The 72,089-nt window shown below is 37.5% G+C and overlaps 2 protein-coding genes and 2 pseudogenes across 2 annotated transcripts; 1 reads left to right on the forward strand and 3 right to left on the reverse strand.

Moving 5' to 3' along the window:
* Positions 1–6,189: 6,189 nt before the first annotated feature.
* LOC138435204 (olfactory receptor 6C2-like) lies at positions 6,190–8,603 on the reverse strand (annotated as a pseudogene).
* Positions 8,604–18,473: 9,870 nt separating this feature from the next.
* OR6C70 (olfactory receptor family 6 subfamily C member 70) lies at positions 18,474–19,412 on the forward strand. Its single transcript, XM_069586443.1, has one exon. The coding sequence runs from the start codon at positions 18,474–18,476 to the stop codon at positions 19,410–19,412; it is 939 nt and encodes a 312-aa protein (XP_069442544.1).
* An 11,648-nt stretch (positions 19,413–31,060) lies between these two features.
* Positions 31,061–35,629, reverse strand: LOC138435205 (olfactory receptor 6C2-like; annotated as a pseudogene).
* A 24,080-nt stretch (positions 35,630–59,709) lies between these two features.
* On the reverse strand, positions 59,710–63,125 carry LOC138438270 (olfactory receptor 6C76-like). Its single transcript, XM_069586444.1, has 2 exons — positions 62,220–63,125; positions 59,710–59,727 (listed from the first exon to the last, which is right to left on the reverse strand). Exons 1-2 carry the CDS (start codon positions 63,123–63,125, stop codon positions 59,710–59,712), a joined length of 924 nt encoding a protein of 307 aa, XP_069442545.1.
* Positions 63,126–72,089: the final 8,964 nt, after the last annotated feature.

Raw genomic sequence — 72,089 nt, forward strand, 5'->3', positions numbered from 1 at the left:
ATGTCAAGCTGGATGAAGCACAAGTGGCAACCAAGATTCCCAGAAGAAGTATCAATAACCTAGGATATGCTAATGAAATCACACTTATGGCAGAAATAGAAGAGGAACTAGAGAGCCTCTTGATGAAAGTGAAACAAGAGAGTGAAGAAGCTGGCTTAAAACCCAACATTCAAAAAACAAAGGTCATGGCTTTTGGTCCCATCACCCCATGGCAAATAGATGGAGACACAATGGAAACAGTGACAGACTTAATTTTCTTGGGCTCCAAAGTTAATACAGATGGTGACTTCATCCATGAAATTAAAAGACACTTTCTCCTTGTGAGAAAAGTTATGACCAATTTGGATAGCATATTAAAAGGCAGAGACATAACTTTGCTGACAAAGGTTCATATAGTCAAAGTTATGGTTTTTCCAGTATCATGTATGAATGTTAGAGTTGGACCAAAAAGAAAGCTGAGCGCCGAAGAACTGATGCTTTTGAACTGTGGTGTTGAAGGCTCTTGAGAGTCCCCTGGACTGCAATTAGATTCAACTGGTCATTCCTAAAGGAAATCAGTCCTTAATATTCAATGGAAGGAAGGATGCTGAAGCTGAAACTCCAATAATTTGGACACCTGATACAAAGAATTGACTCACTGAAAAGACCCTGATGCTGAAAAAGATTGAAGGCAGGAGGAAAAGGGGACCGCAGAGGATGAGATGGTTGGATTCAGTTCAGTTGCTCAGTCATGTCTGACTCTTTGTGACCACATGGACTGCAGCACGCCAGGCTTCCCTGTCCATCACCAACTCCCGAAGTTTACTCAAACTCATGTTCATTGAGTCGTGATGCCATCCAACAGTCTCATCCTCTGGGATCCCCTTCTCCTCCTGCCTCCGATCTTCCCTAGCATCAGGTTCTTTTCAAATGAGTCAGTTCTTTGCATCAGGTGGCCCAAGTATTGGAGTTTCAGCTTCAACATCAGTCCTTCCAATGAATATTCAGGACTGATCTCCTTTAGGATGGACTGGTTGGAACTCCTTGCAGTCCAAGGGACTCTCAAGAGTCTTCTCCAACACCACAGTTCAAAAGCATCAATTCTTCACCATTCAGCTTTCTTTACAGGCCAACTCTCACATCCATACATGACTACTGGAAAAACCATAACCTTGACTAGACGGACCTTTGTCGGCAAAGTAGTGTCTCTGCTCTTTAATATACTGTCTAGGTTGGTCATAACTTTTCTTCCAAGGAGTAAGCGTGTTGCAATCCATGGGGTCACAAAGAGCTGGGCACAACTGAATGACTGAACTGAACTGAACTGATAATATTATATACTTATGTATTTTTGTATGCTCCATGCAATTTTCTATTCCATATGTTATCTATAAAATAGTTAGACTATCTTATGAGGTGGAAAATTCTGAAAGAGATGGGAACACCAGACCATCTGACCTGCCTCTTGAGAAACCAATATGCAGGTCAGGAAGCAACAGTTAGAACTGGACATGGAACAACAGACTGGTTCCAAATAGGAAAAGGAGTACGTCAAGGCTGTATATTGTCACCCTGCTTATTTAACTTATATGCAGAGTACATCATGAGAAACGCTGGGCTGGAAGAAGCACAAGCTGGAATCAAGATTGCTGGGAGAAATATCAATCACCTCAGAGATGCAGATGACACCACCCTTCTGGCAGAAGGTGAAGAGAAAGAAAGTGAAGAGGAACTAAAAGCCTCTTGATGAAAGTGAAAGTGGAGAGTGAAAAAGTTGGCTTAAAGCTCAACATTCAGAAAACGAAGATCATGGCATCCTGTCCCATCACTTCATGGGAAATAGATGGGGAAACATTGGGAATAGTGTCAGACTTTATTTTGGGGGGCTCCAAAATCACTGCAGATGGTGACTGCAGCCATGAAATTAAAAGACACTTACTCCTTGGAAGAAAAGTTATGACCAACCTAGACAACATATTGAAAAGCAGAGACATTACTTTGCCAACAAAGGTCTGTCTAGTCAAGGCTATGGTTTTTCCAGTAGTCATGTATGGATGTGAGAGTTGGACTGTGAAGTAAGCTGAATGCCGAAGAATTGATGCTTTTGAACTGTGGTGTTGGAGAAGACTCTTGAGAGTCTCTTGGACAGCAAAGAGATCCAACCAGTCCATCCTAAAGGAGATCAGCCCCGGGTGTTCTTTGGAAGGACTGATACTAAAGCTGAAACTCCAGTACTCTGGCCACCTCACGGAAAGTGTTGACTCATTGGAAAAGACTCTGAAGCTGGGAGGGATTGGGGGCAGGAGGAGAAGGGGGCGACAGAGGATGAGATGGCTGGATGGCATCACTGACTCGATAGACGTGAGTCTGAGTGAACTCCAGGAGTTGGTGATGGACAGGGAGGCCTGGCGTGCTGCAATTCATGGGGTCGCAAAGAGTAGGACATGACTGAGCTACTGAACTGAACTGAACTGATGAGGTAAGAGATATATTAAGATGTTAGTCGCTCAATTGCAGCTGACTGTTTGAAACCCCATGGACTGTAACCCAGCAGGCACCTCTGTCCATGGGTTTCTCTAAGCAAAAATACTGGAGTGGGTTTCCATTTCCTTATCCAAGGGTATATTATCTCCACTTTTAAAGTGGGAGAACTGAGACACAGAGAGATAAAATTTATTTTTAAGGTTTTCTGATATTAAGTAGCCATACAGAGCAACTCCAGAGTCCCAGGCTTGAATCACTGCATTCTGATTATTGATGCACATTTACCTGAATATCTTGGTTTCATGAACAGTATTTGTATTGCTAATTTTTTTTAAAAAAGGTAGTGTTACTATAATATTTATTGTCAAACAAAGTTGACTTGAGAAGCAAAGAGAGACAATTGTAATAATTATGTTGCTACAACTGGTATAAATGGGCTATTTAGAACAAAAACTAAATGTATGCCACTCAGTTTATATGCAATCACTCAATTCATGTGTAATATAAGAACTGACGGAGATTACAAAGTGCAACTGTCTGATTTTCCACTTTCTTCTTTTTTTTTTCCTGTTAGTATGTTGATCCTTCCACGTTTGCTCAATATTTCTCCCCAGAAATATTAAGGCTGAAGACTAAAGACTGTATTATTCTGGGTTAAGATTAATCTAGTTGAGAGTTCTTTTTCACATATCCTCCATTTTATTGATAGATAATTATAGTTTTCTAACTTGCAAGTAATGTCTTTAGTGCTCCAAGTTTTCTTATTTTACTAAATGCAAGATGGATCTTGTGCGAGTAATGCACTTTCTTATGTTTTTAGTATATTCCTTTCAAAAAGCTTTGAGACATGTACTACCAGAGCTTTTTTTTGATTCTTTTTTTTTAATTTGATAATTTTCAAAACAGTTTTTTGTTTTCCTAGCATCCCCCACAGATCCAAAGGAACTAAAAAATATAAGGTATAGTCAATATTTAACTTTATTAGTTTCAACTGTGAAACAGAGCAGGACTGTATGGTCCTTCACCCTCATGTCCTCAACCTGCCTTTTGTCTGTGGAAAAACTTTAACCAATGAATAAGTTTTAATCAGAGAAGTGAGAAAATGTAGAAACAAAGGAAAACAGTCAAAGGAGACCAAATAACAATAGTTCAGTCATTAAGCACTGTCAAGGACATTTAGTTCCTCCTCTGGGGTTGTGGATAATATTCTGAGCCATGTCCCATGAGCTGTCTTACAAATACTGAATCCACACCAGGTGAAGAAGTAACTATATGATGACCAGCCATGTAGCCATACACAAGCCACTACATTCTAAGAATTAGCCACAAGGAAATGGAAACAAACCAACCTTGGAACTGAAGACTAGTTGTACTTAAAACAATCAAGATAATGCTGATCAAATCACTGGTGACCAGAGCTGACTGTGCTGTTTCTGCCAGTAGCCCCTCTCCCTCAATGTATAAAAGCTCTAACTAGCTGATGGTCAGTGAGGGGGACTCAGTCTTTGGACAGGCATCATCATTCCCCCACCTTGTTACTGGCATCCAAAATAAAACAAACTTTTCTCTCTACTAACATGGCCTATTTAATGTCTTTTGAGTGGCAAGCAGGAAGACCCCATTTCAGTTAAAGGTGTACAGCATAACAATTCATTGTTTGTATACTTTGTAAAATAATCATCATAATGAGTCTAGCCAACATTCACCACTTTACTTAGTTACCTAAAATACCTTCCTTGTGATGAGACCTTTTAATATCTACTATCTTATTAAGTTTCAAATATGTAATGCAGTATAATTATCTATAGTCTCCCAGCTATAAATTACATTTCCAGGACTTATTACTTTATAATTGAAGGTAGTATATTTTGAGCCCCTTCATTCATTGTTCCCCTGCCTCCACCCTACCTCTGACAACCTGTCCTCTGTATCTTTGAGCTTGGGAGTTTTTGGTGTGTTTTTGTTTGTTTGTTTGTTTTTGGATTCCACATGTATGTGACATCATGTAGTGTTTGTCTTAACTTAGTTTCCAATGCTTTGAGCCAGATCTTTCTCTTTAGTTTAAGTAGCTAAACCCTGTCTTCTGCTACTATAAGTGCAGTGGCTGATGGACCCCATCAAAGGGAGCGATATTAATTGAGGCTCAGGATAGATAAAGTTGGATGAAAGGCTGATACCCTCTTGAACAGTTTAATGTCATCTGATGGTGACTGTAGCTCACACTGAGAGTCCCTGTCTTGTTTCCTTCTTTTCATGAATGCAGTTCACCACCCAGTAGTTCTCTGCATATACGATTCAGATTTGCTTGGGTCTTGAAATGATCTTAGCTTTAGTAATCAATATATTGTTTTTCTCTGAATCCAGCTGTTCATAGATAAATATTTAATTATGCTGACATATTTGAATTCACAAAATCCTACTTTAAGTATTTAACTTTAACAAAACATTTTAATTTTGAAAAAGGTTAACAAAATGAAAAAATCTCTGCTATTGATGTGTGTGTGTTTGTGTTTTTTTTTTTTTGTGTTTGTGTTATTCCCCAACCAAATTTGCTAATGATCTTTAGGGGCCATCATTCTAGAAAAATGACTGTGGGATATTCCCATCAAATACTAACATTAGTATTCACCTTACTGGTTGGTTGTTTAAGTCTAAAACAGGGAGGGGGAGAGATAAATTGGGAGATTGGGATTGACATATACACAGTAGCATATATAAAATAGACAACCAATAAGGACTTACTATATAGCACAAGGAACTCTATTCAATACTCTGTAATGGCATATATGGGAAAGGAATCTAAAATAAGAAGAGGATATATGTATGTGTATAACTGTTTCAGGGCTTCCTAGACTGCTCAGTGATTAAGAATCTGTCTATCAATGTAGGAGACACGGGAGAGATGGATTTGATCCCTAGGTCAGGAAGATGCCCTGCAGGAGGAAACGGCAACCCACTCCAGTATTCTTGCCTGAAAAATCCCATGTAGAGGAGCCTGGCAGGCTATAGTCCATGGGGTTTCAGAAGTGTTGGGCATGACTGAGCCACTGAACACAATGAGCACAGTTAACTGATTCACTTTGCTGTACACTTGAAACTAACATGACAATGTAAATCTATACTGCAGTAAAAATTTTAAATAGATTAAAAATGTCTGACACTTTGCTTAGAGACAGAAATCTATCATGACATTCCCCATCCACCTTCTTCCAGAAAACATGCATGCATAGTGTGTAAATGACTGAAGGAGTAAAGATTTTCATACTTACCCCGTCACCATTAAGTTATTTCACGTCACCTGTTGACAGTTTATTTGAAGGTACTCATAACAATACACATGCTGAATAGGAATATGCTAGAGGAGACATGTGAATTCTGTTTTCTCAGGGAATCACATTCAGCTAGGAAATCCCTGAAAATGCTCAGAGAACTACTATATCACACAGAGCTCCCTCTGTGAGAGGCACTGTGCTATTTTACACTGAGAATATATATTCTTCTCTTGCTAGTTCAAATAAAGGAATGTCTTTTCTAAAGGGCTAAAGGAATAACATGGGAGAACAATTGATTAGGAGTAGTTCATATGATGAACTTGTTGGTCAGGAAAACGTATTTGGCACCAAATGTTATAGCTAGTTAATTCATGTATCCCACATATAATGAGTCAGTAGAATCAACAAACAATAGTGTCCATGGAGACTCACGCTTAAAAGTCACTAAGGAATGTTAATATAAGTTTTGGCAATCAACTTTCCACAAGGTAGCAGTGAGAACAGTGCCTTTGAGGACAAGAAAATGCGACAATAGCATTAGACACATTGTGATGTTGCAGGAAAAGTCAAATGATAAAATGTTTGATTTTTTTCACAGTGTCTAAAGAAATTAAATAGGCATAACAAGCCTTTATCCACTTTCTTTAAACAACTCATGGATACTATAAAAATATGAACATAAAAAGGAAAAAAATGACATAGTAATTACCAGCATAAATTATGTTATAAAAGTAGTGTCAGAGATTTTTCCCCTTAACCACAAGTACGTAACTAAATCTGTAAAAACTTGTAATCTACCATTTACATACAACCCATGGCAATTCTATTTAATTATAAACATATAATTTTTATATGAAATTTTGTTTTCAGAAATGAAAGACTACCTTTATGTGAATCCAGGGTAGACTGCACTTGTGATGACTCAGCAAAATAGCACCTGAGACACACTGTTAACTTCAGGGACAAAGTCTTATATTTATGGCACATGAAAGAGTTTAGCCAAATGATGAGCATTTCATACAGCTGGCCATACCTAGAAATCAGAAGGAATAGGGTGTATACTCCTGTGAGCTGACTCTGAATTATAGGTATACAATTTTGAGAGTTGTAACAAAATGTACTTTTTCAGGGAAGTTTGTAGGGAGATACATACAAGGCACAAGCTGGAATCAAGATTGCCGGGAAAAATATCAATAACCTCAGATATGCAGATGACACCACCCTTATGGCAGAAAGTGAAGAAGAACTAAAGAGCCTCTTAATGAAAGTGAAAGAGGAGAGTGAAAAAGTTGGCTTAAAGCTCAACATTCAGAAAACTAAGGTCATGGCATCTGGTCCCTTCACTTCATGGCAAATAGATGGGCAAACAGTGGAAAAAGTGGCTGACTTCATTTTTTCAGGCTCCAAAATCAGTGCAGATGGTGATTGCAGCCATGAAATTTAAAGACACTTACTCCTTGGAAGGAAAGTTATGACCAACCTAGACAGCATATTAAAAAACAGAGACATTACTTTGTCAACAAAGGTCCATTTAGTCAAGGCTATGGTTTTTCTGGTAGTCATGTATGGATATGAGAGTCGGACTGTAAAGAAAGCTGAATGCCGAAGAATTGGTGCTTTTGAACCGTGGTGTTGGAGAAGACTCTTGAGAGTCCCTTGGACTGCAAGGAGATCGAATCAGTCCATCCTAAAGGAGATCAGTCCTGGGTGTTCATTGGAAGGACTGATGATGAAGCTGAAATTCTAATACTTTGGCCACCTTATGTGAAAAGCTGACTCATTTGAAAAGACCCTGATGCTGGGAAAGATTGAGGGCAGGAGAAGGGGACGCTAGAGGATGAGATGGTTGGATGGCATCACTGACTCAATGGACATGAGTTTGGGTAAACTCTGGGAGTTGGTGATGGACAGGGAGGCCTGGCGTGCTGCGGTTCATAGGGTCGCTAAGAGTCGGACATGACTGAGAAACTGAACTGAACTGAATATATATATATGAAAGAAAAACACCTATCAATGTAATGATGAATGCACCTCTCAGTGTGATGATGAATGTCACCACCGCACAGATTATAATCATCTGTTCTATGAACCATTTGTCTGAGCTTGAGATCTTTAGGAGGGGACCTGCATCACACCCAAAATGATGAATGGCACTGGAGTCACAGAATTCTAGCTGGAGGCCCATACTGAGTAGTGTGATGACAATCATCAACCCAGAGATCCAGCAGCAGAGCACAAAGATGATGCAGACTCTACTGTTCATGAAGGGGTTTACAGATGGCCATGTAGTGGTCATAGGACATGACTGCCAGAAGGAAAAATGCTGTGACTCCAAAGAGTCCAGCAAAAAATATTTGACCAGTACAGGCATTAAGCCCCTGATGGCTCAGATGATAAAGCATCTGCCTGCAATGCAAGAGACCCAGGTTTGATCCCTGGGTTGGGAAGATCCCCTGAAGGAGAAAATGGCAGCCCACTCTACTATTCTTTCCTGGAGATCTCCATGAACAGAGGAGCCTGGTGGGCTACAGTCCATGGAGTCTCAAAGAGTTGGACATGATTGAACAAATTTCACTTCACTCTTCAGGTGTTACAAGTAATGGTATTGTCCCCACTTAATATGCTGTACAGGAATCTGGGAATACACACTGTTGAGAATGAGACTTCTAAGAAGGTAAAGTTTTTGAAGAAAAAATACATAAATGTTTTAAGATGAGAATCCATGAATGTGAGAATGATAATGGTCAGATTTCCAGTAACACTCATCACATACGTAAGAAATAAAAAGACAAAAATCAGAACTAGCAGCTGTGCGTCCTCTGTAAATCACAACAAGATGAATGTTGTTATGACTGTGTGATTTCTCATTACCAGCTTTGATGTTTTATGTGATCTACATGTAACAAAGTCAAAGAAAAGTTATTCAAACAGATGAAAAGAAAAAATAAGCAAAAAAAAAAAAAAAGAAGAAAAATCAGAGAAATGGGAAAGAGAAACAAGAGAGAAGATGAATATAATCAAAAGCTGATTCTTGGAGAGGATGTCTAATATTGATAAACTGTTATTGTGGTTGGCTTGGAAAAAAAGAGAAAAGGTGAAATTTATCAGCAATGTGAGATATGACATCATTGCAGTTTACACATATATAAAAACAGAAAAATATCATGTCTCTACAAAGTAGATTTGACAGCTTAAATTAATGAATCAATGCTACGAAAGATACAGTCTACCAAAGCTAATTCAAGATGAAGTATCTAACCTATATATCCCTATCTCTAATATTAAAGTAAACAGGTACATAAATCATCCAACAAGGAGAACTGCAGCCTCAGGTGATTTAATTGTATATTTCTATCAAACACTGAAAAACAGGAAAAAGCCTATATGATACAAGTCCTTTCATACAGTTGTTGAGAGCAAAAATCATAGTTATTATCTGATGTGACTGTCAATGTAAATAGTCAAGATATAAATGATAACTGTCATGAGAAGTAGAAGTGTAAAAGCAAAAAAGTTTTTTTTACATTCTACCCCCAGTGGTAATGACTTGGAAACTAAAAATATTGTTTGCAAGTCATTTGTGAAGTGTTCACTGTGTAGATTATCATTCACAGACCATGTACAAACTTGTAAGAGGCGATACAGTAAAAAGCACATTGTATAAATTACATAAATTAAAATTGAAGAGTAAGGTTATTCAATTGAATGCAGGAAAGGAGAAACAAAAGAATGAACAGCAATGGGAACAAATAGCAAGTAACAAAATGATAGGTCAAAGTCCAAACATAAATGATGATACACTGCCTATAAATGTTCAAAGCATACCACACTAATTATAAGAGATCATAAGAATGCATTAAAAAATTGCCTACCTGGATGTTGTATACAAGCACTTCATTTGTATATAAGATTTACTTATATATTCGAGGTTGTGTTTATGTGTGTGTGTGTTTACGTATAACATCTATTGTCCCCATCTTAACCAATTTATAAGATAGGCCTAGAGACTTCCTCATTTGCCACAGACCCAGAGACATTCATGATGACATTTAAGAACTGAAATGAATTTCTCACATTCTGTGAACTATCCAAATTAAAAAAAAAAAGCACACATTATATATATCTTACATATAACTATATGTTTATATAGAAATGCTTGTATGTATCCTTGGGAAATTTATAGGAGTTAGTTTTCCAAGTTTCGGAATATAACAATATTGATTTGAGAAATATACACATACTTACATTTTAGTCTGTCATTCAGGTTTCAGTTTTTGTTTTCTCCCCACGTAGTCTCACAATTAAACAAGAATTGTTAGTAATGACATAAATATAGTCTAGTGATTCTTTCTCACTTGCACTCAAAGACAGCAATGGAAATGCATAAACAGGCAATATCAATTTTTATATCCATATGTGTAGCATTTACTGTGAATGACAGTATGAGTCTAAACTTTAAAATGAACTATTTCTATATAATCTGAAGAGTTAGATAGAAGGAAAGACTAGTAAAAAGGCAAAAGAAAATCAGAAATTCTCTGATTGTTGAGAAGTTGATGTTCTGGTCCAACAATTTTTTAGCAGAGAATGGTTCCCTGAAAAGTTTCACTAAAGATATGATTGAGGATGCTTTCTTTATGTGGTCAACCTGTAACAGGTAAGGTAAACAAAGTTAGAAAAAACTGTCCTTGAAAAAAAAGAAAAAAGTGTCCTTGATGACTATGCTTAAAAATCACTAATGAATGTAAAATATGATAATATAGAAAAGCAAAACAAAAGCTAACAAATACACCTAGGAACTGGGACAGTCCTATGAGATAGGAGGTGCATTAATAATACCAAGGTAAGGAGGTATCTTCATGGTACTAAATCTTTGCAAATGATGATCCAGATCATACTTTTTCATGTTAATTCACATTTTTAATTGCTAATAATCATAGTTTTCAAATATTTATTGATAATTTATGCTTTGTTTATGAACAGGCTGTTATGGTCCTTTCACTGTTTTTAGACTAATATGACTCCTTATGCTTTTCTAAGTCATTTGTATACAAATTCAAGGATATCAATCTTTGCAAGTCTTATGTTGTAAATCCTATTTCACTATTTGTTATTTAACATTTAATACTATTGTGTTGGCCAAGAAGTTTTTTCAGTTTTTAAGCAAAAAATAAAGGATGCATTTTCATTTTCACTAAGAACTTCATTGAACAACATATTCACTGTTTTGTTTCACTACTTTCCACCATTTTTCAAGTAACTTCATAATTCTATCTTGCCAAAACTTTTGATACTTTTGAGCAAAGAGCTGTTCAAGGTGCCTTTTACAGTCTTCCAGGGAATTGGAATTTTATCCATTAGGAGGGTTGTGTAAAGACGGAAATAAATTCAGATCTGAAGGTGCAATATCCAGGGAATATATCAGATGAATCAGAACTTCCCAGCCATGCTGTAACAGGTTGTGCCTGATATTCAAGGAACCTGTAGTCTTCCATTATCCTGACGGAATATTATGGGTTTTCTGTTCACTAACTCCAGATACTTTTCATTGAGTGCTGCTTTTAGTTGGTCTAACTGGGAGCAGTACTTGTTGGAATTAATAGTTTGGTTTTTCAAAAGGAGCTCATAATAGGACTTCTTTTCAGTCTCACCATATACACAACATCACTTTCTTTGAAAACAGGACTTTGCTGTGGTTGGTGGTAGTTCATTTTGCTTGTCCTATGATCTGTTTCATTCCATATTATTCTACAGTATCCACTTTTCATCATCTGCCACAATTTGTTTTAATTTTCATTATTTTTAAGTAGAGAATTACATGTGGAAATCTAGTCAGAAGTTTTTTCTCTCTTAACTTATGTGCAACCCAAACATTAAAATGATTAACATAACCAATATGGACTTCCCTAGCGGCTCAAATGGTGAAGAATCCACCTATAGTGCGGGCAGGAGACCTGGGTTCGATCCCTGGGTTGGGAAGATCCCCAGGAGAAGGGAATGGCAACCCACTCCAGTATTCTTGCCTGGAGAATCCCCATGGACTGAGGAGCCTGGCAGGTTACAGTACCTAGGATCACAAAATGTCAGACACAACTGAATGACTTTTACTTCGCTTCAACATAACCAAGCTGTTGCAAATGATTTTCAGTGCTTGATTTGGATGTTTTGAGTATGTCAGCTCTCTCCTGTTGGTGTAACATTCATTGCTCTCCATTATTGTCTTTATTTGACTGCTGTCAACTTCACTGGTCTACTTGACTGTGGAATGTCATCCAGTGAGAAATCTCCAGCACAAAACTCTGCAAACCACTTTTGACACCTTCAGTCAGTCACAGAACCTTCTTCATACACTGCACACATTTTTTTGTGTGTGTGCTTCGGTTGCATTTTTACCTTTCTTGATGTAATAAAAGATAATGTGCTGAAAATGTTGGTTTTTTCTTCCATCTTCAGTATTAAAGTGCCTCACAAAAATTCATCAATTATGTTTTCTGTTTTTTAAAATCTAAATTAATCAGTTCTAATGAGGTGGATGAAACTGGAGCCAATTATACAGAGTGAAGTAAGCCAGAAAGAAATTTATCAATTAAAAATTTTTTTAAAATATAAATTTATTAATTTTAATTGGAGGTTAATTATTTTACAATATTGTATTGGTTTTGCCATACATCAACATGATCTGCCACAGGTATACACATGTTCCCCATCCTGAAACCCCTTCCTCCTCCCTCCCCGTACCATACCTCTGGGTCATCCCAGTGCACCAGCCCCAAGCATCCAGTATCATGCATCGAACCAAAAAAAAAAAAATTCATCAATTTTGATGTTTTTTTTAAAATGCACATTGATATAATAGCTGTCACAATACAATCTAAAAAAAAATGTTTTGAATGATGTTAAAGATAACTAAGCATTAGTAGAGTCCGCTCACAGAAAAAAACAATTGAATGTTTTGGCCAAACCAGTACTTACGGTGCTGGTGGTATCCTGGAAATTTGCTTGAATTGTAGTAAAATATGCTTCCTTTTGTTTTATTGTTTCTGAATCTTTTGCCATTATGGCTTTACTGATTCTGATGTTGTCATACATTTGCTTACATTTTGTTCCTCTTATTTTATTATTTATTTTCTTTACATTAATATCTGCATCCAACATGCAGAAGTCAACAAAATAAGGTGGTATCAAAAGAAAATATATAGAAAAAGTCCATAGTGAGGTTGGAGGGACAAACACTAGATGAGCATGGTATCATGGAAAACAAATGTGAAAGGTTTCATGTGCCATGAGGTTTGGAAATGTTGATTAAAATTTTTTTCATTCTTTATATGTGAGTAATTTGGTATTATAATTTTATAGTTTCCCCTCTTCATTATAAATTCATATACACATTACTAGCCATACCATTATGTATATTAGTAATGGTGTTACTATGAATTCTTAGGTGTTATGATTCTTTGTTTCTAAGGTAATTTTTTTCCAGCATTCACTAGTTTGCAAATTTGATCTTTAAGAAGTCTTCTGTGTCATCTTGGAATTTCCCACTCAGTGCTGGAGCATAGTAGTGTTGTCAATCATTCAAAAGACAAAGCTGGGAAAAAAACATGTTAAGAAATTGTTAGTTTACACTACTGCTTCTAATTTTAATTCAGCACCACTGAATTATTTTCTCATCATATTTGATTTTCTCAGTCAGTCTGTCAGTCAGTTCAGTTGCTCAGTCATGTCAGACTCTTTGTGACCCCATGAATCACAGCACGCCAGGCCTCCCTCTCCTTCACCAACTCCTGCAGTTCACTCAGACTCACGTCCATCGAGTCAGTGATGCCATCCAGCCATCTCATCCTCTGTCGCCCCCTTCTCCTCTTGCCCCCAATCCCTCCCACCATCAGAGTCTTTTCCAATGAGTCAACTCTGCATGAGGTGGACAAAGTACTGGAGTTTTAGCTTTAGCATCATTCCACCCCTTATCCCTTCAGTGAAATTCCTAGGTCTCAACATTAGTATATTTACTAGTTTACCCAATGCTAAAATTCAGACAAGGTGAAATCAGAATTACTCAGTCAGTACTATCAGTGATAAAACACAAACTATATTAAGTTAAAGCTATGAGTTTTTTTTTTTAAAATAAATAAAGCTATGTTTGTAATCCTTTTACCGTTTAGACTGCCCCACAGAGGGACCTTGATCAGAGCATGATATTTTAAAAAGTCACACACTAAATTATTTTTATTCCTTTATTTGCTTTTAACTCCTTGTGGTTCTTTTATTCACAGCATAATACTGTTATTTCATTTGATTTTTTAATCAAATTCAGTGTTATTGTTTCTTATAATATGATACTTTAAACTTTACATAAAATAATGATATGGTTGAAAAATCCAAGTTTTGTTCAAAAGGGAGCAACCACTTTCTTGACAAAATATTTGCATGTATGACGACAATGGCAAACTGGCATTTGCAATTTACCTCTACAAGGATTAAATCATGAGCCACTGCAGCTGCTGAACTTCAACACCCCTGAAAGGACTTCAGGGTAAAGATCAGGAATCAGGCACCCTGTGCTCTTAAAAAAAACCTGATAGAACAGGCCTTCAGATAGATATTTTCAAAAGATTTTATGAGCCCATTTTTTCGCATCTCCTTGTATCTAGACAGCACTAAAATCATTATTGGTGACATCTGTTCCTTGTGACTAGCAGCAAGCCTTGCCCAAAATGTGTGCTTGACTGCAGGTATCACCCTTCACTAAAATCATATATAATGATGACCTTCATCCCTACCTCTCTGGAGCTGTTTCTCAGAGCTATCTGAAATTTTGTCTGCAGAGTTGTCCTCATTTTGCCTCAGGTAAAACTTAATTCACAACTCTTATGTGCATTTTTTTTTCAGTTGACAGTGTTATAAAAATGTCAATCTTTTTATCATATATTTATTCACTCAAAAAAAGTTAAGCATCCAAATTCTGGGTATGGTTTAAGCCATCAGATTATCTATCTACCTACCTATCTGTCTATCATCATATCTAGCTATAGTCTGCTTGTCAGCTAACCATTCATTTACTTAATTGGAAGTATTGCATAATGGGTAACAAGCTACATTTTGGAATCATGAATCTGATTGCAATCATGTCTCCATGGTTTTTAAACTTTGTCATGAGTGTGAATTAGTGAAATGACTTCCCTAAGTATTAGTTTTTACAAAAGCAAAGGTCATAAATATGTGTAATTTGCCTATTGCTGACTAATTTAAATACTGTAAATACAAAAATTAGCAGTGTTTCATGCATACTAAATTTTCAACAAAAGGTGGACATTATAATAATTAGTAATATTTCAGAAAGCTTGAATGTAGGTGCACATCCTCAAATCACAAAATAAAATATCCATTCTCAAATCATAGTAATATACAGAAGTTCTAATTTTTTAATATTGAATAAAGTTGTTTTTTAAAAAAACAGTAATAGTATTAGTGGTAGGTAGCAACATGCTGATCTTCTAGTGATAATTCACATTTTGGAAAAAATAAAAACCTCAAGAGGATTTATCCTGGTATCTTGGCACATCTGCTGGTTTGCAGAGTATACATGATTGTTTTGAAATGTCTTTTTTAATACGATGAGTCTGACAATACTTCATATCAGCATGCTTGAAGCAATAAGCTTATTTTTAATTAAATGATAAAGACAAGGGATAAATGGTGTCTGGTGTGGTTTTCTGAGTGTTATTTCATTTTTTCTACTTTCACTTAGAGACACTATCCCCCTGGGTTTCTTGTAGAGAAGCACTCACTCCTTTTAAATAATTTCAACCTGGCAGATATTTCCCAAGTACCAAACTAGCTAGTCATCTCAGCTGTGATAATCATTATGGATGTTGGTATGGTGGGATTGGTTGAACAGATATACATTTTCTAGTAACAGAAAGAAGTTTACTAGAAATTTTATTATTCAAGACATACATTCAGTATAATGTGATAGTGAAGAAAGTTCCATTACTAATATAGTCACACTTTACTCTCTGATTGGAATTAATATGAGAATTTATTTAATATTATTTTCCAGTCTACAAAATTAAATATTATTTTCCAGTAAATATGTTTGACTCTATTATGGTTGATGTTTATTTACATAGTCTAGAGAAAAAAATGGATACCAACATATTCTACTAATGGCAGTAAGTAGTGTCTTACTTTTCTTTCAAATATTTAAGAATAATTATTGCTACCACATAAATAACATACAAATAAATAACAGCGATTTAAAGGTGATATTAATTCTCATTGAATAAAGCATTGATTATTTCTCATCTATTTATGAATCTGTAAATGCAAGAACATGAAGCTTGAGATATGTGTTTGTACTTACATTTCCAGTACTTCATGGTTTACACCAGACACTGCTGTGTGGGAATGTGGAGGGAATGATGATTATTCTACTGCTCTAGACAAAGAGAACCTTGGCAACTCTAGATGTCAATCAAACATTACAAGGTTGGGGGATGTTTTTCTTGGAGAGTTTATTTCACATGTTTTAATACATTTTTGAAAAAACAGAAAAATTAACCCCCCGAGGAGTACTAATTCTGACCAACACTTTGATATATGACAATTTATCACTATAAGTATGGATTTTCAAATCTGCCCTGGTTGCAGAACAAATATCTGCTTCTTGATTTTGAAATTACTCTGATACCAACAATTAACATACTAGAAAGTTCAATATATTTTTCAGGAAAAAGTAGAAATTAGTGAAAGACAATAAACAGGGCCAAATGAAGACCAGATCAAGGAAGGAGTTTTAGATTCATCTATGGTTCTCTAAGGAGAAGGCAATGGCACCCCACTCCAGTACTCTTCCCTGGCAAATTCCATGGATGGAGAAGCCTCGTAGGCTGCATCCCATGGGGTTGCCTGGAGTCGGACACGACTGAGCGACTTCACTTTCACGTTTCACTTTCATACACTGGAGAAGGAAATGGCAACCCACCCAGTGTTCTTGCCTGGAGAATCCCATGGACGGAGGAGCCGGGTGGGCTGCCGTCTCTGGGGCCGCACAGAGTTGGACACGACTGAAGTAACTTAGCAGTAGCAGCAGCATGGTTCTCTAAGAGCTGCCTTTTCCATTAACAGCCTGGAGCTAATTCATTGGAGTATTAATCTAAGAGGAGAATATGCTAATATACATGAAATGAAAACAAAGATTTGCTAATGATTAGAAATAAAATTATTTATCTAAATAATGTGAGGTTTGTGAATTTCTACGTGAGGTTACAGGCTAAGTCATGTAGAAGGAAAAATATTATATATTCAATAAGAAAAAGAAGAAAAGTTTCAGAACAGGAAAAAATATTGATTGGCAAAATAATTGCTGAGAAGGAAGGTAATTTACATTATTTTATTTTAAAATGAGGAAAACATTGTATACTCTATGATGTATTTTCCTTTTTTCAGTGCTTATATACTGTTTATTTTGAAATAGTCTACCTATTTCACAAATGGTTGACAAAGATTTATTCAGAGTAAGAGGAAAATGAAGTGCATCATTGGGTATATTTTAGTTAAAAATATGCCTCTAAATTATATAACCAATTGGTACTCTGATTTCACTAAAATCCTTTTGCTTTTATAAAAAATTAGAGAATAAAAATATGTTTTATTGAAAGATTTCCTTTTTATGAAAAACATATATGCACTCTAATTTAATATCTGATTAAAAGATAATTTAATGGCATGTGATGTAACTCTGAATATGTGTAACTGGGTGGAGATTGTGATTGTCTTTTCTGTTTTCTCTTTTATTGTTTGGTCTCCATTACATGTGGCAAAATGTTGAAGTTCTAAATGCATTGTTAATTTTTTGTAAATGTGATTATATCTGCCTTATATTCATTTTCAAGTTTTCCTAGATTCGACTAGTATTTATTTTGCTGTGGTTCTACACACTTATGTTCTCTTTTTCTCTTGTTGTCCTTTCTATGCCTTCATCAGTAGTTCCTAGAGAAGTCTCTTCTCTAGGTGACTAATTGGGATTGAATCAAATGTCCCTTTAATATGAAATCTAAAGTATCAGAATTTAACTGTAGGTTTTCATTCAGTTCACTGGAATAATTTTATTTTGATGAAGTTAATTAAAAATGAATAAATTATTTTTGAAATCTGAACCAAGGATTTATTTAATTTATTTAACAATGGACAAATTGGAATCAGTTGTAATTGACTACTACTACTACTACTAAGTCGCTTGAGTTGTGTCTGACTCTGTGTGACCCCACAGACGACAGCCCACCAGGCTCCCCCGTCCCTGGGATTCTCCAGGCAAGAACACTGGAGTGGGTTGCTATTTCCTTCTCCAATGCATGAAAGTGAAAAGTGAAAGTCAAGTCGCTCAGTCGTGTTCGACTCTTAGCGACCCCATGGACTTCAGCCTACCAGGCTCCTCCGCCCATGGGATTTTCCAGGCAAGAGTACTGGAGTGGGGTGCCATTGACTGGGAATTTGTAAACAAGGGTGAAAAATATCAACTGTTATGGATATTATAGGTCAATTTCCAAAACTGAGTTGACTTTGGTAATAATAGTATTTGCAGCACAGTTCTAGAGCATATCTTCAAACTCCGGCAAATGGGTGTGTTTGTGCACATGTATCTTTAATATATCATATCTTAAAGATAAATCTATTCCTGTAGTTTCTTATTTTTATACTTTTTTATTACTAGAAGTTGTTTGAAATCACAGAGGAGAAATGAAGAACCGTACAAGGCACACAGAGTTTATCCTTCTGGGACTGACATATGATTCCCAGTTACAGATCTTAATTTTTTTGTTTCTGCTTCTAAATTACACGTTGAGCATGATCGGAAACTTAACCATCATTGCCCTCACTCTGGTGGATTCCCATCTCAAGACCCCAATGTATTTCTTCCTCCGTAATTTCTCTTTCCTGGAAATTTCATTCACAAGTGCTTGCATCCCCAGATTCCTAATCACCACTGTAAACAGAGAAAAGACCATTTCTTATATTGGTTGCATGTCTCAGTTATTTTTTTACATATTCTTGGGAGTTACAGAATTTTTCCTTCTGACGGCTATGTCCTACGACCGCTATGTTGCCATTTGCAAGCCTTTGCATTATACATCCATCATGAGCAGCACAATCTGTCATCAGCTGGTACTCAGTTCTTGGGTAACTGGATTCTTGGTTATTTTCCCTCCACTGATTTTGGTTCTTCACCTGGATTTCTGTGATTCAAATGTCATTGATCATTTCATTTGTGATATTTCTCCTATCCTACAACTTTCTTGCTCAGATACACATTTACTAGAAATGATTGAATTTTTATTAGCTGTGATAATCCTCATGGTCACATTGCTATTGGTAATTCTTTCTTACTCTTACATCATCAAGACAATTCTAAAATTCCCTTCAGCCCAACAAAAGAAAAAAGCCTTTTCTACCTGCTCTTCTCACATGATTGTTGTAACCATCACTTATGGTAGTTGTATATTCATCTACATAAAGCCCTCAGCAAATGAAAGGATCACTTTAAACAAAGGAGTGGCTGTATTAAATACTTCAGTTGCCCCTTTGTTGAACCCATTCATTTATACTCTGAGGAACCAGCAAGTTAAACAAGCCTTCAGAGATGTATTTAGAAAGATATTTGCTGCTTCATACAAGTAATACTGTTTACTGAAATAATCAACATGAAAGCATAAAGCATTGAACAAAAGCTCTTTTGATGCTTCTAGTACAAGAATTGATCTCTAATATTTAATTTATTATATCACTTGTGCTTACCTGAGCTTAGAAACTGTTTCCATTCTATATATCTGAAGTTAACTTTCTGTTCTCTAAAATGAAGTATTCCTATGTTAGAAACATAAAATTGCAAAATTTATTTTCTCTAATAGCATTTTAGAATAAAATGAATGGAAGGATTTGGTTGTATTATGGAATATAAGTTTTTGGAGTATTGTATTTTTTAAGTAATTTAAATGAATGTTCCATGATTCATTTAAAAGCCATAGTTTTAAAAATTCTTGGATGAAACTGGAGCCAATTATACAGAGTGAAGTAAGCCAGAAAGAAAAACACCAATACAGTATACTAACACATATATATGGAATTTAGGAAGATGGCAATGACGACCCTGTATGCAAGACAGGAAAAAAGACACAGATGTGTATAACGGACTTTTGGACTCAGAGGGAGAGGGAGAGGGTGGGATGATTTGGGAGAATGGGAATTCTAACATGTATACTATCATATAAGAATTGAATCGCCAGTCCATGTCTGACGTAGGGTGCAGCATGCTTGGGGCTGGAGCATGGGGATGACCCAGAGAGATGTTGTGGGGAGGGAGGTGGGAGGGGGGGTCATGGTTGGGAACGCATGTAAGAATTAAAGATTTTAAAATTTAAAAAAAAAAAGCCATAGTTTTAAAAATTCTTAAACTAAATTATTAAATATGCTTAAGAAGCAAAACCAATACAATATTGTAAAGTAATTAACCTCCAATTAAAATAAATTTACATTTGAAAAATAAAAAAAGAAGCTCCAAGAGACCTTATTCTTTAAAAGTGTAATGTAGAGTATTATTTTGTAAAGTGTTTTTCTAATCAATTTTAAAATTTTTGTCAGCTTAGTAAACAAGAATGATTTCCTATTTTTAAACTGAAGCATGGTTGATTTATAATGTATTAGTTTCAGGTGTACCACAAAATGATGAAGTTACATATGTTCTTTTTTTCAGCCTCTTTCCCTTGTAGGTTATTTTAAAGTATTGCACACAGTTTCCTGTGCTGTTCAATAGGTCATTGTTGGTTATATATTTTTATTATAGTAGTTGCATATATTATCACAAACTGCTAATTTACCCCTCCATTTCTCTTTGGTTACTATAAGTTTGTTTTTTGTGTCTGTGAGTTTATTTCTGTTTTGTAAGTAAGTTAATTTGTATCATTTTTTCAAAATCTGCATATAAGCAATTGTGGGTCATGACTGCATGCTCAGTTGTGTCTGACTCTCTGTGCCTCTGTGGACTGTAGCCCACCAGGCTCCTCTGTGCACTCGATTTTCAAGCAAGAATACTGCAGCGTGTTGTCATTTCCTACTCTAGGACATTTTCCTGAACTGGGAAATCAAACCTGCATCTCCTCTGTCTCCTGCGTTGCAGGTAGATTTTTACCACTTGAGCCAAGTCATATGATGCTTGTCTTTCTCTGTCTGGCTTACTTCACTCCTTGTGATAATCCCTAGGTCCATTCATGCTGCTGCAAATGGTATTATTTCATTCTTTCTTGATGGTTGAATAATATTTCATTGTATGTATATGTACCACACTTTTTTAAATCTAGTCATTTGCTGATGAGCGTTTAGTTTGCTTCCATGTAAGGGCTGTTGTAAATAGTGTTGAAATGAATTTTGGGGTGCATGTGTCTTTTCAAATTTTAGTTTACTCTGGGTGTGTCCCCAGAAGTAGGATTGCTGATCCATACATTAGTTCCATTTTTAGTTTTTTAGAAACCTTCATACTGTTTTTCATTGACTGCATCAACTTACATTTCCATCAACAACGTAGGAGTGTTCTCTTCTCTCCACACCCTCTCCAGCATTTATTGTTTGTAGATATTTTGATGATGGCCATAGTGACTAGTATGAGGTGGTAGCTCGTTGTAGTTTTGATTTGTATCTATTAATCAGTATTTTCAACATCTTTTCATGTGCCTTTTAGCCACCTGTATGTCTTCTTTGGATTAATATCTATTTAGAACTTCTGCCCATTTTCTGACTGGGTTGTTTGTTTCTTAGATAGTGAGCTGTGTGACCTATTTATATATTTTTGGAAATTAATCCTTTGTTAGTCACATTATTTGCAAATATTTCCTCCCATTCTACTGGCTTTCTTTTCCTTGTCTCTATTGTTTCCTTTGCTGTGCAAATCTTCTAAGTTTATCTGGATCCCGTTTGTTTATTTCTGTTTTAATTTCCATTACCATTACTATTTCCATTCCATTACCATTTAATTTCCATTCCCATAAAGTAGGCCTGCTGCCCAGGTCCACCAGGGCTGACCTGGTGCCTGTGTCTGCAGGTGTGTGCCTGGAGCTTGGGTCCACTGGGGCAGGTCTGACATTTGAATTCATTATGGCAATCCTGGCACTCAGGTGCCCAAGGAGGATCTGGTACAGGATGGAGCATGAGCCTGAGTCTGCAAGAGGTGGTGGGATGCTGTGTTGAGCCTGATGCCCAGGGACGGACCTGCTCTGGAGCCTGTGGGGACCAGCCTGGTGTTGGGGTCCACTAGGGTGGTCTGGCACCTGTGTCTCTGGAAGCATGCCTGGTCTTAAACTGTGGTATTGGTTCTGGAGCCTGGGTACATGGGGGTGGACCTTCAGCCTAAGTCTGTGGGGAACATTACACCAGGGCAAATCTGGATCTTGGACCCACATGGGCTGGTGGTGTTGGAGCAGGCCTAGAGCTTTGGGCATGGGCCCAGCCTGGCATAGGAGGTAGCTGTGTGACCCTGATGCTGGGGTCCACAGTGAGGTCAGTTTCTCAGTGCTACCTGTAATGCTGTCTCCCAGGCTATAGCCCTCATTATGCCCCAAATGAAACAACTCACAACTCTCATGTTGTGCATTATTTTTTCGGCCGACAATACTCTTTTCAATAAGTGGTACTGGACTTCAGCATCAAGGTTATCCATGAAGTCTACTAGATGGTGAGCCCAGAACCTCTGGGAGGGCTGGGTGGTGATGGGCTTTCCCTCTTAAAGCCAGTCTGTAAAGCTTGGAAGTGGTGCCCACTTCTTCAAATGTACAGACATCAACAAAGGACACAGACATCCCAAACAATTAGGGAAACATTACACCAAAAAAAAAAAAGTGCTACTAAGCAATCCTAACCAAATGGACCTTCTCTGTATTCAGCTTTCTTAGGTTTCTTTCTCGCAAACTACACTGCTGCACCATTTCACTTCTTTCACCTCCATTTTAAAAGGATGCTACTTGTTTCATATATGATATTATGCATGTTTCAATGCCATTCTCCCAAATCATCCCACCCTCGCCCTCTCCCACAGACAACCCAGAGGGATGGTATGGGGAGAGAAGTGGGAGGGGGGTTCAGGATGGGGAATATGTGTATACCTGTGGCAGATTCATGTTGATGTATGGCAAAACCAATACAATATTGTAAAGTAATTAACCTACAATTAAAATAAATAAATTTATATTAAAAAATAAAAGGATGCTACTTTTCAACACAATGAAATCTCAGTAGCTCAAATATTAATTACTGATTATCATTGTTTTGATGGGCTTCCCAGATGGCTCAGCAGTAAAGAATGCCTGTGATTTAGGAGATGCAGGTTTGATCCCTGGTTGGGGCAGATCTCCTGGAAGAAGAAATGGCAACGTACTCTTGTATTCTTGCCTGGAGAATCCCATGGACAGAGAATCTTGGCGGTAGAGCCCATGGGATTGCAAAGAGTTAGACGTGACTGAGCATGCACTGCATGTGTGACACTTAAAATTCCACATATAAAGAAATTGGAGCAACTTATGGCTCCTACTCCTATACTTTCTGAATTTTACATATTGATGTCCTGAACTTGTTCTTGTTTTAACATACAGCATTTACAGGACATAATCTAAATTATGTAATTAAAATTATTTGTCTCTTTTGCAATTATATATAATAGATAATTATATTCATCATTTATTAAATTATTAGCTGCACGTTTCTAAGTGTCACATAATTACTCTGCTTTCAATAATGACTACTTCAGAGTCTCTTGTGCAGATTTGTTTATTCAGATATTTCTCATAATGATTTTAGTACCTAAGAACTCTCTGTTGTATGGTTCATGAGGTCATGTTGATGATTTATGTTTCAAAGTTACAGAGAGATGATAACTCAATTTTATCTTGTGTTCCTTCTTATCAAAACATAAATTCCTTAATATGCTGCAATAAGACAGATCACGCTATGTAAAGTCTATTACATAAATTCTGAAATATTTAGACAGCAGTTTTTCTTTGACATCAATAAAGAAATTTAACCGAGATAATTTGGCATATTGATAACTTAAGAGTGTATTATCACAGGTAAAGATCTCTCCTACTAGCTGGTGTGTATACTTTCAATTACAGTGTCTTTCAATTACTTTCATTTATCTTTCAATTACAATGTCTTTTCCTGTCTCTGCTCCACCAAAACCACATTGCTGCTTGATAGGTAATGTACTGTAGCAGATTAAACATGACTTGAAATTAAAATCCAGACTCCACTGTTTGCTACCTGTAATGTATTGGTTAATTTACTCAGTATTCTTCTGTCTACATTTTAATATAACTGAAACATATTTATGGGATTGGTAAAGGCAGAATTATGCCAATAGAAATAATTTAAAAGAATATTGGTCAATGTATGGCAAAACCAATACAGTATTGTAAAGTAAAAAAAAAAAAATTTAAAAACTAAAATAAAATAAACCCTCCAAAAAACAACAACAAAACAGAATATTGGTAATTTCAAAGCCCAATTTACAATTAAAGATAAATCATTTCTGAGGTTGTCATTTAATATTAGGCACAATTTTTCAAATTTTTAAAAGAGTTTTTTTTTTTTTTTTTATTCCTTAGTCAGTAGAAGTAATTATTTGCTTTCAATGAAAATAATGAAAAAGTGAATGTATTATCAGGGAAGGTTTTCTTTCTTTCTTCATTCCTTCTTTCTTCCCTTTTTATTTATCTATTTATTGACAAGCACACTGTTACTTGCTTCAAATACTAGTTATCAAATTCAGCAATATTATCTTCAATAGTCCCCTTGATCATAATTCCAATATTTACTTGCTTTTGTAACTATTTCTTTTGTTTAGGCTATCCCTGATATCTTTTAAAATCACTCAGTTGCCCCTGTGTTAACGTGTAATTGTCTTATTAGCATTTAAAATTTGATATTCTAAATCACTCATACATCTATTCTAATTTTGTAACTCATAATAAGTGATGTTATTTTAAAATTTCTTTTAAATTAGATGCATCCCTTTTTGCAATTTTTTAAGGAATCTCCACACTGTTCTCCATAGTGGCTGTACTAGTTTGCATTCCCACCAACAGTGTAGGAGGGTTCCCTTTTCTCCACACCCTCTCCAGCATTTATTGCTTGCAGATTTTTGGATCGCAGCCATTCTGACTGGTGTGAAGTGGTACCTCATTGTGGTTTTGATTTGCATTTCTCTAATAATGAGTGATGTTGAGCATCTTTTCATGTGTTTGTTAGCCATCCGTATGTCTTCTTTGGAGAAATGTCTATTTAGTTCTTTGGCCCATTTTTTGATTGGGTCGTTTATTTTTCTGGAATTGAGCTGCATAAGTTGCTTGTATATTCTTGAGATTAGTTGTTTGTCAGTTGCTTCATTTGCTATTATTTTCTCCCATTCAGAAGGCTGTCTTTTCACCGTGCTAATAGTTTCATTTGTTGTGCAGAAGCTTTAAATTTTAATTAGATCCCATTTGTTTATTTTTGCTTTTATTTCCAGTATTCTGGGAAGTGGATCATAGAGGATCCTACTGTGATTTATGTCAGAGAGAGTTTTGCCTATGTTCTCCTCTAGAAGTTTTATAGTTTCTGGTCTTACGTTTAGATCTTTAATCCATTTTGAGTTTATTTTTGTGTGTGGTGTTAGAAAGTGTTCTAGTTTCATTCTTTTACAAGTGGTTGACCAATTTTCCCAGCACCACTTGTTAAAGAGATTGTCTTTACTCCATAGTATATTCTTGCCTCCTTTGTCAAAGATAAGGTGTCCATAGGTGTGTGGATTTATCTCTGGCCTTTCTATTTTTTTCCATTGATCTATATTTCTGTCTTTGTGCCAGTACCATACTGTCTTGATGACTGTGGCTTTGTAGTAGAGCCTGAAGTCAGGCGGGTTGATTCCTCCAGTTCCATTATTCTTTCTCAAGATTGCTTTGGCTATTAGAAGTTTTTTGTATTTCCATACAAATCTTGAAGTTATTTGTTCTAGTTCTGTGAAAAATACCATTGGTAGCTTGATAGGGATTGCATTGAATCTGTAGATTGCTTTGGCTAGTATACTCATTTTCACTATATTGATTCTTCTGATCCATGAACATGATGTATTTCTCCATCTATTAGTGTCCTCTTTGATTTCTTTCATCAGTGTTTTAGTTTTCTATATATAGGTCTTTAGCTTCCTTAGGTAGATATATTCCTAAGTATTTTATTCTTTTCATTGCAATGGTGAATGGAATTGTTTCCTTAATTTCTTTTTCTACGTTCCCATTATTCGTGTATAGGAATGCAAGGGATTTCTGTGTGCTGATTTTATATCCTGCAACTTCACTATATTCATTGATTAGCTCTAGTAGTTTTCTGGTGGAGTCTTTAGGGTTTTCTATGTAGAGGATCATGTCATCTGCAAACAGTGAGAGTTTTACTTCTTCTTTTCCAATTTGGATTCCTTTTATTTCTTTTTCTGCTCTGATTGCTGTGACCTAAACTCCCAGAACTATGTTGAATAGTAGTGGTGAAAGTGGGCACCCTTATCTTGTTCCTGACTTTAGGGGAAATGCTTTCAATTTTTCACCATTGAGGATAATGTTTGCTGTGGGTTTGTCATATGCAGCTTTTATTATGTTGAGGTATGTTCCTTCTATTCCTGCTTTCTGTAGAGTTTTTATCATAAATGGATGTTGAATTTTGTCAAAGGCCTTCTCTGCATCTATTGAGACAATCATTTGGCTTTTATTTTTCAATTTGTTACTGTGGTGAATTACATTGATTGATTTGCAGATATTGAAAAATCTTTGCATCCCTGGGATAAAGCCCACTTGGTCATGGTGTATGAGCTTTTTAATGTGTTGTTGGATTCTGATTGCTAAAATTTTGTTGAGGATTTTTGCATCTATGTTCATCAGTGATATTGGCCTGTAGTTTTCTTTTTTTGTAGCATCTTTGTCAGGTTTTGGTATTAGGGTGATGGTGGCCTCACAGAATGAGTTTGGAAGTTTCCCTTCCTCTGCAATTTTCTGGAAGTGTTTGAGTAGGATAGGTGTTAGCTCTTCTCTAAATTTTTGGTAGAATTCAGCTGTGAAGCCGTCTGGACCCGGGCTTTTGTTTGCTGGAAGATTACAGTTTCAATTTCTCTGCTTGTGATGGGTCTGTTAAGATTTTGCATTTCTTCTTGGTTCAGTTTTGGAAAGCTGTACTTTTCTAAGAATTTGTTCATTTCTTCCATGTTGTCCATTTTATTGGCATATAATTCCTGATAGTAGTCTCTTATGATCCTTTGTATTTCTGTGTTGTCTGTTGTGATCTCTCCATTTTCATTTCTATTTTTATTGATTTGATTTTTCTCTCTTTGTTTCTTGATGAGTCTGGCTAATGGTTTGTCAATTTTATTTATCCTTTCAAGGAACCAGCTTTTGGCTTTGTTGATTTTTGCTATGGTCTCCTTTGTTTCTTTTGCATTTATTTCTGCCCTAATTTTTACGATTTCTTTCCTTCTACTAACTCTGGGGTTCTCCATTTCTTCCTTTTCTAGTTGCTTTAGGTGTAGAGTTAGGTTATTTATTTGAGTTTTTTCTTGTTTCTTGAGGTATGCCTGTATTGCTATGAACTTTCCTCCTAGCACTGCTTTTATAGTGTCCCACAGGTTTTGGGTTGGTGTGTTTTCATTTTGATTTGTTTCTATGCATATTTTGATTTCTTTTTTGATTTCTTCTGTAATTTGTTGGTTATTCAGAAGGGTGTGGTTCAGCCTTCATATGTTGGAATTTTTAATAGTTTTTCTCCTGTAATTGAGATCTAATCTTAGTGCATTATGGTCAGAAAAGATGCTTGGAATTATTTTGATTTTTTGAATTTATCAAGGTTAGATTTATGGCCCAGGATGTGACCTATCCTGGAGAAGGTTCCATGAGCACTTGAGAAAAAGGTGAAATTCATTGTTTTGGGGTGAAATGTCCTATAGATATCAATTAGGTCTAACTGGTCTATTTTATCATTTAAAGTTTGCGTTTCTTTGTTAATTTTCTGTTTAGTTGATCTGTCCATAGGTGTGAGTGGGGTATTGAAGTCTCCCACTATTATTGTGTTACTGTTAATTTCCCCTTTCATACTTGTTGGCATTTGTCTTACATATTGTGGTGCTCCTATGTTGGGTGCATATATATTTATAATTGTTATCTCTTCTTCTTGGTTTGATCCTTTGATCATTATGTAGTGGCCTTCTTTGTCTCTTTTCACAGCCTTTGTTTTAAAGTCTATTTTATCGGATATGAGTATTGCTACTCCTGCTTTCTTTTGGTCTCTATTTGCGTGGAATATCTTTTTACAGCCCTTCACTTTCAGTCTGTATGTGTTCCTTTTTTTGAGGTGGGTCTCTTGTAAGCCGCATATATAGGGATCTTATTTTTGTATCCATTCAGCCAGTCTTTGCCTTTTGGTTGGGGAATTCAACCCTTTTACGTTTAAGGTAATTATTGATAAGTATGATCCTGTTGCCATATACTTTACTGGTTTGGGTTCAGGTTTATATGCCCTTTTTGTGTTTCCTGTCTAGAGAATATCCTTTAGCATTTGTTGGAGAGTTGGTTTGGTGGTGCTGAATTCTCTCAGCTTTTGCTTGTCTGTAAAGCTTTTGATTTCTCCTTCATATTTGAATGAAATCCTTGCTGGGTACAGTAATCTGGGCTGTGGGTTATTTTCTTTTATCACTTTAATTATGTCTTGCCATTCCCTCCTGGCCTGAAGAGTTTCTATTGGAAGATCTGCAGTTATCCTTATAGGAATCCCCTTATGTGTTATTTGTTGTTTTTCCTTTGCTGCTTTTAATATTTGTTCTTTGTGTTTGATCTTTGTTAATTTGATTAATATGTGTCTTGGGGTGTTTCGCCTTGGGTTAATCCTATTTGGAACTCTCTGTGTTTCTTGGACTTGGGTGATTATTTCCTTCCCCATTTTAGGGAAGTTTTCAACTATTATCTCCTCAAGGATTTTCTCATGGTCTTTCTTTCTGTCTTCCTCTTCTGGGACTCCTATAATTCGAATGTTGGAGTGTTTCATATTGTCCTGGAGGTCTCTTAGATTGTCCTCATTTCTTTAATTCGTTTTTCTTTTTTCCTCTCTGATTCATTTATTTCTACCATTCTATCTTCTATTTCACTAATCCTATCTTCTGCCTCCCTTATTCTACTATTTGTTGCCTCCAGAGTGTTTCTGATCTCATTTATTGCATTATTCATTATATATTGACTCTTTCTTATTTCTTCTAGGTCCTTGTTGAACCTTACTCGCATCTTCTCAATCCTTGTCTCCAGGCTATTTATCTGTGATTCCATTTTAATTTCAATATTTTGGATCATTATCACTATCAATATTCAGAATTCTTTCTCAGGTAGATTCCCTATCTCTTCCTCTTTTGTTTGGTTTGGTGGGCATTTCTCCTGTTCCTTTACCTGCTGAGTATTCCTCTGTCTCTTCATCTTGGTTATATTGCTGCGTTTGGGGTGGCCTTTCTATATTCTGGGAATTTGTGGAGTTCTCTTTATTATGGAGCTTCCTCACTGTAGGTGGCATTGTATCAGTGGTCAAGGTTTCCTGGTTAGGGAGGCTTGTGTTGGAGTTCTTGTGGGTGAAGCTGGATTTCTTCTCTCTGGAGTGCAATGGAGTGACCAGTAATGTGTTATGAGACGTCAATGGTTTTGGAGTAACTTTGAGCTGCCTGTATATTGAAGCTCAGGGGTGTGTTCCTGTGTTGCTGGAGAATTTGCGTGGTATGTCTTGCTCTGGAACTTGTTGGCCCTTGGGTGGTGCTTGGTTTCAGTGTAGGTATGAAGACGTTTGATGAGCTCCTATTGATTTATGTTCCCTGGATTCAAGAGTTCTCTGATGTTCTCAGGCTTTGGACTTAAGCCTCCTGCTTCTGGTTTTCAGTTTTATTTTTACAGTAGCCTGTAGACTTCTCCATTTATACAGCAGTGATGATAAAACATCTAGGTTAAAGATGAAAAATTTCTCCACATTGAGGGACACCCAGAGAGGTTCACTGTTTTTGAAGACGATGATCTGCTTTTCTGGGTGCCTGATGTCCTCTGCCAGCATTCAGAAGTTGTTTTGTGGAATTTACTCAGCGTTGAAATGTTGTTTTGATGAATTTGTGAGGGAGAAAGTGGTCTCCCTGTCCTATTTCTCCGCCATCTTAAGACCCAGGAGGAGAAGGGGACGACAGAGGATGAGATGGCTGGATGGCATCCTCGACTCGATGGATGTGAGTTTGAATGAATTCCGGCAGTTGGTGAGGGACAGGGAGCCCTGGCATGCTGCAATTCATGGGGTCGCAAAGAGTTGGACACGCCCTCCAATTCTTCCATTTTTTAGAATTCAGATCATTGTGAAACTCCCATTGATATATATTTATTTCCTGTTTGTTGTTTCATTATTTTAATTAGCCTGGAATACCTATTTGGACAAATTTATTTTTAATACATGTTTATTGTTTTTGGCTTCTGTTTTATTTGATTCTTAGATTTATGGTCTTAATTTTTATAACTGTATTTTAGAGTACTATTAGTAAAATTAGCATTATTATTACCTAATGTATCTTCTGTGTATCTTATATACTTTAAATATTATTACTTCACTACTTCTCTTAGATCATTGAAGAAAAGACTAGGTCAGAAGTGGAGACAAGTTTAATTACTTGGAAGTATATTTTATAGTTTCACAACAACAGAAAACACCATGTATGAGTTTGGTTTGACAGAAGTTTGATTAAGATGAGATTCAGTTCAGTTCAGTTCAGTTCAGTCGCTCAGTTGTGTCCAACTCTTTGCGACCCCATGAATTGCAGCATGCCAGGGCTCCCTGTCCCTCACCAACTGCTGGAGTTCATTCAAACTCACATCCATCGAGTCGATGATGACATCCAGCCATCTCATCCTCTGTCGTCCCCTTCTCCTCCTGCCCCTAATCCCTCCCAGCATCAGAGACTTTTCCAAGGAGTCACCTCTTTGCATGAGGTGGCCAAAATACTGGAGTTTCAGCTTTAGCATAATTCCTTCCAAAGAAATCCCAGGGCTGATCTCCTTCAGAATGGACTGGTTGGATCTCCTTGCAGTCCAAGGGACCTTCAAGAGTCTTCTCCAACACCACAGTTCAAAAGCATCAATTCTTCGGTGCTCAGCCTTCTTCACAGTCCAACTCCCACATGCATAGGATGCAGTATAAAATGTCTTTGAGAAGGATAAAGTGATGAAATTATAGGTATAAAGCAATGAAATAATTAGAAGCTGTAGTTAAATATTTAGAAGATTTTCATTTTCCTCTGATTGATGACAACTGGATTCTTTTGAGAGAAATGTAATCCTCTTTATGGAGTTATTGAAAGCTTGCTTCACTTGCTTACTCCTCAGGGTGTAGTTGAAAGGGATCAACAAAGGGGCCACAGCAGTGGTGGGCACTGAGACACCTTTATTTATGGCCATCTCTTCTTTTGCCGAGGGTTTGACATAGATGAAGATACAGATTCCATAGGTGATGGAAACTACAATCATGTGGGATGAGCAGGTAGAAAAGGCCTTTTTCCTGTGCTGGACTGAGGGAAACCTCAGAATTGTCCTAATGATGTATGTGTAGGACAGAAATACACACACTAGGGTGGTAATGAGGGCAAATACAGCCACAAGGATAACCATTTGTTCTATTACCTATGTATCTGAGCATGAGATCTTTAGGAAGGGACCTGCATTACATCCAAAATGATCGATGGCATTGGAATCATGGAATTCCAGTTGGAGACCCAAGCTAAGGGTGGGACAATGATCATCAAACCTGAAACCCAACAGCTGAGGATTAAGAAGGTGCAGACTCTATTGTTCATGATTGTCATGTAATGTGGGGGTTTACAGATGGCCACATAGTGGTAATAGTACATTAGTACATAGTACATAGGCTGCCAGCAGAAAAAATTCTGTTGCTCCAAACAGAATAATAAAAACATTTGACTTGTTCAAGCATTGTAGGTGATGATACTGTCCCCAGCTGATATACTGTACAGAAACCTAGGAATACAGACAGTGGTAAATGAGACTTCCAAGAAGGAAAAATTTCTGAGGAAGAAGTGCATAGGAGTTTTAAGATGGGAGTCTACCAGTGTGAGGGTGATGATCATCAAGTTCCCTGTTACACTCAAGAGGCAAGTGAGAAATAGAAAGATGAAAAGCAGGATTTGCAGTTTTGGGTTATTTGTCAGTCCCAGAAGGATGAAAGTTGTTATTGCTCTGTGGTTTTTAACCACTGAGTTTTGAAATCTATCCAATTGACAAGTGAAAATCAAAGAGATTTTATGAGGAGGTTGGTATATGAATTCTGTAGCAAAACACTTTGCAGTTACAGCTAAACAAACCAGTCTATATTTACTTATCCCATCACATCAGTCTACATTTCTTTATGCCTTCACATTGGTCTACATTTAGTTAGCCCTTCACATTATAATTAGGATCATCACTGTTCTGATGGTCTTTCTGAATTTACAAGTGTGAGAGTGGATTTTTCCTTTAGGATTTATGTTATTATCAAACCAACTTTTTCTCAGATCATTGCCCCTCAAAATTTACAACCGTTTTGTTAATTCATGACATGGACTAAATTTACAAAAAGATAGGGAAAAAAGATGACACTACTTCTTTTTTTAAATTTTTTTGTCTTTTATTTTTACTTTATTTTACTTTACAATACTGTATGGTTTTGCCATACATTGACATGAATCCCCATGGGTGTACATGCGTTCCCAAACATGAACCCCCATCCCCCCTCCCTCCCCATAACATCTCTCTGGGTCAAGGATGATACTACTTCATGTGTATTTAACCTTTTTTTATCCAAGACAAACCTTGGATATGGGAATATCCAGACGATGAAGATGAATTCTCTTCAACTGTTAGTTTCCAAGGATTCTTTAAAGAGTAAGATGTGTTTCTCCTGGAAAACAAAGAAGAAAAATGACAAAACACAAGCCTGGATCATGACACTTTGCTCTGTCCATTTATTCTTTTCTACTTGTTTTCCTTTTCTTAATTCATAGTTGGTTTCAAGCACTACTATTTTATCTGTTGGAGAAGGAAATGGCAACTCACTTGAGCATTCTTTCCTGGAGAATCCCATGGACAGAAGAGTCTGCTGGGCTACTGTCCTTGGGGTCACAAAGAGTTGGACATGACTGTGCGACTGAACACTCATTTTATCTGTAGTGTGAAAAAAGATTGTGTTATTTGCAAAAGAAATATGCTCATGTGCATTCATGTTAGTTTTCAGATAATTGGCTGTGGCTCCTGAAGCTCTGAAGTGACATCTTTTTAAATATCATCAAAATTATTCTTCCATGCTCTGCCTATTTTCAATGCCTTTGACAAGATATTAGTGTCTTGTCTTCTCACCTCATCCCTGCTCAGTTTATGCTTTAAGCTTCTTCAACCTGACCTTCATTCCAATGACCCCTTGCTCTTCTAACACCTATAAAACTTTTATTACATTTGAAATCAATGGTGCAGTTTTGTAGCTGTTTTACCTGGAGTCAAATGTTCTTTAATTAAATTTCAGTCATTTTTCACATGTCAAAATACTAACCAATATATGATCATGGGCAAACAACTGGGGACCCAGGTAGTCATTTTTCAAAGAGATCCCATACCATCATTCTGATTTTTTTAAGTTTGAATCTTTTTTCACACAAACATGAATTTGAGCAAACTCTGAGAGATAGTGAAAGACAGGAAAGCCTGGTGTGCCACAGTTCATGGGGTCGCAAATATTCGGACATGACTTATCAACTGAGCAGTAACAATTTGGTAGGTAGGTAGGTAGGTTTTGTTTCCAGAATTGGACATGACTTAGTGGCTGAACAACAACAAAGCCTTCTGAATATACAAAGATAGACTAGTATCCATATATATATTTGCACTTATGACACACACAACTTTTTTGTAAATGTGTTGTTATTTTTAGGGTAGATGACTCCTCTGTGAATTTTAAATTTTTTAAATTGTAGCAAATCTCCAAAAGTGTTCCCACTATATTTATTGAAAAAAATCTGCCTGTAAGTGCACCCACACAGTTCAAAATCTCATTATTCAGGAGTCAACTGAACAATATTAATGGTGTATTAGTGCTGGATTGGTTTCTTTTGTACTGATTCTCTAGTTCAGTTCAGTTCAGTCACTCAGTCCTGTCTGACTCTTTGTGACCCCATGAATCTCAGCACACCAGGCCTCCCTGTCCATCACCAACTGCCGGAGTTCACTCAGACTCACGTCCATTGAGCCGGTGAGGCCATCCAGCCATCTCATCCTCTCTCGTCTCCTTCTCCTCCTGCCCACAATCCCTCCCAGCATCAGAGTCTTTTCCAAGGAGTCAACTCTTTGCATGAGGTGGCCAAAGTACTGGAGTTTCACCTTTAGCATCATTCCTTCCAAAGAAATCCCAGGGCTGATCTCCTTCAGAATGGACTGGTTGGATCTCCTTGCAGTCCAAGGGACTCTCAAAAGTCTTTTCCAACACCACAGTTCAAAAGCATCAATTCTTCGGCGCTCAGCCTTCTTCACAGTCCAACTCTCACATCCATACATGACCAGTGGAAACACCATAGCCTTGACTAGACAGATCTTAGTAGGAAAAGTAATGTCTCTGCTTTTGAATATGCTGTCTAAGTTAGTCATAACTTTTCTCCCAAAGAGTAAGCGTCTTTTAATGTCATGGCTGCAGTCACCATCTGCAGTGATTTTGGAGCCCCCCAAAATAAAGTCTGACACAGTTTCCACTGTTTCCCCATCTATTTCCCATGAAGTGATGGGACCAGATGCCATGATCTTCGTTTTCTGAATGTTGAGCTTTAAGCCAACTTTTTCACTCTCCACTTTCACTTTCATCAAGAGGCTTTTTAGTTCCTCTTCACTTTCTGCCATAAGGGTGGTGTCATCTGCATATCTGAGGTTATTGATATTTCTCCCGACAATCTTGATTCCAGCTTGTGCTTCTTCCAGTCCAGCGTTTCTCATGATGTACTCTGCATAGAAGTTAAATAAGCCAGGTGACAATATACAGCCTTGATGTACTCCTTTTCCTATTTAGAACCAGTCTGTTGTTCCATGTCCAGTTCTAACTGTTGCTCCCTGACCTGCATACAGATTTCTCAAGAGGCAGGTTAGGTGATCTGGTATTCCCATCTCTCTCAGAATTTTTCACAGTTTATTGTGATTCACACAGTCAAAGGCTTTGACATAGTCAATAAAGCAGAAATAGATGTTTTTCTGGAACTCTCTTGCTTTTTCCATGATCCAGCAGATGTTGGCAATTTGATCTCTGGTTCCTCTGCCTTTTCTAAAACCAGCTTGAACATCAGGAAGTTCACGGTTCACGTATTGCTGAAGCCTGGCTTGGAGAGTTTTGAGCATTGCTTTGCTAGTATGTGAGATGAGTCCAACTGTGCAGTAGTTTGAGCATTCTTTGGCATTACCTTTCTTTGAGACTGGAATGAAAACTGACCTTCTCCAGTCCTGTGGCCACTGCTGAGTTTTCCAAATTTGCTGGTATATTGAGTGCAGCACTTTCATAGCATCATCTTTCAGCATTTGAAATAGCTCTACTGGAATTCCATCACCTCCACTAGCTTTGTTCATAGTGATACTTTCTAAGGCCCGCTTGACTTCACATTCCAGGATGTCTGGCTCTAGGTGAGTGATCACACCATCGTGATTATCTGGGTCGTGAAGGTCTTTTTATTACAGTTCTTCTGTGTATTCTTGCCACCTCTTCTTTATATCATCTGGTTCTGTTAGGCCCACACCATTTCTGTCCTTTATCGAGCCCATCTTTGCATGAAATATTCCCTTGGTATCTCTAACTTTCTTGAAGAGATCTGTAGTCTTTCCCATTCTGTTATTTTCCTGTATTTCTTTGCACTGATCGCTGAAGAAGGCTTTCTTATCTCTTCTTGCTATTCTCTGGAACTCTGCATTCAGATGCTTATATCTTTTCTTTTCTCATTGGCTTTCACCTCTCTTCTTTTCACAGGTAATTGTAAGGGTTCCCCAGACAGCCATTTTGCTTTTTTGCATTTCTTTTCCGTGGGAATGGTCTTGATCCCTGTCTCTTGTACAATGTCATGAACCTCACTCCATAGTTCATTAGGCACTCTGTCTATCAGATCTAGGCCCTTAAATCTATTTCTCACTTCACTGTATAATCATAAGGGATTTGATTTAGGTCATACCTGAATGGTCTAGCAGTTTCCCCTACTTTCTTCAATTTAAGTCTGAATTTGGCAATAAGTAGTTCATGATCTGAGCCACAGTCAGCTCCTGGTCTTGTTGACTGTATAGAGCTTCTCCATCTATGGCTGCAAAGAATATAATCAATCTGATTTCGGTGTTGACCATCTGGTGATGTCCATGTGTAGAGTCTTCTCTTGTGTTGTTGGAAGAGGGTGTTTGCTATGACCATTGCATTTTCTTGGCAAAACTCTATTAGTCTTTGCCCTGCTTCATTCCACATTCGAAGGCCAAATTTGCCTGTTACTCCAGGTGTTTCTTGACTTCGTACTTTTGCATTCCAGTCCCCTATAATGAAAAGGACATTTTTTGGGGTGTTAGTTCTAAAAGGTCTTGTAGGTCTTCATAAAACCATTCAACTTCAGCTTCTTCAGCATTACTGGTTAGGGCATAGACTTGGATTCATAGACTGATTCTCTATTAGAAGCCAAATATAGAAAGGATTTTCTATTACCCCTGGGAGGTGGGAGTACTGTTGAGTTTTTAAAATATAGTAAAATCTCAAGAGTTTGGAATCAGACACACTCGAAAAAGAACTCTGACTTATATAGAGATCATAATGATATTCAGCAAATTATCAACTTCATAGTTATTATTAAATGGTTACTCATACTGCAAAAGAGTTTCCTGCTCCATTTTCACTGCCACTGATCTCATTGTCTCATGAACCGACTATGACTAAATCACAGTTATACAGTTAATATTGTTTATCTTACTAGAGAAGCAATATTATTTGGAAAGGAGAACAAAATGTTAATTCTAATTGTCTTCAGTTCATTTCAGTCCAACTCAGTAGTGTCCAACTCTTTGCGACCCCATGGACTGCAGCACTCCAGGCTTCCCTGTCCATCACCAACTCCTGGAGCTTGTTCAAACTCATGTTCATTGAGTTGGTGATGCCATCCAAACATCTCATCTTCATCACCCCCTTCTCCTCCTGCCTTCAGTCTTTCCCAACATCAGGATATTTTCCAGTGAGTCAGTTCTTCACATCAGGTGGCCAAAGTATTGGAGCTTCAGCTTCAACATGTTCTTCCAATGAATATTTAGGACTCATTTCCTTGAGGCTTGACTGTTTTGATCTCCTTGCAGTTCAAGGGACTCTCAGGAGTCTTTTCCAACACCATAGTTCAAAAGCATCAATTCTTTGGTGTTCAGCTTTCTTTATGGTCCAACTCTCACATCCATACATGACTAGTGGAAAAACCATGGCTTTGACTATCTGGACCTTTGTTAAAAAAGTAATTTCTCTGTTTTTTAATATGTTGTCTAGGTTTGGCATAGCTTTTCTCCCAAGGAGTGATCATCTTTTAATTTCATGGCTCTAGTTACCATCTGGAGTGATTTTGGAGCCCCCCCTCCAATAAATATCTCACTGTTTCCATTGTTTCCCCATCTATTTGCCATGAAGCAATGGGATGCCATGGTCTTTTTTTTTTGAATGTTGAGTTTTAAGACAGTTTTCCACTGATTGTCTCAATGGCAAAATTTACCTAATATTTGACCTGTAGTTTGTTTTTTAATTTTTCCTATTTTCTAAGATGAATCTTTATCCAAACTTTAAATTTAATAAACTTTTGTTCTTCTTCCTCTTCAGAAATACAATATTGCTTTTAATCATCTTTTCCATCTTCATATTCTATTAAATAAGTGTGAATATATCTTCTCATTTTTCAGAAGACAAGAATCTTGTCATTCTCCTAATTTATACTGGTCTTATCCTTTCATAAACCTTCCCACAAATGAAAGGGCAAAGGTGATGTTTGTCTTAATGGCCTCTTTTCTCCAAGCTCGCCACCTAAAAGCCCAGCCTCTCTCTGCCTGACTTCTCAAGGTGTACTTGACTGTGTATTTATGGTATTGTAAGGTAAGCCTTGACTGTTGACTTTTCTTTCCATATATGCAGGTGACTGACTTATGCTTTGACAGTCAGGGCATCCACTTCAAAGAAGGCTTCAATAAACACATTTCCAGTCACCAGACTAGGTAAAGATCCAGGCCAACGTTACCCTCCGCCCCTCCTGTCAGGCTCCTTTGTTCTAGAGAGCTTGAAAGTGAAGTGAAAGTGTTAGTTGCTCAATCTTGTCCAACTCTTCGTGACCCCATGGACTGTAGCCTGCCAGGCTCCTCTGTCCATGGAATTCTCCAGGAAATAATTCAGGAGTGGGTAGCCATTCCCTTCTCGAGGGCATCTTCCCCACCCAGGGATTGAACCTGGGTCTCCTGGATTGCAGGCAGTTTCTTTACTGTCTGAATAACTGATCATTTGGTTCTCTTGTTGTTGTTGTTTTTTTTTCTCTTCCCAGACTTTAAAATTCCTCACCTGTGTCTTAAGTTCACCATTAAAGAGTATGCCCTTGAGACTCTAGTCCTGATCTTGGACCCCAATAGAAGAAGAATACCTAGTCTCCTCTCTCCCTTTTCCATTTCTCTTCCCATCACCTCAGTGTGTGGCAGCAAATGTGCCACATGCTTTCCAGGATCTGTAAGAAATACATATTTTTAAAGTTTTCTGATGGTTATGGCTAAAGGGAGTCTTGTAATCATAAGAGCCACAGGTCCAGTCTTATCCATAGGCTGAGATCTGTGCAAACCATGCCTGGACTCCTACACTCTGAAATTCTCCTGAACTTACTCTTCTTATATAATGAAGCAACACCGAACTTTTCTGTCATCCCTGCCTCCCACTGAGGCATGTCCACTTACTTCTATGTCATCAGTTGCTTCCACCTGGCTATTGGGAAATCTGAGACAGCCTATTTTAAATAGAAATATTCCATCCAGGATCTACTATATGTCAAGCACAGAGCTAGGTTCTGTATTATAAACCTCATTCAACTTACACTAGAATTCTCACTGTAGCTATTTATTAATGTGCTACCCTCTTCTTCCATGAAAATTTGCATTTAACTACATTATTTAATGTGTGTTACTCTGAATAGGATTCATCAAGGAGGTTCACAATATAGATTTCTCTTCTCAGAGAGACCTAAAAGTTTTTAACCAGGTAGTGGGGTGGAGAGGTTAGGTGCCCATGAAAAAAATAAAAATTAGGCTATTTTGGTATGATGATCAAGAGTTTTATATGCATATTAATGCTTGAGATACACCCATACAATTAAGGAAGTGTGTTGCCTTACTTGGACATCATCACTTACATCTACACTTCCCTTCCAATCAGGCTGCCCTTGATATCACATGCAATCACTTATTATATCTATATACATTATAAGTTCAGATACACATGAAAGAGGAGAAGGTAGCTTCTTCCCCTGTATTATGAGTTTTATTTTGTTGATATTATCTGTGACAATTATATATATTCTTCAGCAAGAAGAAAAAGGTCTATTTCTGTTCAGGGAGCAATAACTGGTATTAACTATTTATAATGACAGGAAAATTTGTCACATCTGAAAACAGTCTCTGGGTTCCTGCTGTTTCTCCATCATTGAATTAAATAGTCTCTCCCTGGAGACATCGATTAGTTGGTTAAATGTACAATTTTTCACTCCATTGGTTTTAAAATATTTCCCACAATTGACATGAACCTCTGCATCTGGAAAAACTAAGTCCTCTCTTCCTTTGGACATGTGCCTTATAAAATCCCTTGAGGTACATATGGCAAGGCCAACCTTAAATGAATCATCACAGGAAAATGGACATTCATGCAGAGAACCTAATGAAAAACTCTGAAAAGGGAAATGTACAGATCTGGCGCAACTAAGATGAAGACACTAACAAAGCTAATGTCCAACATCATTTAGTGACAGCCTAGCAATTAAATTAAGACTTTTCAAAACATCGATATGTAATGGAAACTGTTTCCTTTGGTGACCCTTCCACCCCCTAAAGGAGTGGTCTCTTTTCGAGCCTCTCATACCGATCAATAGCTTGTACAAGGAGAGAAAAAGAATGTTCTTTGTTTTCAAACTCTGTGAGATTTTTCCTATCTCTTCAGTCCATTTTTGCTATGTGATTCCTATTTTACCTTTGTTAGGTAAGATCAATTTATTCACAGTTTCTCTTTTAAGCAAATAAGACAGCATACTAATAGCTCATGGTGCCTTATTCTTTGACTTGTCCTAGATTGTGGTTTCTCTAAGAATTAATTTTCTCTTAACTACTTCAAGATGGCAAAAAGGCCATACATAATAAGTAGAATAAGCTGTGAAGTAACTAAAATCTGTTATCCCTGAGGTGGTCTTTTTCTAATACTTCTCCTTCTGAATGCACACCACGCCAAAATTGTTAGTGAAATACTCTCCTTAACCTTGTTTTATCCTCTGCAGTGCCTCATAAACAGCAAAAAGCTTATCTCTTTGCTGAGTCATCAAATTACTGTCTGTTGAGTAAGTTAGATATTTAGGGCTTCCCAGGTGGCTCTCTTGCCTGGAAAATCCCATGGACGGAGGAGCCTGGTGGGCTGCAGTCCATGGGGTCGCTACGGGTCGTGCATGAGTGAGCGACTTCACTTTCACTTTTCACTTTCATGCATTGGAGAAGGAAATGGCAACCCACTCCAGTATTCTTGCCTGGAGAATCCCAGGGACGGGGGAGCCTGGTGGGCTGCAGTCTATGGGGTCGCACAGAGTCAGACACGACTGAAGCGACTTAGCAGCAGCAGCAGCAGCAGCAGCAGCAGCAGCAGCAGCAGCAGCAGCAGCAGGAGGTGGCTCTAGCGGTAAACAACAGGCCTGCCAGTTCAGGAGACACAGGAGACTAGGGTTTGATCCCTGGGTTGGAAAGATCCCCTGTAGAAGGGCATGGCAACCCACTCCAGTATTCTTGCCTGGAGAATCTCCAAGCACAGAAGAGCCTGGCAGACTACAGTCCATAGGGTCACCTAGAGTCTGACACAACTGAAGCGACTTAGCCTGCATGAAATAGACGCTGAGGAAAAATTAAAATATTTCTGCTTAAATTTTTCATCATAAAATAAGTCTAGAATTTAGATTAACAATTTAGAAAACGTTAACATTTTAAGCAGTGTAATATTCTTTTGGGGTATAAATTCCAGGGATTTGAAAGGAGTTTTTCTGTGTATTCTTGAATTAAACTGCATGGGTGCCAACTTCTCAGAGTAAAAATATAGCCCTGATTATGACCTGAATTTTACAAAGTACTGTTGGATAATTCATACTATGTCTATTACAAGTTTCCATATTACAAACTGAAACGTTTAAGTACATCATACAAGAAAATAACAACACATATTTCTTTCTCTTATCTCTCAAAAGAGACAATAGTTCTCCTAGCTTCCTTATGGTACTTATTCATTTGACAATTTTTCCTGGCTTCATCTGGCAGCTCCTTACTGTGTTTGCCTGTGTGTGATAAAGGAGATGCACCTCTGCACTGGTCTCACAGGATCTTTCAGTTCAGTTCAGTTCAGTCGCTCAGTCATGTCTGAGTCTTTTGACCCCATGGACTGCAGCATGCCAGGCCTCCCTGTCTATCACCAACTCCCGGAGTTTACTCAAACTCATGTCCATTGACTTGGTGATGCCATCCAACCATCTCATCCTCTGTCATCCCCTTCTCCTCCTACCTTCAATCTTTCCCAGCATCAAGGTCTTTTCCAATGAGTCAGTTCTTCCCATCAGGTGGCCAAAGTATTGGAATTTCAGCTTCAACATCAGTCCTTCCAAAGAACATTCAGGACAGATCTTTAGGATGGACTGGTTGGAACTCCTTGCAGTCCAAGGGACTCTCAAGAGTCTTCTCCAACACCACAGTTCAAAAGCATCAATTCTTCAGCATTCAGCTTTCTTTATATGCCAACTCTCACATCCAACATGACTACTGGAAAAATCATAGCCTTGACTAGATGAACCTTTGTCAGCAAAGTAATGTCTCTGCTTTTTAACATAATGTCTAGATTGGTCATACTTACTTACTTACTGACATACATACTTACTCCTTTTCTTCCAAGGAGTAAGCATCTTTTTATTTCATGCCTGCAGTCACCATCTGCAGTGATTTTGGATCCCAAGAAAATAAAGTCTGCCACTGTTATGCCATGAAGTGATGGAACCAGATGCCATGATCTTAGTTTTCTGAATGTTGAGGTTTAAGCCAAGTTTTTCACTCTCCTCTTTCACTTTCATCAAGAAGCTCTTTAGTTTTTCTTCACTTTCTGCCATAAGGGTGGTGTCATCTGCATATATGAGGTTATTGACATTTCTCCTGGCAGTCTTGATTCCAGCTTGTGTTTCTTCCAGCCCCGTGTTTCTCATGATGTACTCTGCTTATAAGTTAAATAAGCCGGGTGACAATATACAGCCTTGACGTACTCCTTTTCCTATTTGCAACCAGTCTGTTGTTCCATGTCCAGTTCTAATTGTTTCTCCCTGACCTGAATACAGATTTCTCAAAAGGCAGATCAGGTGGTCTGGTATTCCCATCTCTTTCAGAATTTTCCGCAGTTTATTGTGATCCACACAGTCAAAGGTTATGGCATAGTCCATAAAGCAGAAATAGTTGTTTTCTGGGACTCTTTTGCTTTTTCGATGATCCAGCAGATGTTGGCAATTTGATCTCTGGTTCCTCTGCCTTTTCTAAAACCAGCTTGAACATCTGGAAGTTCACGGTTCACCTATTGATGAAGGCTGACTTGGAGAATTTTGAGCATTACTTTACTAGCATGTGAGATGAGTGCAATTGTGTGGTAGTTTGAGCATTCTTTGGCATTGCCTTTCTTTGGGATTGGAATGAAAACTGACCTTTTCCAGTCCTGTGGCCACTGCTGAGTTTTTCAAATTTGTTGGCATATTGAATGCAGCACTTTCACATCATCATCTTCCAGAACTCGAAACCGCTCAATGGGAATTCCATTACCTCCACTAGCTTTGTTCATAGTGATGCTTTCTAAGGCCCAGTTGATTTCACATTCCAGGATGTCTGGCTCTAGGTGAGTGATCACACCATCATGATCATCTGGGTCATGAAGATCTTTTTTGTACAGTTCTTCTGAGTATTCCCACCACCTCTTCTTAATATCTTCTGCTTCTGTTAGGTCCCTACCATTTCTGTCCTTTATTGAGCCCATCTTTGCATGAAATGTTCCCTTGGTATCTCTGATTTTCTTGAAAAGATCTCAAGTCTTTCCCATTCTGTTCTTTTCCTCTATTTCTTTGCACTGATCACTGAGAAAGCCTTTCTTCTATCTCTCCTTGCTATTCTTTGGAACTCTGCATTCAAATGGGTATATCTTTCCTTGTCTCCTTTGCTTTTGGCCTCTCTTCTTTTCACAGCTATTTGTAAGGCCTCCTCAGACAGACATTTTTTCCTAAATTTTCTTTCTAGTCATCTTTGGGGAATCTTCAATACTGCATTTTCTGTTTTCATATCAGGTAGAGACTCTCTTTAGAGACTCTCTTAATTTAAACGTTGGAAACACTTTCCTTTGGACTCTGTCATGAGGGAAGAGGACCTGAAGTAAGGAGGAGAACCAAAGGAATTCCTTTGGGATCTGGAAGAACTATGACGGTTCTAAGCAGGGATTTGACTTTCCTACTCCAACATTAAGGATATTTACAGTCTTCTGCTCAGTCTTCTAGAGGTGCCCTGGGATCATCTGAATGAATAAAGTAAATAATCCTCAGTAACCTAGGTTCTGACATCACTAATTAACCTTTTTTTTTTTTTTCACTTAATGAACTTTGGCAAAGCAAGAAAAACAGGCGACAGCAGGGACACTGTTTTTTTGAGAGGGTAGATGGAAGAACAGCATCACACAGAGGACAGGTTCCCATTTTACTAACAGAAAAACAAACAGATTTAATCCCCTACTACATTTCCTAAAAATATGAGTTTTTAAATAATTAACCTATTTTGCTTTCATTTGGGATTTTCCATAACATCTATGAACTTTTTGATCAATCTAAACTAATCTAGCTTTATTTATTATTAGGATTTATGTTATTGGAGACTATATTATAGGATTTGGCTATTATCATGTCAAGAACTATTCAAATTTTTGGTCTAGGACATAGACGAGGTTAAAACAGTGCATTCGATTAAAATTTATAAAAGTTATGATTTTATATGTAGAACTTCATGTGAGAATGAATCATACTGAGAAAGTACTATTATGTAACTACACATAGATTTAGTTCTGGGTATTTTATTATTTTATGTTTATGCCCTTTACTTTTCTTTCTTTCTTTTTTTTCCCCTAATGTATGTATGTGATATGTATGTGATAAACCGGTATTTTTGCAAATAGTAAAGGTCATGATCTCAATAAATATATCTTATAACAAGTTATATTTTTGCTCTAAGACTTTTCAAAAGCATATAACCATATTAGGAATAAATTATGGTTTGTTTATATGGATTTACCAATGGAATTTACCTTACCATAGACTTGTATTATTGTATAGCTTTAAAATGAAACTTTTATTTTTAAATGAACTCTATTTTGCATGAAAAACAGTGTGTAGTCATTCAGATATCCATACTACTGGTCAAGAAATAGAACAATCCCTGTACCTTAGAAACCTCCTGTTTGTCCTCTGTAATCACATCCTTCTCAACTGCTGGCTGATGAAGTAATGGACCACTTAGTTACTGTTTGCACTTTTCTTCAGCCTGCTCTGTGCTGGAGGAGGCTGACCTGTGAAGACCAGGGACAAGCTCCTTTTTCCAGTGGACTTGACTTTTTTTAACCATTGAGAGCCCCTTGTAATATCATTGTCAAGTCTTATATCAAGATTATAGTTTTCATTTTTTAAAATTTGTACATACTCTTTTAGCTATGCCTGGAAATCTATGTAGAACTAGCTATTAATTCTTTCATATATATTTGCTAAATGCTTTGTTGAAACCATTAGATTCTGGATTTTTTAATGGGTTGTAATAACTATACAAGTATTCAGATTTTATATTTTTTCTGTACTAGTTATAATATATTTTATAGAACAACACTATTTTCAAACTTACTGGCAAAATTATAACTATCCTTCTTTTATGTCTATATTTATGTGCAGTTATGTGCTCTCTATTTCCCAATACAATGCTTTGATTTCTTCTAAATCACTCAAAAATGATTCAATTATCTCAGTAATCCACTTATTTTCTTTTGCCTTGCAGCCTTTCATTTTCTGCTCATTATTTTGTTTTTCAGTTTTTCTATAATTTCTGCTTTATTACTACTTTTTTCTTTGCAGTTTAGTTAGGTATAATATCTTGCCTATCTCCTTTGTATTAATGCATAGATAATTGGCTTCAAGATTGTATTAATTTTTTTTTTCTAATGGGATTTGGACTCCAAATATGCTACTAGTCATCACTTTTTCTGTATCTTACTAATTTGATACTTCATAGCTTTATATGACAGAGGAGCTTGGCAGGCTACAGACCATGGGGTCAGTAAACAGTTGGACAGCAATCATTTCATTTGTCTCTAGTTCTTCCATTGTTTGTTGTTGTTTAGTCACTAAGTGGTGTCCAACTCTTTTTGACTCCATGAACTGTAACCCTTCAGGCTCCTCTGTCCATAGGATTTCCCAGGCAAGAATACTGGAGTGGGTCTCCATTTCCCTCTCCAGGGAATTGTCCAGACCCAGGGATCAAACGTGTGTCTCTTGAGTCTCCTGTATTGGCAGGTGTATTCTTTACCACTGCGCCACCTGGAAAGCCCATGGGATGGGCATAGGTTGCTAATGCTGGCAGTTTCAGACTTGCATGTGGAAAGGATGGTTTGCAAGAGCAATCTCCATATCTGGTGTCATCACTAGGATAATTATCTCAGGTAATTTTCATAGTGAAGATGGTGCTTTTCCTGTTTTCATGTTTCTCTTATTAACATTGTTTGACACATAAAATTTGATATTTGCTTGTATATCAGATATTCCTATATTCCATAAATTAGTTCCAAGTTTTTTTTTAAGAAAAAATTAAGGCTGTGGATATATGTGTGTGTGTGTGTGTGTATTCTTATATATTAATGTAAATAAATAAAAACATATACAAGTAAACATATATATACAATGTAAGTACATATGTATATTGTTTGGTTTCTAAGTCGTATTTGACTCTTTGTGATATCATGGACACACCATGAAGCACTCCAGGCTTCCTTGTCCTGTGCTGTCTCAGCGAGTTTACTCAAACTCATGTCATTGGGACAGTGATGCCTTTTAAGCATCTCATCCTTTGTCTCCCCCTTCTCCTTCCCTCAATTTTTCCCAGCATCAGGGTCTTTTCCAAAGGGATGGCTCTTCTCATCAGGTGGCTAAATTATTGGAGTTTCAGCTTTAGCACTAGTCCTTCCAAAGAATTTTCACAGTTGATTTCCTTTAAGATTAACTAGGTTGATATCCTTGCTGTCCAAGGGACTCTCAGGAATCTCTCCAGCACCACAGTTCAAAAGCATACATTCTTTGGTACTCAGCCTTCTTTATGGTCCAACTCTCACATCCACACATGACTGCTGGAAAAACCATAGTTTTGACTATATAGACCTTTGTTGGCAAACTGATGTCTCTGCTTTTTAATACACTGTCTAGGTTTGTTGTAACTTTTCTTCCAAGAAGTAAATATCTTTTAATTTTGTGGCCTCAGTCATCATCCGCATTGTTTAGGTACATTATTGAGTTAATACACTTATATGATCCTTTTATACATTTATAGCTAAAAATACTAACGCAATATGCTGTTTGAATAAATTAGGTTCTGATAAATATCATCACAATTAATACTATTGAAAGTACCTACATTAATATAAGACTAAGTTCAGCCATTTCATTATGTTATATCATAGGGAAATGCTATAGGTCATTCCATAATGTGTGTGTATATATATATATTGTATTTTAAGAATTGTATTTTAAGAATATTGGATCCAAAACAGAATAGACAATTATAGTTCTAAGAAGTGATAAAAGATAGAATACAGAGAGGTAAAACAATCAATTATTTATTGTTTCTCTGGTAAAAATTACTGTGTGTTTCAGTTATAAATTTTGGTGAAATCAATATTTTGGACAAACTGATCCACTGGAGAAGGGAATGGCAAACCACTTCAGTATTCTTTCCTTGAGGACCCCATGAACAGTATGAAAAAGCAAAATGATATGACACTGAAAGATGAACTCCCCAGGTCGGTAGGTGCTCAATATGCTACTGGAGATCAGTGGAGATGTAACTCCAGAAAGAATGAAGGGATGGAGCCAAAGCAAAAACAATACCCAGTTGTGGATGTGACTGGTGATAGAAGCAAGGTCCAATGCTGTAAAGAGCAATATTGCATAGGAACCTGGAATGTTAGGTCCATGAATCAAAGCAAATTGGAAGTGGTCAAATAGTAGATGGCAAGAGTGAACATTCTAGGAATCAGCGAACTAAAATGGACTGGAATGGGTGAATTTAACTCAGATGACCATTACATCTACTACTGTGGACAGGAATCCCTTAGAAGAAATGGAGTAGACATCATGGTCAACAAAAGAGCCCGAAATGCAGTACTTGGATGCAATCTCAAAAATGACAGACTGATCTCTGTTCGTTTCCAAGGCAAACCATTCAATATCACGTAATCCAAGTCTATGCCCCAACCAGTAACGCTGAAGAAGCTGAAGTTGGACAGTTCTATAGAGACCTACAAGACCTTTTAGAACTAACACCCAAAAAAGATGTCCTTTTCATTATAGGGGACTGGAATGCAAAAGTAGGAAGTCAAGAAATATCTGGAGTAGCAGGCAAAGTTGGGCTTGGAGTACAGAATGAAGCAGGGCAGAGGCTAATAGAGTTTTGTCAAGAAAACACACTGGTCATAGCAGACACCCACTTCCAACAAAACACGAGAAAATTCTACACATGGACATCACCACATGGCCAACACCAAAATCAGACTGATAATATTCTTTGCAGCCAAATATGGAGAAGCTCTATACAGTCAGCAAAAACAAGACCTGGAGCTGACTGTGGCTCAGATCATGAGCTCCTTATTGCCAAATTCAAACTTAAATTGAAGAAAGTGGGGAAAATCACTAGATCATTCAGGTATGACCTCAGTCAAATCACTTATGATTATATAGTGAAAGTGAGAAATAGATTTAAGGGACTAGGTCTGATAGACAGAGTGCCTGATGAACTATGGACGGAGGTTCATGACATTGTGCAGGAGACAGGGAGCGAGACCATCCCCAAGAAAAAGGAATGCAAAAAAGCTAAATGGCTGTCTGAGGAGGCCTTACAAATAGCTGTGAAAAGAAGAGAAACAAAAAGTAAGGGAGAAAAAGAAAGATATACCCATTTGAATGCAGAGTTCCAAAGAACAGCAGGAGAGATAAGAAAGCCTTCCTCAGTGATCAGTGCAAAGAAATAGAGGAAAACAATAGAATGGGAAACACTAGAGATCTCTCAAGAAATCAGTGATACCAAGGGAACATTTCATGCAAAGATAGGTATAATAAAGGACAGAAATGTTATGGACCTAACAAGCAGAGATATTAAGAAAAGGTGGTGAGAATACACAGAAGAACTGTACAGAAAAGATCTTCACTATCCAGATAACCACAATGGTGTGATCAGTCACCTAGAGCCAGACATCCTGGAATGTGAAGTCAAGTGGGCCTTAGCATCACTACGAACAAAGTTAGCGGAGGTGATGGAATTACAGCTGAGCTATTTAAAATCCTAAAAGATGATGTTGTGAAAGTGCTGCCAGCAATATGCCAGCAAATTTGGAAAATTCAGCAGTGGCCATGAGACTGGAAAAAGTCAGTTTTCATTCCAATGACTAAGAACAGTAATGCCAAATTTCTCAAACTATCTCACAATTGCACTCATCTCACACACTAGTAAATAATTCTCAAAATTCTCCAAGTCAGGCTTCAGCAATACGTGGACTATGAACTTCCAGATGTTCATGCTGGTTTTAGAAAAGGCAGAGGAACCAGAGATCAAATTGCCAACATCCACTGGATCATCGAAAAAGCAAAAGAGTTCCAGAAAAACATCTATTTCTGCTTTATGGACTATGCTAAAGCCTTTGACTGTGTGGATCACAATAAACTGTTGAAAATTCTTTAAGAGATGGGAATACCAGACCACCTGATCTGCCTCTTGAGAAATATGTATTCAGGTCAGGAAGCTACAGTTGGAACTGGACATGGAACAACAGACTGGTTCCTAATAGGAAAAGGAGTATGTCAAGGGTGTATATTGTCACCCTGCTTATTTAACTTATATGCCAAGTACATAATGAGAAACACTGGGCTGGAAGAGGCACAAGCTGGAATCAAGATTGCCGGGAGAAATATCAATAACCTCAGATATGCAGATGACATCACCCTTATGGCAGAAAGTGAAGAGGAGCTAAAAAGCCTCTTGATGAAAGTCAAAGAGGAGAGTGAAAAACTTGGCTTAAAGCTCAACATTCAGAAAACTAAGATCATGGCATCTGATTCCATCACTTCATGGAAAATAGGTGGGGAAAGAGTGGCTGATTTTTTTTCTGGGCTCCAAAATCACTGCAGATGGTGATTGCAGCCATGAAATTAAAAGATGCTTGCTCCTTGAAAGGAAAGTTATGACCTCCCTGAAAATGAAAGTGAAATCGCCAGTGGTGTCCAACTCTTTGCGATCCCTTGAACTGTAGCCTACCAGGCTCCTCCATCCATGGGTTCTCCAGGCAAGAATACTGGAGAGGGCTTCATTTCCTTCTCCAGGAGATCTTTCCAACCCAGGGATTGAGCCCAGGTCTCCTGCATTGCAGGCAGATGCTTTACCCTCTCAGCCACCAGGGAAGCCCATGATCAACCTAGACAGCATATTAAAATGCAGATACGTTATTTTGCTAACAAAGGTCCATCTAGTCAAGGCTATGATTTTTCCAGTGGTCATGTGTGGATGTGAGAGTTCGACTGTAAAGAAAGGTAAGCGCCAAAGAATTGATGCTTTTGAACTGTGGTGTTGGAGAAGACTCTTGAGTCCCTTGGACTGCATGGAGATCCAACCAGTCCATCCTAAATGAGATCAGTCCTGGGTGTTTATTGGAATAACTCATGTTGAAGCAGAAACTCCAATACTTTGGCCACATGATGCAAAGTGCTGCCTAATTTGAAAAGTCCCTGATGCTGTGAAAGATTGATGGCAGGAGTAGAAGGGTATGACAGAGAATTAGATGGTTGGATGGCATCTTCGACTCAATGGACATGAGTTTGGGTAAACTTCGGGAGTTGGTGATTGACAGGGAGGCCTGCTGTGCTGCGGTCCATTTGGTCACAAACAGCCTAACGTGACTAAGAGAATAAACTGAACTGAAACTGAATCATGGTTCAGAGGATTCTTGCCTTTTGGAAAATTGGAATAAGCATTGATTTTATTTTGCAATAAATTCAGATTTAAAGACTGAGAAGGGCGGTCCTAAGATGGCAGAGGAATAGGACGGGGAGACCACTTTCTCCCTCACAAATTCCTCAAAAGAACATTTCAATCCTGAGCAAACTCCACAAAACAACTTCTGAATGCTGGCAGAGGACATCAGGCACCCAGAAAAGCAGATCATTGTCTTCAAAAACAGGTAGGAAAAAATATAAAAGACAAAAAAAGAGACAAAGGAGGTGGGGAGGGAGCTCCGTCCCGGGAAGGGAAGCCCATCCTGGGAAGGGAATTTTAAGAAGAGAGTTTTTCAAACACCAGGAAACACTCTCCCTGCCGAGTCTGTGGCGAGCCTTGGAAGCACAGAAGGCAACATAACAGGAAGGAAAAATAAGTAAATAATTAAAACCAACAGATTACAAGCCCAACAGTAACTCCCCCAGTGGAAAAGCAGCACAGATGCCAGCATCCACCACTAATAAGTGGGGGCAGGGCAGGGAGGTGCGGGCTGCAGTGCTTTGTAAGAATCTGGCAGGAACGCCCCATGCTCAACCAGAACGAACTAACTTGGGCTAGCACACCAGACTGTGGGATAGCTACCACGTGAAAAGCTCTAACATAAGACACCGCCAGGACCGCACACAGAACAAAGGATGGAATGGAAATAGCCAGCTGCCGACCATCCCCTGCCGGGGATAGGCAGCCAGAGCAGTAAGGGCTGGAAAGGGGCAATCGCAGCCCCAGAGAGACTTTACCTACCAAACTGCAAGGAGGCTTCTTTGCTAAGACTTCTGGAGCTGCTGGACAGTCACCATCTGCCTCACAAGGGGTGCCAGCGGTACACCCAGAAAACTGAGCAGCAGAGACAGGAAAAGCGACAAGTCGCAGTGACTGCGCTTGCTGAACGCCTGAGATACTCAGACCTGGGAAGGGCACAAAATGCAGTCCCAAACGAATCTGTGCCTCTGAGGGCTACCTGAGCGCCGAACCTGAGTGGCTTAGACCGGGGAGGTGCACGCAGCCTAGGGCCAGCCTCAGACAGTTCTGGGCTGAGCATTGTAGAGCTGGAGCGGTTTGTGCGCCGCGAGCAGGGACAGGCCCAGCGGGGCTGAGACACTGCATGCACACGACATTGCTATTTGTTTGCAGCATCCCTCCCTCCCCACAGCGCGACTGAACAAGTGAGCCTAAAAAAAAATTAAAGTGTCCACCACCGCCCCACCCCAACCCCCCGTGTCAGGATGGAAATCAGACACTGAAGAGACCAGCAAACAGAAGAAGTTAAACATAGGGAACCGCCTTGGAAGGGACCCCACACTGCCCACACCACCAGAGAAAGGGCCAGTTATATCTTTATTATTGTTACAATCATTCCTTTTTTTCTTCTTTTTTTTTGTGTGTGTGTTTCGTTTTTTGTTGATGCTGTTGTGGGGTTGTTTTTTCTGCTTTTCTTTTTCTTCTTTTTTTTTTTCTAACTTTGTAAAATTGTTAAGTCCTCTATTTCTCCTCTAATTTTTATTTCTATAACCTACTATTATTTTAAAAAAAAGACTCTATTTTTTAAAGCAAACACCATATATAGTCTTTGTGTGGTTGTTGGTGGTGTTTTTAAAATAATTCTTGTGGCTTTGTTTTTATTTTTTTTTGTTTTCTTTTCTTTTTTTTTCTTTTTTCCTTCTTCTTTTCTTTAATATTGTATTTTTGAAAATCCAACCTCTACTCTAGATTTTTAATCTTTGCATTTGGTTTTTGTTGTCAATTTTGTACATTTAAAAACCCAAACTTCACTACCCAATTTTACCTGAGAGCGAGATTACTGGCTTGACCACTCTCTCCTCCTTTGGACTCTCCTTTTTCTCCACCAGGTGGCCTCTGTCTCTTTCCTCCCCCTTCTCTTCTCTATCCATCTCTGTGTGTCCCAGACTGTGGAGAACACCTAAGGAATTGGTTACTGGCTGGATTTGTCTCTCTCCTTTTCATTTCCCTCTTTTATCCTCCTGGCCACCTCTGTCGACTTCCTCCCTCTCCTCTTCCCTGTATAACTCCGTGAATACCTCTGAGAGGTCCAGACTGTGGAGTGGACAAAAGGAAGTGAATACTGGCTAGCTTGCTCTCTCTTCTTTTGATATCACCACATCTCATTCCAGTCACCTCTAACTACCCCCTCCCTCTTCTCTTCTCCATGTAACTCAGTGAACCTCTCTGGGTGTCCCTCAACGTGGAGAAATTTTTCATCTTTAACCTAGATGTTTTATCATCAGTGCTGTATAGATGGAGAAGTCTTGAGGCTACTGTAAAAATAAAACTGAAAACCAGAAGCAGGAGGCTTAAGTCCAAAGCCTGAGAACATCAGAGAATTCCTGAATCCAGGGAACATAAATCAATAGGAGCTCACCAAACGTCTCCATACCTACACTGAAACCAAGCACCACCCAAGGGCCAACAAGTTCCAGAGCAAGACATACCATGCAAATTCTCCAGCAACACAGGAACACACCCCTGAGCTTCAATATACAGGCAGCTCAAAGTTACTCCAAAACCATTGACGTCTCATAACACATTACTGGTCACTCCATTGCACTCCAGAGAGAAGAAATCCAGCTTCACCCACAAGAACTCCAACACAAGCCTCCCTAACCAGGAAACCTTGACAAGCCACTGATACAACGCCACCTACAGGGAGGAAGCTCCATAATAAAGAGAACTCCACAAATTCCCAGAATATAGAAAGGCCACCCCAAACGCAGCAATATAACCAAGATGAAGAGACAGAGGAATACTCAGCAGGTAAAGGAACAGGAGAAATGCCCACCAAACCAAACAAAAGAGGAAGAGATAGGGAATCTACCTGAGAAAGAATTCCGAATATTGATAGTGACAATGATCCAAAATCTTGAAATTAAAATGGAGTCACAGATAAATAGCCTGGAGACAAGAATTGAGAAGATGCGAGAAAGGTTTAACAAGGACCTAGAAGAAATAAGAAAGAGTCAATATATAATGAATAATGCAATAAATGAGATCAGAAACACTCTGGAGGCAACAAATAGTAGAATAAGGGAGGCAGAAGATAGGATTAGTGAAATAGAAGATAGAATGGTAGAAATAAATGAATCAGAGAGGAAAAGAGAAAAATGAATGAAAAGAAATGAGGACAATCTAAGAGACCTCCAGGACAATATGAAACACTCCAACATTCGAATTATAGGAGTCCCAGAAGAAGAAGACAAAAAGAAAGACCATGAGAAAAATCCTTGAGGAGATAATAGTTGAAAACTTCCCTAAAATGGGGAAGGAAATAATCATCAAAGTCCAAGAAACATAGTTCCAAATAGGATAAACCCAAGGTGAAACACCCCAAGACATATATTAATCAAATTAACAAAGATCAAACACAAAGAACAAATATTAAAAGCAGCAAGGGATAAACAATGAATAACACACAAGGGGATTCCTATAAGGATAACTGCAGATCTTCCAATAGAAACTCTTCAGGCCAGGAGGGAATGGCAAGACTTACTTAAAGTGATGAAAGAAAATAACCTACAGCTCAGATTACTGTATCCAGCAAAGATCTCATTCAAATACGAAGGAGAAATCAAAAGCTTTACAGACAAGCAAAAGCTGAGAGAATTCAGCACCACCAAACCAACTCTCCAACAAATGCTATATGATCTTCTCTAGACAAGAAACACAAAAAGGGTGTATAAATCCGAACCCAAAACAATAAAGTAAATGGTAACAGGATCATAGTTATCAATAATTACTTTAAAGGTAAATGGGTTGAATTCCCCAACCAAAAGGCAAAGACTGGCTAAATGGATACAAAAACAAGATCCTCTATATGCTGCTTACAAGAGATCCACCTCAAAACAAGGGACACATACAGACTGAAAGTGAAGGGCTGTAAAAAGATATTCCACGCAAATAGAGACCAAAAGAAATCAGGGGTGGCAACACTCATATCAGATAAAGTAGACTTTAAAACAAAGGCTGTGAAAAGAGACAAAGAAGGCCACTACATAATGAACAAAGGATCAAGCCAAGAAGAAGATATAATAATTATAAATATATATTCACCCAATATAGGAGCACCGCAATATGTAAGACAAATGCTAACAAGTATGAAAGGGGAAATTAACTACAACACAATAATAGCAGGAGACTTTAATACCTCACTCACAACTATGGACAGATCAACTAAACAGAAAATTAACAAAGAAACACAAACTTTAAATGATACAATAGACCAGTAAGACCTAATTGATATCTATAGAACATTTCACCCCAAAACAATGAATTTCACCTTTTTCTCAAGTGCTCATGGAACCTTCTCCAGGATAGGTCACATCCTGGGCCATAAGTTGAACCTTGATAAATTCAAAAAATCAAAATAATTCCAAGCATCTTTTCTGACCATAATGCATTAAGATTAGATGTCAATTACAGGAGAAAAACTATTAAAAATTCCAACATATGGAGGCTGAACAACACGCTTCTGAATAACCAACAAATTACAGAAGAAATCAAAAAAGAAATCAAAATATGCATAGAAACAAATGAAAATGAAAACACAACAACCCAAAACCTGTGGGACACTATAAAAGCAGTGCTAGGAGGAAAGTTCATAGCAATACAGGCATACCTCAAGAAACAAGAAAAAACTCAAATAAATAACCTAACTCTACACCTAAAGCAACTAGAAAAGGAAGAAATGGAGAACCCCAGAGTTAGTAGAAGGAAAGAAATCGTAAAAATTAGGGCAGAAATAAATGCAAAAGAAACAAAAGAGAACATAGCAAAAATCAACAAAGCCAAAAGCTGGTTCCTTGAAAGGATAAATAAAATTGACAAACCATTAGCCAGACTCATCAAGAAACAAAGAGAGAAAAACCAAATCAATAAAAATAGAAATGAAAATGGAGAGATCACAACAAACAACACAGAAATACAAAGGATCATAAGAGACTACTATCAGGAATTATATGCCAATAAAATGGACAACATGGAAGAAATGAACAAATTCTTAGAAAAGTACAGCTTTCCAAAACTGAACCAAGAAGAAATGCAAAATGTTAACAGACCCATCACAAGCACAGAAATTGAAACTGTAATCAGAAATCTTCCAGCAAACAAAAGCCTAGGTCCAGACGGCTTCACCGCTGAATTCTACCAAAAATTTAGAGAAGAGCTAACACCTATCCTACTCAAGCGCTTCCGGAAAACTGGAGAGGAAGGTAAACTTCCAAACTCATCCTGTGAGGCCACCGTCACCCTAATACCAAAACCTGACAAAGATGCTACAATAAAAGAAAACTACAGGCCAATATCACTGATGAACATAGATGCAGAAATCCTCAACAAAATTTTAGCAATCAGAATCCAACAACACATTAAAAAGCTCATACACCATGACCAAGTGGGCTTTATCCCAGGGATGTAAGAATTTTTCAATATCTGCAAATCAATCAATGTAATTCACCACAGTAACAAATTGAAAAATAAAAGCCAAATGATTGTCTCAATAGATGCAGAGAAGGCCTTTGACAAAATTCAACATCCATTTATGATAAAAACTCTACAGAAAGCAGGAATAGAAGGAACATACCTCAACATAATAAAAGCTACATATGACAAACCCACAGCAAACATTATCCTCAATGGAGAAAAATTGAAAGCATTTCCCCTAAAGTCAGGAACAAGACAAGGGTGCCCACTTTCACCACTACTATTCAACATAGTTCTGGGAGTTTAGGCCACAGAAATCAGAGCAAAAAAAGAAATAAAAGGAATCCAAATTGGAAAAGAAGAAGTAAAACTCTCACTGTTTGTAGATGACATGATCCTCTACATAGAAAACCCTAAAGACTCCACCAGAAAATTACTAGTGCTAATCAATGAATATAGTAAAGTTGCAGGATATAAAATCAACACACAGAAATCCCTTGCATTCCTATACACTAATAATGGGAACGTAGAAAAAGAAATTAAGGAAACAATTCCATGCACCATTGCAACGAAAAGAATAAAATACTTAGGAATATATCTACCTAAAGAAACTAAAGACCTATATATAGAAAACTATAAAACACTGATGAAAGAAATCAAAGAGGACACTAATAGATGGAGAAATATACCATGTTCATGGATCGGAAGAATCAATATAGTGAACATGAGTATACTAGCCAAAGCAATCTACAAATTCAATGCACTCCCTATCAAGCTACCAATGGTATTTTTCACAGAACTAGAATAAATAATTTCAAGATTTGTATGGAAATACAAAAAACCTCGAATAGCCAAGGCAATCTTGAGAAAGAAGAATGGAACTGGAAGAATCAACCCGCCTGACTTCAGGCTCTACTACAAAGCCACAGTCATCAAGACAGTATGGTACTGGCACAAAGACAGAAATATAGATCAATGGAACAAATTAGAAAGGCCAGAGATAAATCCACACACCTATGGACACCTTATCTTTGACAAAGGAGGCAAGAATATACAGTGGAGTAAAGACAATCTCTTTAACAAGTGGTGCTGGGAAAACTGGTTAACCACTTGTAAAAGAATGAAACTAGATCACTTTCTAACACCACGCACAAAAATAAACTCAAAATGGATTAAAGATCTAAATGTAAGATCAGAAACTATAAAACTCCTAGAGGAGAACATAGGCAAAACACTCTCAGACATAAATCACAGCAGGATCCTCTATGATCCACCTTCCAGAATACTGGAAATAAAAGCAAAAATAAACAAATAGGATCCAATTAAAATGTAAAGCTTCTGCACAACAAAGGAAAATATAAGCAAGGTGAAAAGACAGCCTTCTGAATGGGAGAAAATAATAGCAAGTGAAGCAACTGACAACTAATCTCAAAAATACATAAGCAACTTATGCAGCTCAATTCCAGAAAAATAAACAACCCAATCAAAAAATGGGCCAAAGAACTAAATAGACATTTCTCCAAAGAAGACTTACAGATGGCTAACAAACACATGAAAAGATGCTCAACATCACTCATTATCAGAGAAATGCAAATCAAAACCACAATGAGGTACCATTTCACGCCAGTCAGACTGGCTCTGATCCAAAAGTCTGCAAGCAATAAATGCTGGAGAGGGTGTGGAGAAAAGGGAACCCTCCTACACTGTTGGTGGGAATGCAAATTAGTACAGCCACTATGGAGAACAGTGTGGAGATTCATTAAAAGCCTGGAAATATAACTGCCTTATGACCCAGCAATCCCACTGCTGGGCATACATACCAAGGAAACCAGAATTGAAAGAGACAGTTGTACCCCAATGTTCATCGCAGCACTGTTTATAATAGCCAGGACATGGAAACAACCTTGATGTCCATCAGCAGATGAGTGGATAAGAAAGCTGTGGTACATATACACAATGGAATTTTACTCAGCCATTAAAAAGAATACATTTGAATCAGTTCTGATGAGATGAATAAAACTGGAGCCGATTATACAGAGTGAAGTAATCCAGAACGAAAAACACCAAACAGTATACTAACACATATATATGGATTTAGAAAGATGGCAATGATGACTCTGCATGCAAGACAGCCAAAGAGACACAGATGTGTAGAGTGGACTTTTGGACTCAGAGGGAGAGGGAGAGGGAGGGATGATTTGGGAGAATGGCATTGAAACATGTATGCTATCATGTAAGAAATGAATCACCAGTCTATGTCCGATGCAGGATACAGGATGCTTGGGGCTGGTGCACGGGGATAACCCAGAGAGATGTTATGGGGAGGAGACGGGAGGGGGGTTCATGTTTGGGAACGCATGTACACCTGTGGTGGATTCTTGTCAATGTATGGCAAAACCAATACAGTATTGTAAAGTAAAATAAAGTAATAATAAAATTTAAAATAAATAAATAAATAAAGACTGAGAAGATAGGTCCAAAGCTCCCTTATATTTTAATACTTTGGTCCACTTCCTATAAATGTAACTTCCTATGTATAAGCATAGAACATTATTAAAACTAACTAATTGGGTTGTGCATGTGTGCTAAGTCACTTCAGTTCTGTTCTTCTGTTTGTGTCCCTATGATCTGTAGCCCACCAGGCTCCTCTGTACATGGGATTCTCCAGGCAAGAATAGTGGAATGGATTGCCATGCTCTCCTCCAAGGGATCTTCCCAATCCAGGGATCAAACCCATGTCTCTAACATTTCTGCATTGTCAGGTGGGTTCTTTACCAAGAGCCAAGTGGAAAGCACAGTAATTTTGTTACAGTATTAATTAAATTACATACTTTATTTCTATACATCAATGTTTCTATCAATATACCTTACCTGCTGAGGATCAAATCTTAAATCCTTCATTAAATTAGAGATTATGTTCCTTTGCTTTCCCCAATTTGTGAAAAAATCTTGTCTTTCCTTGTTTTTCATGACCTTAATATATTTGAAGAGTACTGAGCAGGTAGTTTTTAGAATTCTTCCCATTTTTTCTGGTGTTTTCTCCAATCGTTTTGAGGTTGTATAGTTTCTGTGGACCACATTTTGTCATAAAGAAGGCTGAGCACTGAAGGATTGACGCTTTTGAATGTGGTGTTGGAGAAGACTCTTAGGAGTCCCTTGGACTGCAAGGAGATCAAACCAGTCAATCCTAAAGGAAATCAATCCTGAATATTCATTGGAAGGACTGATGCTGAAGCTGAAGCTCCAATACTTTGGCCACCTGATGTTTAGGGTTGATTCATTGGAAAAGACCCTGATGCTGGGAAAAATTGAGGGCAGGAGAAGTGGGCAAAAGAGGATGAGATGATTAGATGGCATCACTGACTCAATGGACATGAGTTTGAGCAAGCTCCAGGAGATGGTGAAGGACAGTGAAGTCTGGCGTCCTGCAATCCATGGGGTCACGAGTTGTACAAACTGGGCAGATGAACAACAATAGCAACAAGCTTCTGTGGAAAATACTACAGAGGCAGTATGCCCTTTTCAGTACTTCAGGGAGAATATGTTATCTAGATATCTTATCACTGATGTTAACTTTGTTAAATGCAGTTAATTACTATCTTTTAGGCCTTTGCATCATAAAGATTTCCCTCTGAAATTGCTTTGGGGGAAATACACAGGTTGTAAGCTGTAGCAGAAGGTATCATTCTATGATCTTATGATTAGTTCTCAGTGTTTTAGTGAGCCTAGAAGGGCCTTCATAAATGTTTTTGGTAAAGTCTTTTCCCTTGGAATATATAGGTCATTGTATGAAGAATAGTTGGGAATTATTTCAGAATGGTTCCTCTTCCTGTTTCTTGCCTGAATCAGGAGATCTTTCTTAGCTTCTCAGCTTGAACACCTGGTGGCTTTAGTGGAGGAAAAACCTACAGAAGAGTGGGGACCCCCTTTCAATGATAATCCTTAGATAGTTCTCACTCTCAGCCTAGTAAGTGCTCAGTCTCCAGTGATTTGTCAAAGTTTTGGTATGTTATAATTCCATGTTATTTTGTTTAAACTACATTTTAATAATTTTATTTTATTTCATTTGACCTGTGGATTGCATAGTAAGATATTTAGCTTGAAAAGAGTGGATTTTCCAGATATCTTGCCATATTAATTTCTAAATTAATTACACAATCTTTAGTAAACATACAATATATAACTTTAATCTTATAAAGTTCTTGAGACTTATTTGTCACTCAGAATAAGATCTAGTAAGACAATGCATTATGTTATTTTGGAAATAATAAGTATTCTTTGATGTTGAGTGGAATGTTCTAAAAATGTCAATTTGGTCAGTTTGATTGATAAGGTTGTTCAAATCTTTCATATATTCCCAATTAACAAAAAAACTTTTTCTATCAATTATTGAGTGAACTGAAACTTCTGACTGTAATTGCACATTTGAATGCTGGTGTCAGATTCAAATCTGTCAAATTGTGTTGAGTGTGCAACCAAAAGTTGATTACGTAGTTTGGTAAAAGTCAGTGAAATCATTCTGTGAAAATCACTTGGGTATATAGAACCTACAATGAAGTTTATTTCATGTTTTATTATTTGTAAATTAGATTAGTAAAATTTATACTATAACTGCCTTTTTTTCCTGATAACTGCTTGTTAAACATCAGCACACTGTTTCTCTGAACACATGCATTGAAGGGTCTGGACTTTATTGAGCACTAGATTCCATGAGTCATATCTATGTCAACAAATGCAAAGCAGTATTTACATTTATGTAGAATCTCTGAAGCAAAAACAAACAAACAAAAAAGTCTCATAAGGCAAAGAGACAAGCAAAAATGTAATTCTGGAATAACTGGAAAATTCACACCTATGATGCAAACGTGATGGACAGGGAGGCCTGACATGCTGCAGTCCACGTGGTCACAAAGAGTTAGACACATCTTAGCGACTGAACAACAACAAAATGATGCCTGAGAGCCCAGTATACATCCCAATTCTACCTGAGGCTATTGTCAAATTGAGTAAAACACTCTCAACAAGCAGATGTAGTAAATGGTTTTGTTGAGACAAGAAAATGTAAAGGTCATATGGACGTTTTAAACATTCAGACTCTCAGAAATTGTTAATTTTTTTTCATATTTTTCATTAGGTGCAACCCTGTTTCTATAAACAATTCTTAGAAGAGCTCATTTTTTAATGGTGAGAAAATAAACTCAAGTATTGAGTTTCTAATAAGTATTAAGGAAAAGTGCTGTGATGGAAATTATTACATTTGCTTATACATTCCTTGTACAAGAAGAGAGAAAATAAATGCGTAGATGAATACTAAATGAAAATTTATTCTTACTAGTGTAAAGGTTTAATAAGAACTTATGGAGAAATTTATTATGTCAAAGTTTCAATAGTGCAAATGTGCTTAAATCCACAAACCCCAAAGTTCACAAAATTCTGAAATAATTTATATACACACATATGTATATATATAAATATATAAGAATGTAACTATAAAAACACTGAAAAACATTTCAAGATATCATTACCATATCAGAAAATTTGAGGACTATCTGGGTGAAGCATATGTTTAAATTGTCTAAAAAGTCAAAGACGTGCTATCGGATTTTAGGCAGAAAAAGCCATGCCAGGTTATTTCCACTGGAGTATTACATGAGCTCCAGACTAACCATTGGCAAATTAAAAGCAAATAATGGGCTGTGGGTCAATCACCCGTGTTGTTAGTTAAAGATGATTCATGTTGAGGTATTGGGGTCTTACAGAAATGTCAACTCCATATTTGTAGTAACTTTGAAATTTAGTCCAAAAAGCATATTAAATATTAAAATATGGACTTCACAATGAAGTTATAATGTCAGTGCCCCAAATAGAATAGATCAGCATACATAATGTAAAAAGCATAGGAGATACAAAGATAAATAGAAACACACTAGATGGAGGAGACTTTATTCTCACAGAAGGGTTGTTTTAATACTCTGTGCTGCTGTAATGGGAGAAATCATTTTTTAGAATTGCTTGATGATAACTTGTATTTAGCTCTTTATTGATGCCCATAGGGAAAGCTCTTCAGTGATTGTTAAATCTAAATTTTGGAATTTTTATTCACTGCCATTCCAGTTTATGTGACATCAGATCACTTGTGCACAGAAAATTTTCAGGGCATGTAAATATAAAGAAGATTGTGAATCAATTGAGATCAAAATGGAGTAGAAGGAGACTAAAACCTGAAGGAAACAAAAGTTGAATATAGTAGTGGATGCGAAAATATAAGAATATTAACTGTGTTATAAGATTCCATTTAAAGTTTGGGACATGCATTTCTTTACAATTAAAATTTACTTGAGAAGCATTTCTTGACCAAGTTCTTAAAGGACTGCTTTACCTGCTGGTTCCTTAAGGAGTAAATGAAAGGATTTAGCATTGGGGCAACAGAGGTATTAAGCACTGCTATACCCTTGGTTAAAGCCACTCCTTCTTTGGCTGAAGTTTTGACATACATGAAAATGCAACTTCCATAAGAAATGGAGACAACAATCATGTGTGAGGAACAAGTGGAAAATGCCTTTTTCCTTTGCTCAGCAGAGGGGATCCTCAGAATAGTTTTAAGGATGAATACATAGGAAAGAATCACTAATGATAGGGTTACCATGAGTGTGAATACTGCCAGGAAAAATGCCATGAGCTCTAGGAAGGCTGTGTCTGTGCAGGAGATCAGTAGCATGGGGGAAGAGTCACAGACGAAGTGGTCAATGATGTTGGAATCACAGAAATCCAATTGAAGTCCCATGATCACAGGTGGGAAGATAATGAGAAACCCAGCCAGCCAAGAACTAATTGCAAGCTGGTTGCAGATTCTGCTATTCATTATTGTTGTGTAATGCAGTGGCTTACAGATAGCCACATAACGATCATAGGACATGACAGTCAAAAGGAAAAATTCTGTTGAACCAAAGAGTATGAAGAAAAACACTTGAGTCATGCAAGAATTATAGGAAATGATCATATCCCCTGTCACAATGCTGACCAGAAATCTAGGAATACATACTGTTGTGAATGAGATTTCTAGGAAGGAGAAATTCCTAAGGAAGAAATACATGGGTGTTTTGAGGTGTGGGTCTACCAGAGTAAGGGTGATAATTGTCAAGTTTCCACTTATACTCAGTATATATGTGCAAAATAGAAATAGAAAAATCAAAACATTTAGCTCTGGATCATCTGTTAATCCCAGAAGAATGAACTCTTTCACAGAGGTGTGATTTTTCATTTCTTATTACTGACTTATTCCAAGTCTATAAATGCAAAAAGAAGCAAGATTTAGTGAGTATGGTTTTACGGATTTTACCTTTTTAAAAATCACTTCTGTTGGTTTAAGAAATGTGTGCGTGTGTGTGTGCTTTGTCATTATGTCATGTCCCACTCTTTGTGACCCCATGGATTATAGCCCACCAGGCGCCTCTGTCCACAGAGATTCTCCTGACGAGAATACTGGAGTTGGTTGCCATGCCCTCCTCCAGGCGATCTTCCCAACCCAGGGATTGCACCCAGGTCTCCCATATTGTGGATGGATTCTTTACTCTCTGAACCCCAGGGAAGCCCAAGAATATGGAGTGGGTAGCCTATCTCTTCTCCAGGGGAACTTCCTGACCCAGAAATTGAACTGAGGTCTCCTTCATTGCAGGTGGATCTTTACCAGCTGAGCTACCAGGGATGCCCCTATATATGTATATAAATAATGGAGAAGTAAATTAGACACCAAATTTTACTGAATTTTGAAAATAGATCTAAGCCAGGAGAAGAAAACTTACATCTTCTAGACCACCAGCCTTTTCATATTGAGTGAGTCACTTGATAGGACTAATAATCACATCTGTGTAAGAAAAATATACCTATCACATGTGTTTCAGTTTCTTTTCAGAGTTTGATCATATGCATAAAAATTTAGGTAGAACATTATAAAATATCTAATCCTCAATCACCATTTTTCTGAAAATAAAACATTTTGAAGTTTGTCTTTTCAGAGAGTTAGTTTCCACATGTTTAAATCTTTAATATCATTCTTGCCTACATAGAAAATTAATAAAACAAAAGGATCAGAGCCATAAAAATTAATATGCATATACTCCTAGATAAGCTGAGAAGTTCAAGTTTTTCTCTCGAGTTGAATAACAATATATTACTTTTCAGAAGAGATTCTTACAAGCAAAGTTAACTGATCTAAGTATAAATTCATTAGAAAATGAGAAAAATAAATGAGGTGCTATAAGAAAAATATACTTACAATTATATAATCCCATGTGGTAGCGATTTGACTGTTCAAACCCAAGTAATCTGTTGCTTTAATTTGAGTGTCAGTGTGGAATCTTTACTTATGGTTATTTCATAGACTTTCCAACTTGTTTCTACCTTTGATTTTTCTATGCAATAACATATTTACATAGCATGTAGGTGGAATTTGGCAATATGATCCTGGCTGCGTAGTGTGAGATGGACATACTGAAGGATAAATCCAGTAGAAAATGTATTCCTGAAATTGATGAGGTCCTAACAGAAAAGTGACATAGTCCCAGTTGTTGGTAGAAGGTGTTCCAGCCAGAAGACAAGCAAAGAGTTCAAGAGGTCCCTCAGGAAAGGATTGGTGACAGTGACAGAGGCTCTGTGGCAGTCCCACGTAGTCAATTCATGTTAAGTCTGAAAGGCTGAGACTCGGATAGTGTTGCAAGATTTTTTATTGAGTAACACTGTCTCTGATACTAGCTTGTTTAGGAAGACAGCTAGAAGTGCTGGAGATGGGAGAGGGTAGCAGCCAAATGAAAATTTGTCTTAAGTGTTTAAATAGTTGCACAGTAGAACCAACCAGAGGCCAAGCTTTCCTGAAATGTGGGTCAGACTCAAAGAACTAAAAGATAACAGAAAAAGGGAAAGGAAAAGAAGCAAGTGTGATTAGTGCAGTAGTTACTTTCATGAAACAGGCAAATAAAGGCGATAAAGTTATGTACTTTGCTGGTTAATAAAGTGAAGCTCCTAGTTCCTAAGGAGAGAGCTCAAACTTTCTGAGTGAGAATCAAAAAATAGAAGCTCTGGAAAAGAGATGTAATGCATGGTGTATTAGTAGAAACTTGTGAGAAAAAATGCACTTGAAACTATTCCACATTTCACCATCTAAGGCCAGGCATTTAGTACCTCATTTCCCAAAGTTTTCATAAAAGTAGCAGTGGCCTAACCTTAGATGCAAGGAAAATCTAGCAATATAATATCTTACTTGGCTCTCAGTAACCTTTGTGAAAGAAGGATGGTTTATAATTTTTGTTTTCACTTGTTTACCTTCCAGGGGTGAGGACTAGAATGTCTAACTACTGTTTCCAAAACAAACAGACTGGTTTTTACCTGTTCTTTTTTTTCTCCTCAAAATAGCCACAGGGGATTGTTGCAGTGAAACAGAATTCAAATGCCTCTGGAGAGAGATGGTGCTTATTAGTTCAACATAAATTTAGTTGAATAATTTTAATTAGGTGTCCTTGGGAAATAATTTAAAAAAAAAATTAAATGTCAGAGGACAACTGCAAAAAGTAACAGCTAAGAAGTATCAATCTTTGAAATTTTGGATTTTGTATTGTCAGTGTTATTTTATTTTTGCTTGATATAAATGTCTGCTGAGGTACTATATTTCAATTAATGTAAACTTGTGAAGAAGCAGAAAATAGTAAGAGGAAAGTGCAACCAGGAGACTCAATGCACTGTTCAAATGTTTTGTTATAAAGTTATTCAAGATTCCTTTACATGGGTAATTAGTGTATTGGTCTCATGTGTTAATTTTTTCAATTTTTTCTTAGATCAGTGTGAGTTCATGGATATTTATTTTATACCTTGAATTATAACCATTGCTAATTTATCTTGTTGCTAGATTTTTTCTCAGCTTTGGCCATTGGGAGCCCTTTCAATGGGCTGCTGCTCTTTTTGACCTACTGCTATCATGGTGCTTAAAAAAAAAAAAAAAAGGCCCTTCTTTATTTTCTGGAATTATAAGATGCTTCAGGATCATCATGTATATTCCTTACCACAGCCCTCAGTTATTTCTTCAATGATGCCTGGATTCTTTAGAATTAAAGTGTTAGTCACTCAGTCCTGTCTGACTCTCTGTGACCCCATGAATGTAGCCCAACAGGTTCCTCTGTCCATGGAATTCTCCAGGTAAAAATACTGGAGTGAGTCGCCATAGAAACCAGGAGCCCGGGTCTGGGTGTGTTCATGGCTGTCATGTGCCATTGATTCTAGGTCCTCTAACAGGACAGAACCAGGAAAAACGTATGAGACTGAGAACCTGTGTATCAATATGTATGTATAATCTTTATGCTACCTTCTGGATTTATACTAAACTAAAAACGAATCTATACTGTTATCTTCATTACCAGCTACATTATAATAACTTCAGGTCTTCTTCTCTGTAAGCTCCCACTGCAAAAGTAAGATTCTTCGCACCCACTATCCATATACTTAAATCTTCAATACCTGTCTATTTATATAATATTATCAAAATTATTGACCTATACAATGATGGGAAAACCCTTTATTAACTAGATTGTAGAATTTATGTACCTTTTCTTTGTTTTTAGTCTTACAAATTTCAATCATTTTGAAGCTACTTAGGTCAGCAACTTTCAACCCTACTCCCTTCAGTGAGATTATTGCAGACATTTAAGATACAGCAGCCATGAAATTAAAAGACTCTTACTCCTTGGAAGAAAAGTTATGACCAACCTAGATAGCATATTCAAAAGCAGAGATATTACTTTTCCAACCAAGGTCCGTCTAGTCAAGGCTATGGTTTTTCCAGTGGTCATATATGTATGTGAGAGTTGGACTGTGAAGAAAGCTGAGCGCCGAAGAATTGATGCTTTTGAAATGTGATGTTGAAGAAGACTCCTGAGAGTCCCTTGGACTGCAAGGAGATCCACCTAGTCCATTCTAAAGGCGATCAGCCCTGGGTGTTCTTTGGAAAGAATGATGCTAAAGCTGAAACTGCAGTACTTTGGCCACCTCATGCGAAGAGTTGACTCACTGGAAAAGACTCTGATGCTGGGAGGGATTGGGGGCAGGAGGAAAAGGGGAGGGCAGAGAATGAGATGGCTGGATGGCATCACCAACTCAATGGACATGAATTTGAGTGAACTCCAGGAGTTGGTGATGGACAGGGAGGCCTGGTATGCTGTGATCCATGGGGTCACCGAGTCGGACATGACTGAGCTACTGAACTGAGCTGAACTGAAGATAGTTGTTTTGGGAGTCGTATTCTGCATTCCAGTCTGTGATCCCCCAACCTCTTCAGTGATTTTTTTAAACATTTGTGTAAATTAAGATTTACTACCAGCCCCGCACCCCGCCCCCCGAAAGAACCTTTTTGGTTACACTGTGTCTTCATTTCTGCAGGAGAGCTTTCTCTAGTTGTGATGAGAGAGAATTATTCTCTTAGTTGTGTGCACAGTCTCCTCATTGCAGTGGCCTCTTTTGTGAAACACAGGCTCTAGGGTGTGGGCTCAGTAGTTGTGATGCATGGGCTTGGTTGCTTCGTGGCATGCAGATCCATTTAGACCAGCACCAAATAGATGTTCTCTAATTGGCAGTTGGATCGTTAACCACTGGGCCACCAGAGAAGCCCAAGGTTTACTCTTTGGAATGTAATTTTCTATAAATTTTGAAAAATGCATAGGACCATGAATTCATCGTTACAATATTAAACAAAATAGTTTCTTTGCCTTAAAGTCCCCATTCATGTCATCTATGTAATCTTCTATTTCTCAACAATCCCTGACAGCCATTGATCTTTTTAGATCATGTATTGTTTTGGTTTTTCTAGAATATCATATAACTGAAATCATACATTATGTTGCCTTTTCAAACTGGTTTCATTCAGTTAGAAATGTTTATTTATGGTTCATCTATGTCTTTTTACCGTTTGATAGACATTACTTTCTTTCATTGAATATATAGATGAACCACTTTTTTTTTTCCATCCATTTCCCTATGTAGGAGCATCTTGAATACTTCTAGTTTTTGGTGATTATAAATAAAGCTTCTAGGAAATATTTGAACTCACTTTTTGTGTAGACTTGAGTTTTCAAATCAATTGAGTAAGTATCTAGAACTGCAATTGCAGGATTATGTGGAAGCTCATACTTAGATTCTTTTATTCTTTTTGACACTTAGCTTTTGAGATATCAGTTCCCCCCTGGGGACTGAACCTGGGCCATGGCAATGAAAGCCCAGAATCTTAAGCACTTGGCCACCAGGTAACTTAGAAACTCCCCATATCTTAAAAGAATTTTTATTTTTTTATTCTTTTTTTAAATATAAATTTATTTAATTTATTTGGAGGCTAATTACTTTGCAATATTGTATTGGTTGTAAGCCAGAAAGAAAAACACTAATACAGTATATTAACACATATATATGGAATTTAGAAAGATGGTAACGATAACCCTGTATGCGAGACAGCAAAAGAGTCACAGATGTATAGAACAGTCTTTTGGACTCTGTGGGAGAGGGAGAGGGTGGGATGATATGGGAGAATGGCATTGAAACATGTATAATGTCATATATGAAACGAATCGCCAGTCCAGGTTCGATGCATGATAATTTTTTTTTGTTTGTTTAATTGGAAATAACTGCTTTACAATACTGTGTTGGTTTCTACCATATGTGAGTATAGGTATAGTCTTTTAAGAAACTGAGAAATGTCTCCTAAAGTGATATATCATTTTGTGTTACCATTTTCAGTGAATGAAAATATCAGACTTCCTGTTACCTGCATTATCTCTAGCAATTGGTATTGTTAATGTTTTACAGTTGAGTCATAATATGTGCATAAAGATAGCTCATTATTGATTTAATTTGCAATTATCTAAGGACAGTGATGCCTAACATCTTTTCATTTTAATCCCTTAGATTCAAGGAACTAGATCTGATAGACAGAGTGCCTGAAGAACTTGGACAGAGGTTCCTAACATAGTATAGAAGTCAGTGACCAAAACCATCTCAAAGGAAAATAATGCAGAAGGAGAGTGGTTGTATGAGGAGGCTTTACAAATAGCTGAGAAATGAAGAAAAATAAAAAGCAAGGGAGAAAAGAAAAGATATACCCAACTGAATGCAGAGCTCCAGAGAAAAGCAAAGAACGAAAAGAAACCTTCTTAAATGAACAGTGGAGAGAAGTAGAGGGAAATAAAAGAATGGAGATGACTAGAGATCTCTTCAAGAAAATTGGAGAGATCAAGGGAATATTTCAGGCAAAGATGGACATGATAAAGGACAGAAATGGTAAGGACCTAACCAAAGCAAGAGAGATTAAGAAGAGGTGGCAAGAATACATAGAAGAAATATAGAAAAAATTCCTTAACGATGTCTTAAAATAACCATGAAGGTGTGGTCACGCACCTAGAGCCAGACATCCTGGAGTGTGAAGTCAAGTGGGCCTTAGGAATTATGACTATGAAGTAAACTAGTGGAAGTGATGGAATTCCAGTTGAGCTATTGCAAATCTTAAATGATGGCTCTGTTACAGGGCTACACTCGATATGTAAGAGAATTTGGAAAACTCAGTAGTGGCCATAGGACTGGAAAAGGTCAGTTTTCATTCCAGTTCCAAAGAAGAGCAATGCCAAAGAACATCAAGCTGCCATATAATTTCACTCATTACACATGCTAGCAAAGTTATTCTCAAAATCCTTCAAGCTTGACTTCAGCAGTATGAAAAATGAGAACTTTCAGATGTGCAACCTGAATTTAGAAAAGACAGAGAAAGCAGATCAAATTGCTAATATCTGTTGGATGTTAGAAACAGCAAGGGAATTCCAGAAATATATGTACTGCTTTATTGACTATGCTAAAGCCTTTTACTCTGTGGATTACAACATACTGGGGAAAATTCTTAAAGACATTGGAATACCGGAATACCTAACTCATCTCCTGAGAAACCTATATGTGGTCAAGAAGCAACCGTTAGAATTGGACTTGGAATAAGTGACTGGTTCAAAATTGAAAAATAGTATAACAAGGTTGTATTGTCATACTGTTTTTTTAACTTCCATGAAGAGTACATCATGTGAAATGTTGGGCTGGATGAATCACAACCTGGAATCAAGATTTCTTGGAGAAATATCAACAACCTCAAATATGCAGACAATATCACTCTAGTGGCAGGAAGTGAACTAAAGAGCCTCTTGTTGAGGGTGAAATAGGAGAGTGAAAAAGCTAGCTTAAAACTTGATACAGCCACTCTGGAAGATAGTATGGAGATTCCTTAAATATCTAGGAATAAAACCACCGTATGAACAAGCAATCACACTCCTAGGCATATAACCTGAGAAAACCAAAATTGAAAGAGACACATGTATCCAATTGGTCATTGCAACACTATTTACAATATCTAGAATATGGAAGCAACGTAGATACCCATTGACAGATGAATGGATAAAGAAGTAGTGGTATATATACACAATGTAATATTACTCAGCCATAAAAGGGAACACATTTGAGTCAGTTCTAATGAGGTGGATGAACCTAGAACCTATTATACACAGTGAACTGAGTCAGAAAGAGAAAGATAAATATCATATTCTAACACATATATATGGAATCTAGAAAAATAGTACTGCAGAATTTACTTACAGGGCAACAATGGAGAAACAGACACAGAGAATAGACTTATGGACATGGGGAAGGGGGAGGAGAGGGTGAGATGTATCGAAAGAGTAACATGGAAAATTACATTACCATATATAAAATAGATAGCCAACTGAATTTGCTTACGGCTCAGGATACTCAAATAGGGGCTCTGTATCAACCTAGAGGGGTGGGATGGGAAGGGAGATGGGAGGGAGGTTCAAAAGGGAGGAGATATATGTATACCTATGGGTGCTTCATGTTGAGGTTTGACAGAGAACAGCAAAATTCTGTAAAGCAATTATCCTTCAATAAAAAATAAATTAATTAAAAGAAAAAATAAAAACACTCAACATTGAAGAAAATAAGATCATGGCATTTGGTCCCAAAATCTTCATGGTAAATATGGAAGGGATAAAAAAAAGGAATCATTGTCAGATATTTTCTTGGGCTGCAAAATCACTGCAGATTGTTACTGCTGCCATGAATTTGAAAGACACTTACTCCTTGGAAGAAAAATGATAACACACCTAAACAGCATATTAAAAATCAGACATAACTTTGCAGGCAAAGGTCTCTATTGTCAAAGCTATGATTTTTCCTGTAGTCATGTATGGATTTGAGGGTTGGACCAGAAATAAGGCTGTTGTTGTTCAGTCGCTCACTTTTTTGTGACTCTTTGGGACCCTCATGGACTACAGCACACCAGGCTTCCCTGTCCTTCATCATCTCCCAGAGTTTGCTCAACTTGATGTCTGTCAAGTCAGTAATGCCATCCAAGAATCTCATTCTCTTGACCCCTTCTCCTCCTGCCCTCAACCTTTCCCAGCATCAGACTATTTTCCAGTGAATCAGCTCTTCACATCAGGTGGTCAGAGTATTGAAGCTTCAGCTTCAACATCAGTCCTTCCAATGAATATTCAGGGTTGATGTCTTTAGAATTGACTGATTTGATCTTCTTGCTGTCCACGGGACTCTCAAGAATCTTCTCCAATGCCACAGCTCAAAGGCATCAATTCTTTGGTGCTCAGCCATTTTTTTTTTTATTGTCCACCTCTCACATCCATACATGACTACCTGAAGAAACATAGCTTTGACTATATTGACATTTGTTGGCAAAGTAGTCTGCTTTTAATATGCTATCTAGGTTTGTCATAGCTTTCCTTCCAAAGAGCAAGCACCTTTTAATTTCATGGCTGCAGTCAGCATCTGCAGTGGTTTTGGAGCCCAAGAAAATAAAGTCTGTCACTGTTTCCATTGTTTCCCTATTTGCCATGAAGGGATGGGACCAGATGCCATGATCTTAATTTTTTGAATGTTGAGTTTTAAGCCAGCTTTCTTCACTCTCCTCTTTCACTTTCATCAATAAGCTCTTTAGTTCCTTTTCTCTCTGTCCCGTTAAAGTGGTATCATTTGCATATCTGAGGATGGTGATATTTCTCCTGGCAATCTTGATTCCAGCTTGTGAATCATCTAGCCCAGTATTTCGCATGATGTACTCTGTATAGAAGTTAAATAAGCAGGCTGACAATACACTCTTGATGTACTCCTTTCCCAATTTGGAACCAGTCTG

The sequence above is a fragment of the Ovis canadensis genome, chromosome 3 (genome assembly GCF_042477335.2).
Source record: "Ovis canadensis isolate MfBH-ARS-UI-01 breed Bighorn chromosome 3, ARS-UI_OviCan_v2, whole genome shotgun sequence".
Classification (NCBI taxonomy): Eukaryota; Metazoa; Chordata; class Mammalia; order Artiodactyla; family Bovidae; genus Ovis; species Ovis canadensis.

Coding starts and splice junctions, on each gene's coding strand:
- OR6C70 (XM_069586443.1), top strand. CDS start 18,474: ATGAAGAACCGTACAAGGCACACAGAGTTTATCCTTCTGGGACTGACA.
- LOC138438270 (XM_069586444.1), bottom strand. CDS start 63,125: ATGAAAAATCACACCTCTGTGAAAGAGTTCATTCTTCTGGGATTAACA.